The sequence below is a fragment of the Neurospora hispaniola genome (assembly GCF_033458365.1).
Source record: "Neurospora hispaniola strain FGSC 10403 chromosome Unknown B0T23scaffold_1, whole genome shotgun sequence".
In the NCBI taxonomy this organism is placed as follows: Eukaryota; Fungi; Ascomycota; class Sordariomycetes; order Sordariales; family Sordariaceae; genus Neurospora; species Neurospora hispaniola.
Window position 1 is genome coordinate 45,568 of NW_026944406.1, and position 60,948 is coordinate 106,515.

At 31.1% G+C, this 60,948-nt stretch overlaps 4 protein-coding genes and 1 non-coding gene across 5 annotated transcripts; 2 read left to right on the plus strand and 3 right to left on the minus strand.

Moving 5' to 3' along the window:
• The first annotated feature begins 47,882 nt into the window (after window positions 1-47,882).
• On the plus strand, window positions 47,883-49,604 carry B0T23DRAFT_368466 (uncharacterized protein). The gene is made up of 2 exons (XM_062836445.1): window positions 47,883-48,062; window positions 48,131-49,604. Exons 1-2 carry the CDS (start codon window positions 48,019-48,021, stop codon window positions 49,197-49,199), a joined length of 1,113 nt encoding a protein of 370 aa, XP_062696367.1. The 5' UTR covers window positions 47,883-48,018; the 3' UTR covers window positions 49,200-49,604.
• A 739-nt stretch (window positions 49,605-50,343) lies between these two features.
• On the minus strand, window positions 50,344-50,433 carry B0T23DRAFT_t71. The gene has a single exon. It is a non-coding gene; the product is annotated as a tRNA-Pro (tRNA).
• A 460-nt stretch (window positions 50,434-50,893) lies between these two features.
• B0T23DRAFT_433570 (uncharacterized protein) lies at window positions 50,894-51,437 on the minus strand (the record flags this gene model as incomplete). Its single annotated transcript, XM_062840452.1, has 1 exon — window positions 50,894-51,437. Exon 1 carries the CDS (start codon window positions 51,392-51,394, stop codon window positions 50,894-50,896), a length of 501 nt encoding a protein of 166 aa, XP_062696368.1. The 5' UTR covers window positions 51,395-51,437.
• Window positions 51,438-52,882: 1,445 nt separating this feature from the next.
• On the minus strand, window positions 52,883-55,504 carry B0T23DRAFT_28 (transmembrane amino acid transporter protein-domain-containing protein). Its single transcript, XM_062834234.1, has 8 exons — window positions 54,902-55,504; window positions 54,752-54,837; window positions 54,647-54,688; window positions 54,456-54,588; window positions 53,973-54,403; window positions 53,622-53,917; window positions 53,504-53,560; window positions 52,883-53,445 (listed from the first exon to the last, which is right to left on the minus strand). The coding sequence occupies exons 1-8, from the start codon at window positions 55,181-55,183 to the stop codon at window positions 53,171-53,173; spliced, it is 1,602 nt and encodes a 533-aa protein (XP_062696369.1). The 5' UTR covers window positions 55,184-55,504; the 3' UTR covers window positions 52,883-53,170.
• Window positions 55,505-56,644: 1,140 nt separating this feature from the next.
• On the plus strand, window positions 56,645-60,542 carry B0T23DRAFT_416454 (uncharacterized protein). Its single transcript, XM_062839633.1, has 2 exons — window positions 56,645-56,797; window positions 56,846-60,542. The coding sequence occupies exons 1-2, from the start codon at window positions 56,693-56,695 to the stop codon at window positions 60,191-60,193; spliced, it is 3,453 nt and encodes a 1,150-aa protein (XP_062696370.1). The 5' UTR covers window positions 56,645-56,692; the 3' UTR covers window positions 60,194-60,542.
• Window positions 60,543-60,948: the final 406 nt, after the last annotated feature.

Here is a 60,948-nt window from a genome sequence, read left to right on the forward strand (position 1 = left end):
AATAATATAAATTATAAAATTTAGTAAATTATTGAATTTTTAAATATATATTACGCTTATTAATATTCTAGTGAATATATTTATTCGAATATTATTTTAATTATTAAGCTCTATTTACGTTGGGGATTTGCGGCTACCCGCGGTCTTTTAAAATTAGTAGCGAGCTTACTAGTTATATTAAATGTAGTAATTTTATATTGTTATAATTGTACAGCGGGTTCTTATTGTAAAACCCCTTATTTTTAAAGTTGACCTCGGATTAGGTAGGAATACCCGCTGAATTTAAATATATTAATAAGCGGAGGAAAAAAATTAATAAGGATTGCCCTAATAATAGTAAATAAAATAGTAATAGCTTAAATTTAAAATTTAATTTTGGTCCGAATTGTAATTTATAGAGGAAGCTTTTAATAAGGTACCTTCTAAATCTTTTAGAATGGGGCGTTATAGAGGGTAAGAACCTTGTATAGTCGGATATTAATTTAATATAAAATTCCTTCGATGAATTAAATAATTTAGGAATATTATTTAAAATAGGAGGTAAATTTTTTTTAAAATTAAATACTAGTTAAAGATTAATAGCGTATAAGTAAAATAATTGAAAAATAAAAAGTACTTTAAAAAGAGGATTAAATAGTATGTAAAATTATTGAAAGGGAAGTGTTTATAATTAGATTTACATTGTTCCGATTATTTAGTATTTTTATTAGTATATTTAGAACGGTTTAGGCTAATATCGGTTTTAATAGGGGAATAAAGGTTTGGAGAATATAGCTCCTCCGGGAATATTATAACTTTAGGTGTAATACCCTTGTTGAAATTGAGGTTCGTATATTTATAAGGATACTAGTATAATAGTTATTAATAATCCGTTTTAAAATAAAAATTAAAGAGTTAAGGTTTTATACGAATATTTAGGTATAAAACTTGTATATATAATAAAAGTAAATATAGGTAAGAGTTTCGGCGTATTATTAACTAATTTTAATATATTCGAATAGATTTGAATAAGAGTGTTAAACTTTAGATTTAAAAAATAGTAAACTATATTTAAATAGGGTAAAGTTAGAAGAAATTTTAGTAGAGGTTTATAATAGTTTTAATATATAAATTAATTATTAAATTTAAATATAGGGGTAAAAGATTAATTAAATTATTTAGTAATTAGTTATTACTAAAGTTTCTTTTAGAATAGTAATATTATTCTTTAATTTTATAAAGTAAAGCGAATAATTAAAGATTCGGGGGCGTTTTTTAATTTTTATTTATTTTTAAACTTTAAATATATAAAAAGCTTTTATTATTTAATTAAATATAGGTATTTAAATATATTAATATTAGTAGGCTATTTTTAGTAAATAGAATTAACAATACGGAATGAATTGAATACGGGGTTAAAGTGCTGGAGTAGACGTTTATTAGATACTATAAAAGGCGTTAATATATTTTAATAGTAGGACAGTAGTTATAGAAATTGGAATCTATTAAGGATTATATAATAATTTATTTATTAAATATATTAATTTTGAAAATGGATAGTATTTAAGCGTCCTATTTATATTTTACCCTTAGGGTAGAAACGATGTTCTAAGGAGTAGGCGGCTATAGAGGTTAATAATAAAATTTAGGGTATAAGCCCGGGTCGAACGGCCTTTAGTATAAATTTTGGTAGTAGTAGTAAATATTTTAATAAGAATTTAAAGGATTGAAGTAGGGAAAGGTTCTATATAAATAGCGGTTGGATATAAGTTAATTAATTTTAAATTATAGGGAAATTCTATTTTAAAGGGGTATTTGTACCTTATATAGCGAAAGGGAAGCCGGTTAATATTCTAGTACTTAAATATAGGTTTTGCATAGTAATACAATTGAATATAGAAATAATAGTAGGGGCCTTAGGTAAAGTTTTTTTTTCTTTTTAATAGTTTATTACTTTAAAAATAGTTTATTTAGAGATAGGGTTTAATAGCCGGAAGAGTCCGATACTTCTATCGGATTTAGTATATTCTTAATATCTTTTAAAAATCCGTAGGAGGGAATAATTCTTACGTTAGGTTATATTTATAATTATAGTAGATTTCTAAAGTGAATAGCCTTTAATTAATAGAATAATATAGATAAAGGAAATTAGTAAAATAGATTTATAATTTTGGAAAAAGGATTAATTTTAAGGGTTAGGTATGTTGGGTTTTAGATAGATGCTTTAAGAGTAGATCGCTACTAGTTGGGTAATTAGCCGGCGGTTTTTAATATTTGGGTATAGAAATCCTTAGTAGGTTTCGGCCGTCCGGCGTACGTTTAATAATTAATTTAGAATTAGTATGGATAAGGGGAATTTGATTGTTTAATTAAAATATAGTATTATAATAGTTAAAAAGTAGTATTAATATAATATAATTTTTATTTAATATTTTAAATATTAAAGTAAAGAAATTTAATTAAATGCGGGTAAATGGCGGGAATAATTATAATTCTTTTAAGGTAGTTAAATACTTTGTTATTTAATTAGTAATGTGTATAAATAGATTAATGAGATTTCTATTATTCCTATTTATTATTTAGTGAAATTATAGTTAAAGGAATAGGTTTAGTAAAATTAGTGGGGAAAGAAGACTTTATTAAATTTAATTTTAATTTAATATTGTAAAAAGATATAGGAAGTATAGAATAAGTAGGAATTTCGGCGCTGGTAAAATACTATTATTCCTATTATTTTTTTATTTATTTAATTAAGCGGGGCTAGATTTTTATTTAATTTCTAGTTTTAAGGTCCTTTACGGGCCGACCCGGGTTAAAGATATTATTAAATAGGGAGTTTGGTTAGGGCGGTACATTTATTAAATTATAATATAAGTATTTTAAGGGGGGTTTATAGAGAATAGAAATCTTTAGTAGAATAAAAGGGTAAAAGTCCCCTTAATTTTGATTTTTAGTATAAATATAAATTATAAAAGTATAGTTTATCGATTTTTTAGTCCTTCGAAATTTAAAGTTAGAGGTATTAGAAAAATTACTATAGGGATAATTAGTTTGTAGTAGTTAAATATTTATAGTAATATTATTTTTTAATTTTTTAATATTAGTTCTTCCTATTATACCGAAGTAGAATTCGGTAAATATTAGATTGTTTATTTATTAATAGGGAATATAAATTAAGTTTAAACTATTGTAAGATAAATTAATTTTATTCTATTAATGATTTTATTATAATAGTAATTAAATTTAGTATAAAAGGAATTATTTATTTAGATAATTGGTTTTTACAGTTATTTAATTAGGTAGTATTATAATGCTACTATTTATTAAATAATAATTAAACGCTTCTAAGTTAGAATTTATATTAAAATATAATAATACTTCTAATATATTATAAATATATAAAAATAGGCTCCGGCCTTATATTTTAATAGGCGATTCTTTTATTAACTTTAAAGTGGCTAATAGTAATTTATATATTGTAATTTTAATACGCATTGGATTAAATTCTTTATAAACGATTTAAATGTACGAAAGGGTCCTATAAGTAATAGAATAACTTTATTATTACAATTTACTAAGGGTAAGCCTTCCTTTACCTAAATTTCCTAATAGAAGGGTCCGTCTAATAAATAGGTATTTATTAGGGGGTTCTTCCAAAATTTAATTACTAGAGTCTGTGAGGGTGAAAGTATTTTATTAAAAGGAAAATATAGGGTAAGTAGGAATAGGAAAGGGATTTAGTTAAATTTAATATTTCCTGGATTTTAATAATGTTACCCTAGGGTATAGGCGGGCCGGGTATAAAGGGTTTACTATATTAGTAATTAATTTATAGAAGGCTCGGTAGCTATATATAGTATATATTAGGGAAGCGTTGATCGATATAGTATATACGGGCCCGGCCGGGCCTTTATATTTAGTAGTTATAGTAGATAGGGTAGAAAAGCGACCGACCGATAGTAGCGGAGTAGGAGTAATTAGGTAGGTGAATAATTTTAAGTAAATTTGTATTTTAAATAAGTAATTATATTTACGACCGGGTTAGGTATAGCGTAGGGTAGGCGAATATATTCGAATAGTAAAAGTATATATAAGAGAAGGTAAGTAAGTACGTCCGGGTAGGTTAAATATAAAGGGTAGGTAAGTGCGTTTAAGTATTAATTTTTTATATAAATAGTGCATAGGAAGGTAGGGGTAAGGGCCTATATAGGGTAGGTAAGAAAGACCGAGAGGCTTTAGGGGGTTAGGGGGTTACTTTTAATTCCTATTAGAGGGGTTTTTTAGGGAAAGGGTAGGGTAGTAATATAAGGAGGGGGTAGGTAAATAAAAAATATATATAGAAGGGGAAGGAGGGAGTTTAGAAGGTAGGTTAATTAAGTAAAGTATTTATAATTTTTATTTAAAAATATAATAGGGTAGGTAGGAAAAGGTTGTACGGAATTGTATTTTTATATAAGGTAAAATATAAAGGGGGAGGTTATTTTTTTATTTTTGGGTAAGGCGAGGCGTCGGTAGGTTATTTAGGTTAGGAATAGATTAATTTTTAGGGGGGGAGTAAAATTTCCTCCTTCTTTTTCTTTTTTCCTTTTTTTATTTTCTTTTTTTCTTTTTTTCTTTTTTTCTTTCCTTCTTTTTTCTTTCTATTTTATCTTCTTTTACTATTCTTTCTCTTTATCTTCCTTTCTTCTTCTTCCCCCTCTTTTCTCTTCTTTTTTTTATTTTTTTTTTATATTTTTTCCTTCTTTTTTACCTTTAAACCCCCCCTTCCCTCCTTCTTTCTATATTATACTTATATAATATTAGAAAATAATATATATAATATTTAAATAAAAGTAGGGAGGGTATATATATATAAAAAGGTTAGTTTTTTCCTCCTTGTTAGTAATTATAAATTTTAAACTTTATTACTATAATAGGTTCGTTTTTCTCTTCTTTTTTTTATTCTTTTTACTACTTTCCTATTCGCTTTTATACTTTAATATTTTATTTTTTTATATAGTAATTCTTTTTATCTTCTTTTTCCTTTATTCTTCCTTTTAACCCTTTAGGGAGGAAGTTTCTATAGTAAGTAAATGGTTTTAAATAGTTGAATCCGGATTATAGTTAGGGTAGAGGTTTTTGTATGTAAAGAAGGTAGTTGGAGGTAGGTAAGGTAGGTAAGTAAATAAGAAATTGATATAAAGTATTAAGAATTGTTAAGTAGTAGAAAAAAAAAAAAAAAAAAAAAAAAAAGGTAATAGAAGTAAAAGGGTAAGAAAGATTAGGGGATATAGGAATTAGTAGAGTCGGTAGGGTATAAAGCGGGCGGTTTATAATAAAAGGTAAGGAGGATATATTAAATTAATATTTAATTTTAAAAATAAAGTAGGTAAAGGTAATATAGTAAAAGATAAGAGTACAATAGATAGTTTTGGTATAATTATTATATATTATATATTATAAAAAAAAATTAATAGTATTAGTTTTTACTTTATAAGAATGTAGGTTGAATATAATTATAGGTAAATATATTTTTTTTATAAGAAAGGTACGGCCGAGGTTGAAAGGTTGGAAAGGGAAAGGTAATTTGAAAGGGTAGTATTAATGAATAGGGTAAATAAGAACAATAGGGTAGGTAAGGAAGGTATAATGATTTTATTAATTGATTTTAAAAAGGAAAAGTGCTATTGGGTAGTATTAATTAAATATAGGGTAGGTAAGAATTATAAGGTAAATACGACCGGTTTATATAAAGAAAGTAAAATTTAAATTAAAAAGAAAAATTATAGGCGGGTAGTATTTATTAAATATAGGGTAAATAAGAATAATTAGGTAGGTAAGGAAGGTACGATTAATTTAATAAGGAAAGTATAGTTTTTATAAATTTAAAACGAGATTTTTAAGAAGGTACGATTTAATTAAGTAGTTAGGTAGTTATAAGTCGATTTTTAAAATTTCCTATATTAGGGAATTTTATAGGAATTAGAAAGTTGTAATTTAGACCGTCGGGCTATATTTTCTTTAAATTTAAAGTTAGAAGGTATATAAAAAGGAGCGGTAGAGAATAATAAAAAAGAGTAAATAATAAAATTATTCGGTTATCCTTACCTCCGGCTCCTTTTTATAGGTATAAATAAGGATATATAGGGTTTACCCCGTTTAGAAACCTTTTATAAGAAGGTTACTTTAATTTATAATTTAAATACTTTTTTATAATAATTTATAAAGGAAATTAAATTCTAATTTATAGAGTATTATTATTACGTAGCTCCCTACAATTTATTAGGGAATTAATATTAATAGTACGAATTATTTTAATACTATTTTAATAAAAGTTTTACCTCTATTGGGTAGTATTTAAAAAGATCCTATAAACGTTAGGGAGTACCCTATAAATATTAAAGGGTAGGTTCTATAAATAATTAACTACTAATTAAATTTATTTATAAACCGTCGGGGATATTAATTAATTAAGGAAGTTTTTAAATAGAATTTTTTATATTAAGCCTCTTCTTAGGGTATATAGACGGTATACGAGAGGCGTTTTATATTTTCCTATCCTCCTACCGACTATACTCTAAGGAATTTAGGAGGGGAAAGTAAATATATATTTCGAAGTAAATTTAGCCTTATTATACGAATTTTAGACCGCCTACCTTCGTAATTTTATAAATTCTTCCGTTCGTTTACAAACGGTTAGTTTTTTTAAGTATATAATAGTTACTTAGTTGATTTTATTAGTAGTTATATATTTATTTTAAAGATTAAACTATATATATTTAAATTTAAATAATTAAATTATAAAATTATAAATAGTTTATTAAATTAATTATAATTTATTTAATAGTATTTTACTATATAGATAACCGTAGTAATTCTAGAATTAATATATATTAAAAACCCTAACTTCGGAAGGGGTATATTTATTAAATTAAAAATCAATACCCTTCGGGGTTAATTAGTAATTTATAATAATTTTTCGAATTATATAACCTTATATTGGCGATAGTTTATTTAAATTTCTACTCTATTAACTTTTAATAGCTAGGTCTTAGTTAGTTATAGTAATAATAGGTAATAGAGGGTTAAAGTTCGACCCCGGAGAAGGAGCCTAAAAAATAGCTATTATATTTAAGGAAGGTAGTAGGCGCGTAAATTACTTAATTCTAATATAAGGAGGTAATAATAATAAATATTAATATAAAGTTCTTTTAGGTTTTATAATTAGAATGAATATAATTTAAATCTTTTAATAAGGAATAATTAGAAGGTAAGTCTAGTATTAGTAATTATAGTAATTTTAATTCTAATAGCGTATATTAAAGTTGTTGAGGTTAAAAAGTTCGTAATTGAACTTTGGGTTCGGCCCGTCGGTCCGCCTTACTATATATATTAATTAGGTTGGGCTTTTTTTCCTAGAGAACTATATGCCCTTTACTAGGTATGTCGGGGAATTAGGATTTTTACTATAAATAAATTAAATCGCTTAAAGAAGGCCTATATTTGAATATACTAGTATAGAATAATAGAATAGGACGTATAATTCTATTTTATTAATTTTTAGGACTATTATAATAATTAATAAGGATAGTTGGGGGTATTAGTATTTAATTATTAAAGGTGAAATTCTTAGATTTATTAAAGATTAATTATTATAAAAGTATTTACTAAGGATATTTTTATTAATTAGGAACGAAAGTTAGGGGATTAAAGACGATTAAATATTATTATAATTTTAATTATAAACTATACTAATTAAGGATCGGACAGTATTATTTTTTAACCTATTTAGCACTTTATAATAAATTAAAATATTTAGGTTCCTAAGGGAGTATAATCGTAAAGCTGAAATTTAAAGAAATTAATAAAAGGGTACTACTAGGGGTAGAGCCTGCGGTTTAATTTAATTCAATATAGGGAAATTTACTAGGTTTAAATATAATAAGGATTAATAGATTGAGAGTTCTTTTTTAATTTCGTAGGTAGTAATATATAATTATTTTTAATTAATAGAATAATTTATTTATTTAATTACGATAATAAATAAGACTTTAACTTACTAAATAGCCCGTATTACTTTAGTAGTACACTAGTTTTTTAGAGGGATTATTAATTTAAATCGATAGAAATTTAAAGTAATAATAGATTTGTAATGCCTTTAAATATTTTAGGCTATATATATACTATATTAATATAATTAGCGAATATTCTTTTAACTAGAAGGTCCGGGTAATTTTATTAAATTATATCGTATTAGGGATAAAGCATTATAATTATTACTCTTTAATAAAGAATCCTTAGTAAATATAAATTATTAATTTACATTAATTACGTCCCTACCCTTTATATATACCGCCCGTCGCTACTATTAATTAAATAATTTAATAAAATTTCCGGATTGATTTAAGGAGGTCGGTAACGACTATCTAGGGCCGGAAAACTATTTAAATTCGGTTATTTAAAGGAAATAAAAATTGTAATAAAATTTCTATTAGTAAATTAATAGAAAGATTATTATAGAGTTGTAAAATTCCTATAAATTATTACGAATCTTATTTATACAATTATTTTAGTACTAATAATTTAAAAAGGCCTTCGGGCCCTCCCGGATCTTTAGGTCTCTTATTTGTAGGAGATTACCCGCCGGAGTACCGAAATTAAACTTTTAATATTTTATATTTCTCTAAATAAACTTTTAAATAAATTAAAACTTTTAATAATAAATCTCTTAATTCTAATATTAATAAAGAATATAGCGAAATGTAATAAATAATATAAATTATAGAATTTAATAAATTATCGAATCTTTAAATATATATTATATTTACTAATATTCTAACGAATATATTTATTCGAACGTTATTTTAACTATTAAATTCTATTTATATTAGGGATCCGCGGCTACCCGCGGTCCTTTAAAATTAATAGCGGGTTTATTAATTATATTGAGTATAGTAATTCTATATTGCTATAGTTATATAGCGGGTTTTTACTATAAAACCCCTTATTTCTAAAGTTAACCTCGGATTAGGTAGGAATACCCGCTAAATTTAAATATATCAATAAGCGGAGGAAAAGAAACTAATAGGGATTATCCTAATAATAGTGAGTAAAGTGGTAATAGTTTAAATTTAAAATTTAGTTTTAGCCCGAATTATAATTTATAGAGGAAATTTTTAATAAGGCACCTTTTAAATCCTTTAGAACAGGGCGCTATAAAGGGTAAGAACCTTATATAGTTAAATATTAATTTAATATAAAATTCCTTTAATAAATCGAATAATTTAGGAATATTATTTAAAATAGGAGGTAAATTTCTTCTAAAGTTACATACTAATTAAAAATTAATAGTATATAAGTAGAGTAATTGAAAAATAAAAAATATTTTAAAAAGAGGGTTAAATAGTATGTAAAATTATTAAAAGGGAAGTGTTTATAATTAGATTTATATTATTCTAATTATTTAGTATTTTTACTAGTATATTTAGGATAATTTAAATTAGTATTAATTTTAGTGGAGGGATAAAGGTCCGGGGAATATAGTTCCTTTAGGAGTATTATAGCCCTGGGTGTAATACTTTCGCTAGGATTAAGGTTTGTGTATTTATAAGGATACTAGTATAATAATTATTAATAACCCGTTTTAAAATATAGATTAAAGAATTAAAGTTTTATATAAATATTTAGGTATAAAACCTGTACGTATAATAAAAGTAAATGTAAGTAAGAATTTTAATATATTATCGATTAATTTTAATATATTTGGATAGATTTAAGTAAAAGTATTAAATTTTAAACCCGAAAGATAGTAAATTATATTTGGATAGGGTAAAGTTAGAGGAAATTTTGGTAGAGGCTTATAACGGTTTTAACGTATAAATTGATTATTAAATTTGAATATAGAAGTAAAAAATTAATCGAATTATTTAGTAATTAATTATTACCGAAATTTCTTTTAAAATAATAATATTGTTCTTCAATTTTATAAGGTAAAGCGAATAATTAGGAATTCGGGGGTACTTTTTAACCTTTATTTATTTTTAAATTTTAAATATATAAGAAGTTTTTATTATTTAATTGAATATGGGTATTCGAATATATTAATATTAGTAGGCTATTTTTAGTAAATAAAATTAGTAATGTAGAATAAACCGAACGCGGGGTTAAGATATTAGAGTAGACGTTTATTAAATACTATAAAAAACGTTAATATATTTTAATAGTAGGATAGTAACTATAGAAATTGGAATTTATTAAGGACTATATAATAATTTACTTATTGAATATATTAGCCCTAAAAATAAATAGCGTTTAAATGTCCTATTTATACCCTGCCCTTAAGGTAGAAACGATACTTTAAGGAATAAACGGCCGTAAAAGTTAGTAACGAAGTTTAGGGCGTAAGCCCGGGTCGAACGGCCTTTAATATAAATTTTAATAGTAATAGTAAATATTTTAATAAGAATTTAAAGGATTAAAATAGGGAAAGGTTCTATATAAATAGCGGTTGGATATAGGTTAATCGATTTTAAACTATAGGGAAGTTCTATTTTAAAAAGGTATTTATACCCTATATAGCGAAAGGGAAATTAGTTAATATTTTAGTATTTAAATATAGGTTTTATATAATAATACAATTGAATGCGGAAATAACGGCGGGGGCCCCGGGCAGAATTCTTTTTTCTTCTTAATAATTTATTATTTTAAAAATAATTTATTTAGAAATAGGGTTTAATAGCCGGAAGAGCCTAATACTTCTATTAAATCTAATACGTTTTTAATATCCTTTAAAAATCTATAAGAGGGAATAATTTTTACGCTAGGTTGTATTTATAATTGTAGTAGGTCTTTAAAGTGAATAGCCTTTAATTAATAGAATAATATAAATAAGAGAAATTGGTAAAATAGATCCGTAATTTTGGGAAAAAGATTAATTCTAAGGGTTAGGTATATTAGGCTTTAAGTAGATACTTTGGGAATAGATTACTACTAGCCGGGTAATTAGTTAGCGGCTTTTAATATTCGGGTATAAAAGCTTTTAATAGGTTTCGGCCGTCCGGTATATATTTAATAATTAATTTAAAATTAGTATAAATAAAAAGAATTTAATTATTTAATTAAAATATAGTATTATAATAGTTAAAAAGTAGTATTAATATAATATAATTTCTATTTAGTGCTCTAAATATTAAAGTGAAGAAATTTAATTAAGTGCGGGTAAACGGCGGGAATAATTATAATTCTTTTAAGGTAGCTAAATATTTTGTTATTTAATTAGTAATATATATAAATAAATTAACAAAATTCTTATTATCCCTATTTACTATTTAGTAAAATTATAATTAAAGGAATAGGTTTAATAAAATTAATAGAGAAAGAAGACCCTATTAAATTTAATTTTAGTTTAATATTGTAAAAAAATATAGGAGGTATAGAATAGGTAGGAGCTTCGTCGCTAGTGAAATACTATTATTTTTATTATTTTTTTATTTATTTAATTAAGTAGGGTTGGATTTTTATTTAATTTTTAATTTTAAAGTCCTTTGTAGGCCGACCCGGGTTGAAGATATTATTAAGTAGGGAGTTTGGTTGGGGTGGTATATTTGTTAAATTATAATATAAGTATCCTAAAGGGGGTTTATAGAGAATAGAAATTTTTAATAAAATAAAAGGGTAAAAGTCCCCTTAATTTTAATTTTTAATATAAATATAAACTATAAAAGTATAGCCTATTAATCCTTTAATTCTTTAAAATTTGAGGTTAGAGGTATTAGAAAAATTATTATAAGGATAATTAGTTTGTAGCGGTTAAGTATTTATAGTAATATTATTTTTTAATTCTTTAATATTAGTTCTTCCTATTATACTAAAGTAGAATTTAGTAAGTATTAGATTATTTACTTATTAATAGGGAATATAAGTTAGGTTTAGATTATTATAAGATAGGTTAGTTTTACCCTATTAATAATTTTATTATAATAGTAATTGAGTTTAGTACGAGAGGAACTATTTATTTAAATAATTGGTTTTTGTAGTTGTCCGACCGGGTAGTATTACGATACTACTATTTATTAAATAATAATTGAATATTTTTAAATTAGAATTTATATTAGAATGCAATAATACTTCTAATATATTATAAATATATAAGAATAGACTCTAGCTTTATATTTTAGTAGGCGATTCTTTTATTAGCTTTAAAGTAGCTAGCGGTAATTTGCGTATTGTAATTTTAATATATATTAGATTAAATCTTTTATAAATAATTTAAATATATGAAAGGGTTTTATAAATAATAGAATAACTTTATTATTATAATTTACTAAGGGTAAACTTTCTTTTATTTAAATTTCCTAATAGAAGGGTCTATTTAATAAATAGGTATTTATTAGAGGGTTCTTTTAAAATTTAATTATTAAAATCCGCAAGGGTAAAAGTATTTTACTAGAGGGAAAGTGTAGGATAAGTAGGGATAGGAAAGGGATTTAATTAAATTTAGTATTTCCCGGGTTTTAATAATATTATTTTAGGGTGTAGGCGGGCCGGGTATAAGGGGTTTACTGTACTAATAATTAATTTATAGAAGGTTTAGTAGCTATATATAGTATATATCCGAGGAAGTGTCGATCGATATAATATATATAAGTTTAGCCGGGCCTTTATAAATTTTAATAATTATAATAAATAGGGTAAATAAAAGCGACCGACCGAGTAGCGGTAGGATAGGAACGACCGGGTAAACGAATAATTTTAGATAAATTTATAATTTTAGATAAGTAATTATATTTACGATTGGGTTAAGTGCGGCGTAGGGTAGATAAATACGTTCGAATAGTATAAAATAATATAGTAAAGAGAGGGTAAGTAAATATATCCGGGTGGATTAAATGTAAAGGGTAAATAAGTGTATTTGGATATTAATTTTTTATATAGATAGTAGCCGTATTAGGAAAGTAGGGGTAAAGGCCTGTATAAGGTAGGTAAGAAGGATTAAAAGGCTTTAAAAGGTTAGAAGGTTACTTTTTAATTCCTATTAGGAGGGGTTTATTTAGGGAAAGGGTGGGGTAGTAGTACTAAGGAGGGGGTAAATAAATAAAAAATTATATAATAGAAAGGGAAGGAGGGAGTTTAGAAGGTAAGTTAATTGAATAAAGGTATTTATAATTTTTATTTAAAAAATAATAGGGTAGGTAGGAAAAGGTTATACGGGATTATATTTTTATATAAGGTAAAGATATAAAGGGGGAGGTTATTTTTTTATTTTTTAGGTAGGCGAGGCGGTTGGTAGGTTATTTAGGTTGGGAATAGATTAATTTTTAGGGGGGAGTGAAAATTTCCTCCTTCTTTTTCTTTTTTCCTTTTTTTATTTTCTTTTTTTCTTTTTTTCTTTTTTTCTCTTCCTTCTTTTTTCTTTCTATTTTATCTTCTTTTACTATTTTTCTCTTTATCTTCCTTTCTTCTTCTTCCCCCTCTTTTTCTTTTTTTTTTATTTTTTTTTTATATTTTTTCCTTCTTTTTTACTTTAAACCCCCCTTCCCTCCTTCCTTCTATATTATACTTATATAATATTAGAAAATAATATATATAATATTTAAATAAAAGTAGGGAGGGTAGTATATATATAAAAAGGTTAGTTTTTTCCTTCCTCGTTAGTAATTATAAATTTTAAACTTTATTATTATAATAGGTTCGTTTTTCTCTTCTTTTTTTTATTCTTTTTACTACTTTCCTATTCGCTTTTATACTTTAATATTTTATTTTTTTATATAGTAATTCTTTTTATCTTCTTTTTCCTTTATTCTTCCTTTTAACCTTTTAGGGAGGAAGTTTCTATAGTAAGTAGATGGTTTTAGATAGTTGAATCCGGATTATAGTTAGGGTAAAGGTTTTTATATATAAAGAAGGTAGTTGAAGGTAGGTAAGGTAGGTAAATAAATAAGAAAGTTGATATAAATATTAAGCGAATTGTTAAATAGTAGAAAAAAAAAAAAAAAAAAAAAAAAAAAGTAATAGAAGTAAAAGAGTAAGAAAGATTAGGGGATATAGGAAGTTAATAGAATCGGTAGGGTATAAAGCGGGTAACTTTAATAATAAAAGGTAAAAAAATATATTAGAATTAATATTTAATTTTAAAAAGTAAATAGGTAAAAGTAATATAGTAAAAGATAAGAATATAATAGATAATTTTAGTATAATTATTATATATTATATATTATAAAAAAAAATTAATAATAATTAATTTATTACTTTATAAAACGTAGGTTGAATAGTAATTATAGGGTAAGTATATCTACTTTTTATAAGAAAGGTACGGCCAAGGTTAAGAAGGTTAAAAGGGAAAATAATTTAAAAGGTAGTATTAATTAAATATAAGGTAGGTAAGAACAATCGGGTAAGTAAGGAAAGTATAACCGACCTTTATTAACCGAACTTTTAAAAAAGAAAAATATTATTAGGTAATATTAATTAAATATAAGGTAAGTAAGAATTATAAATAAGTATAACCGGTTTATATAAAGAAGGTAAAATTTAAATTAAAAAGAAAAATCGTAGGTAAGTAGTGTTTATTAAATATAAGGTAAATAAAAATAATTAGGTAGGTAAAGAAGGCGCGACCAATTTAATAAGGAAGGTATAATTTTTATAAATTTAGAATGAGATTCCTAAGAAGGTACAATTTAATTAGGTAATTGGGTAATTATAAATTAATTTTTAAAATTTCCTATACTAGGGAATTTCGTAGGAATTAGAAAATTGCGATTTAGACCGTCGGGCCGCACCTTCCCTAAATTCGAAATTAAAAGGTATATAAAAAGAAATAGCAGAGAATAATAAGAAAGAATAAGTAATAAAATTATTTAATTATTCCTACTTTTAATTCCTTTTTATAAGTATAAATAAGGACGTATAAAGCTTACCCTACTTAGAAACTTTCTATAAGAGGGCTACTCTAACTTATAGCCTAAATACCTTCCTATAATAACCTATAAAGGAAATTAAATTCTAATTTATAGAGTATTATTATTATATAACTCCCTACGGTTTATTAAGGAATTAATATTAATAGTGCGAACTACTTTAGCACTATTCTAATAAGGGTTTTGCCTTTACCGGGCAATATTTAAGAAAATCCTATAAACATTAGAGAGTACCCTATAAATATTAAAGGGTAAGTTCTATAAATAATTAACTATTAATTAAATTTATTTATAAACCGTTAAGGGTACCGGCTAATTAGGGAAGCCTTCGGGTAAAACCTTCTATATTAAGCCTCCTTTTAGGGCGTATAGGCAGTATATAAGAGGCGTTCTACACTCTCCTATCTTCCTACTAATTATATTCTAAGGAATTTAAGAGGGGAAAGTAAATATATATTTCGAAGTAAGTTTAGCCCTACTATATAAATTTCAAATTATTTACTTTTATAATTTTATAAATTCTTCCGTTCGTTTATAAATAATTAGCCTTTTTAAATATACAATAATTACTTAATTAATTCTATTAATAATTATATATTTATTTTAAAGATTAAGTTATATATATTTAAATTTAAATAATTAAATTATAAAATTATAAATAGTTTATTAAATTAATTATAATTTATTTAATAGTACTTTACTATATAAATAACTATAATAATTCTAGAGTTAATATATATTAAAAACCCCAATTTCGGAAGGGGTATATTTATTAAATTAAAAACTAATACCCTTCGGGGCTAATTAATAATTTATAATAATTTTTTAAATTATATAGCTTTATATTAATAATAATTTATTTAAATTTCTACCCTATTAACTTTCAACGGCTAGGTCTTAGCCAATTATAGTAATAATAGGTAATAGAAAGTTAAAGTTCGACCCCGGAGAAGGAATTTAAAAAATAGTTACTATATTTAAAGAAGGTAATAGGTACATAAATTACCTAATCCCGATATAGGGAGGTAATAATAATAAATACTAATATAAAGCTCTTTTAAATCTTATAATTAGAATAAATATAATTTAAATCCCTTAATAAAGAATAATTGGAGGGTAAATCTAATACTAATAACCGTAGTAATTCTAATTCCAATAACGTATATTAAAATTATTAAAGTTAAAAAGCTTATAATTAAACCTTAAGCTCGGCCTGTTAGTCCGCTTTACTATATATATTAATTAAGTCGGGCCTTTTTTCCTAAAGAACTATATACCCTTTACTAAGTATATTAGAGAATTAGGACTTTTACTATAAATAAATTAAATCGCTTAAAGAAGGCTTATATTTAAATATATTAATATAGAATAATAGAATAGGATGTATAGTTCTATTTTATTAATTTTTAAAATTATTATAATAATTAATAGGGATAGTCGGAAGTATTAATATTTAATTATTAAAAGTGAAATTCTTAGATTTATTAAAGACTAATTATTACAAAAGTATTTACCAAGGATATTTTTATTAATTAGGAACGAAAATTAGGGGATCGAAGATAATTAAATACTATTGTAATTTTAATTATAAATTATACTAATTAGGGATCGGACAGTATTATTTTTTAATCCGTTCGGCACTTTATAATAAATTAAAATATTTAGGTTCTTAAAGGAATATAATCGTAAAGTTAAAATTTAAAGAAATTAATAGAAGGGTACTACTAAGGGTAGAATTTATAATTTAATTTAATTTAATATAAGGAAATTTACTAGGTCTAAATATAATAAAAATTAATAAATTAAAAACTCTTTTTTAATTTCGTAAGTAGTAGTATATAGCCGTTCTTAATTAATAAAATAATTTATCCATTTAATTATAATAACGAACGAGACTTTAACCTACTAAATAACCCGTATTACTTTAATAATAAACTAGCTTTTTAGAAGGACTATCAATTTAAACTAATAAAAATTTAAAGTAATAATAGGTTTATAATACCCTTAAATATTCTAGGCTATATACGTACTATATTAATACAATTAGCAAATATTCTCTTAATTAGAAGGTTTAAGTAATTTTATTAAATTATATCGTATTAGGGATAGAATATTATAATTATTACTCTTTAATAAAGAATCCCTAATAAATGTAAATTATTAATTTATATTAATTATATCCCTACCCTTTATATATACCGCCTATTGCTACTATTAATTAAATAGCTTAATAAAATTTCCGGATTGGCCTAGGAAGGTTAATAACGATTATTTAAGGCCGGAAAACTATTTAAATTCAATTATTTAAAGGAAGTAAAAATTATAATAAAATCTTTGTTAATAAATTAGTAGAAGGATTATTATAAAATTATAAAACTCCTATAAATTATTATAAATCTTATCCGTATAATTACTTCGGCGCTAATAGTTTAAAAAAGCCTTCGGGCCCTCCCGAATCTTCGGATCTCCTACTCGCAAGAGGCTACCTACCAGAGTACTAAAATTAAACTTTTAATATTTTATATCTTTCTAAATAAACTTTTAAATAAATTAAAACTTTTAATAATAAATCTCTTAATTCTAATATTAATAAAAAACGTAGTAAAATATAATAAGTAATATAAATTATAAAATTTAATAAATTATTAAATCTTTAAATATATATTATATTTATTAATATTTTAATAAATATATTTATTCGAACGTTATTTTAATTATTAAATTCTATTTATATTAGGGATCCGTAATTACCTACAATCCTTTAAAATTAATAATAAATTTATTAATTATACCGAATATAATAATTCTATATTATTATAATTATATAGCGGGTTCTTACTATAAAACCCCTTATTTCTAAAATTGACTTTAGATTAGGTAGGAATACCCACTGAATTTAAATATATTAATAAATAAAGGAAAAGAAATTAATAAGGATTGCCCTAATAATAGTAAGTAAAGCGGTAATAATTTAAATTTAAAATCTAATTTTAACTTAAATTATAATTTATAGAAGAAACTTTTAGTAAAGTACTTTCTAAATCCTTTAGAACGGAGTGTTATAGAGGGTAAAAGCTTTATATAGTTAAATACCGATTTAATATAAAGTTCTTTTAATAAATTAAATAGTTTAGGAATATTATTTAAAATAGGAGGTAAATTTCTTCTAAAATTAAATATTAGTTAAAGATTGATAGCGTATAAATAGAATAATTAAAAAATAAAAAGCATTTTAAAAAAAGGATTAAATAGTATATAAAATTATTAAAAGGGAAATATTTATAATTAGATTTATGTTGTTCTAATTATCCGGTATTCTTATTAGTATATTTGGGATGGTTTAAGTTAATATCGGTTTTAGCGGGGGAATAAAGGTCCGGGGAATATAATTCCTCCGGGAGTATTATAGCCCCGGGCGTAATACCTTCGCCGGGATTGAAATTCGTATATTTATAAGGATATTAGTGTAATAGTTATTAATAATCCGTTTTAAAATATAGACTAAGGAGTTAAGGTTTTATACGAATATTTGGGTATAAAATTTGTACGTATAATAAAAATAAATGTAAGTAAAAGTTTCGGCGTATTATTGACCAATTTTAATATATTCGGATAAATTTAAATAAAAATATTAAATTTTAGACCTGAAAGATAATAAATTATATTTAGATAGGGTAAAGCTAAAGGAAATTTTAGTAGAGGTTTGTAATGGTTTTAATGTACAAATTGATTATTAAATTTAAGTATAGGGGTAAAAGATTAATTGAATTATTTAATAATTAATTACCACTGAAATTTCCCTTAAAATAGTAGTATTATTCTTTAATTTTATAAAGTAAAGCGAATAATTAGGGATTCGGAGGTGCTTTTTAACCTTTATTTATTTTTAAATTTTAAATATATAAGAAGCCTTTATTTTTTAATTAAATGTAGGTATTCGAATATATTAATATTAGTAGGCTATTTTTAATAAGTAGAATTAGCGATACGGAATGAATCGAACGTAGGGTTAAAGTATTGGAATAAACGTTTATTAAATACTATAAAAAGCGTTAATATATTTTAATAGTAAGATAGTAGTTATAGAAGTCGGAATCTGCTAAGGATTATATAATAATTTACTTATTGAATATATTAGCTTTAAAAATAAATGGCGTTTAAGCGTCCTATTTATACCCTGCCCTTAGGGTAGAAACGATACCCTAAAGAGTAGACGGCCGTAGAAATTAATAATAAAGTTTAGGGCGTAAGTCCGGATTGAACGGCCTTTAATATAAATTTTAGTAATAATAGTAAATATTTTAATAAGAATTTAAAGGATTAAAGTAAGGAAAGGTTCTATGTGAATAACGGTTGGATATAGGTTAGTTGATTCTAAGCTATAGGGAAATTCTGTTTTAAAGGGGTATTTATACTTTATATAGTAAAAGGGAAGTTAGTTAATATTCCGGTACTTAAATATAAGTTTTATATAGTAATATAATTAAATATAGAGATAATAATAGGGGCCCTAGGTAAAATTCTCTTTTCTTTTTAATAATTTATTACTTTAAAAATAATTTATTTAAAAATAGGGTTTAATAGCCGGAAGAGCCTAATACTTCTATTAAATCTGATACGTTCTTAATATCCTTTAAAAATCTATAGGAAGGAATAATTCTTATATTAGGTCGTATTTATAATTATAATAAATTTCTAAAGTAAATAATTTTTAATTAATAGAATAATATAAATAAAGGAAATTGGTAAAATAGATTTATAATTTCGGGAAAAGGATTAGTTCTAAAGGTTAGGTACGTTGGGCTTTGGGTAAACGCCCTAGGAGTAGATTGTTATTAGCCGGGTAATTAGTTAGTGGCTTTTAATATCCGGATATAGAAGTCCTTAGTAAATTTTAACCGTTTGGTGTATATTTAATAATTAATTTAGAATTAGTACGGATAAAGGGAATTTAATTATTTAATTAAAATATAGTATTGTAATAGTTAGAAAATAGTATTAATATAATATAATTTCTATTTAGTATTCTAAATATTAAAATAAAGAAATTCAATTAAATGTAGGTAAACGGCGGGAGTAATTATAATTTTTTTAAAATAATTAAATACTTTATTATTTAATTAGTAATATATATAAATAAATTAATGAAATTCCTACTATTCCTATTTACTATTTAGCGAAATTATAATTAAAGGAATAAGCTTAGTAAAATTAATAGGGAAAGAAGACCCTATTAAATTTAATTCTAATTTAATATTATAAAAAAATATAGGAAGTATAAAATAGGTAAGAACTTTAGTGCTAGTAAAATACTACTACTCCTATTATTTTTTTACTTATTTAATTAAATAGGGTTAAATTTTTATTTAACTTCTAATTTTAAAGTCCTTTGTAGGTTAACCCGGATTAAAAATATTATTAAATAGGGAGTTTGGCTAAGGCGGTATATTTATTAAACTATAATGTAAGTATTCTAAGGGGGGCTTATAGAGAATAGAAATTTCTAATAGAATAAAAGGGTAAAAGTCCCTTTAATTTTAATTTTTAGTGTGAATATAAATTATAAAAGTATAGTTTATTAATTCTTTAATTCTTTGAAATTTGAAGTTAGAAGTACTAAAAAAGTTACTATAGGAATAATTAGTTTGTAACGGCCAAATATTTATAGTAATATCGTTTTTTAATCCTTTAATATTGGTTCTTCCTATTATATTAAAGTAGAATTTAGTAAATATTAGATTATTTATTTATTAATAGGGAATGTAAGTTAAATTTAGACCGTTGTAAAATAAGTTAATTTTACCCTATTAATAACTTTATTATAATAGTAATTAAGTTTAATATAAAAGGAACTACTTATTTAAATAATTAATTTTTGCGGTTGTCCGATTGGATAGTACTACGATGCTACTATTTACTAAATAATAGTTAAACGCCTCTAAATTAAAATTTATATTAGAATATAATAATACTTTTAATATATTATAGATATATAAAAATAGGCTCCGGCTTTGTATTTTAATAAGCGATTCTTCTATTGGCCTTGGAGTGGCTAGTAGTAATTCGCGTATTATAATTTTAATATACATTAAATCAAATCTTTTATAAATAATTTAAATATATAAAAGGGTTCTATAAGTAGTAGAATAATTTTATTATTATAATCTATTAAAAGTAAACCTTCCTTCGTTTAAATTTCCTAATAGAAGGGTCCGTTTAATAAGCGGGTATTTATTGGAGGGTTCCCCCGAGATTTAATTATTAGAATCTACAAGGGCGAAAGTACTTTATTGGAGGGAAAATGTAGGGTAAATAAAGATAGGAAAGGGATTTAATTAAATTTAATATTTCTTAAATTTTAATAATATTACCCTAGGGTATGGATAGGCCGGGTATAAAGGGTTTATTGTACTAATAATTAATTTATAGAAGGTTCGGTAGCTATATATAATATATATCCGGGGAAGCGTCGACTAATATAATATATACAGGCCTAGCCGGGCCTTTATAAATTTTAATAATTATAATAAATAAAGTAGGTAAAAATAATTAATTAAATGGTAATAGAGTAGAAGCGATTAGGTAAGTGAATAATTTTGGGTAAATTTGTAATTTTAAATAAGTAATTATATTTACAATTAGGTTGGGTACGGCGTAGGGTAGGCGAATATATTCGAATAATATAAAGTAGTATAATAAAAGAGGGTAAGTAAGTGTGTCCGGGCGGGTTAAGTATAAAGGGTAGGTAAGCGTATTTAGGTATTAATTTTTTATATAAATAGTAACTGTATTGGGAAAGTAGGGGTAAGGGCCTATATAGGGTAGGTAAGAAGGACTGAGAAATTTTAAAGGGTTAGGGGGTTATTTTTTAATTCCTATTAGGAGGGGTTTATTTAGGGAAAGGGTAGGGTAGTAATATTAAGGAGGGGGTAAATAAGTAAAAAACTATATAGTAGAAGGGGAAGGAGGGAATTTAGAAGGTAAGTTAATTAAATAAAGGTATTTATAATTTTTATTTAGAAAATATAATAGGGTAAGTAGGAAAAGGTTGTACGGGATTATATTTTTATATAAAGTAAAGATATAAAGGGGGAAGTTATTTTTTTATTTTTAGGTAGGCGAGGCGGTTAATAGGTTATTTAAGTTAGGAATAGATTAATTTTTAGGAGGGGAGTGAAAATTTCTTCCTTCTTTTTCTTTTTTCCTTTTTTATTTTCTTTTTTTCTTTTTTTCTTTTTTTCTCTTCCTTCTTTTTTTTTCTATTTTATTTCTTTTATTATTCTTTCTCTTTATCTTCCTTTTTCTTCTTCCCCCTCTTTTTCTTTTTTTTTTATTTTTTTTTTATATTTTTTCCTTCTTTTTTACTTTAAATCCCCCTTCCCTCCTTCCTTTATATTATATTTATATAATATTAGAAAATAATATATATAATATTTAAATAAAAGTAGGGAGGGTATATATATATAAAAAGGTTAGTTTTTTCCTTCTTCGTTAGTAATTATAAATTTTAAACTTTATTATTATAATAGGTTCGTTTTTCTCTTTTTTTTTATTCTTTTTATACTTTCCTATTCACTTTTATATTTAATATTTTATTTTTTTATATAGTAATTCTTTTTATCTTCTTTTTCTTTATTCTTCCTTTTAACCCTTTAGGGAGGAAGTTTCTATAGTAAGTAGATGGTTTTAGATAATTAAATCCGGATTATAGCTAGGGTGGAGGTTCTTTTATATAAAGAAGGTAGTTGGAGGTAAGTAAGGTAGGTAAGTAAATAAGAAATTATATAAAGTATTAAGTAAATTTTAAGTAGTAGAAAAAAAAAAAAAAAAAAAAAAAAAAGGTAATAGAAGTAAAAGGGTAAGAAAGATTAGGGGATATAGAAATTAATAGAATCGGTAGGGTATAAAGCGGGCGGCTTTAGTAATAAAAGGTAAGGAGGATATATTAGGGTTAATATTTAATTTTAAAAAGTAAAGTAGGTAAAAGTAATATAATAAAAGATAAAGTATAATAGATAGTTTTGGTATAATTGTTATATATTGTATATTATATAAAAAAAATTAATAATAATTAATTTATTACTTTATAAGAATGTAGGTTAAATAGTAGTTATAAAGTAAATACGTCTATTTTTATAAGAAAAGCGCAATTGAAATTGAGAAGGTTAGAAAGGGAAAAGTAATTTGAAAGGGTAGTACTAATTGAATATAAGGTAGGTAAGAACGATTAAATAGGTAAAGAAGGTATAACCAACCTTTATTAACCGAACTTTTAAAAAAGAAAAGTATTATTGGGTAGTACTAATTAAATATAAAGTAAGTAAGAATTATAGAGTAGGTACGACCGGCCTGTATAAGGAAGGTAAAATTTAAATTAAAAAGAAAAAATTATAAGCGGGTAATATTTATTAAATATAAGGTAGGTAAGAATAACCGGGTAGGTAAGGAAGGCGCAACCGATTTAATAAAGAAGGTATAGTTTTTATAAATTTAAAATAAGATTTTTAAGGAGGTACGACCTAGCTAGGTAGTTAGGTAATTATAAGTCGATTTTTAAAATTTCCTATATTAGGGAATTTCGTAGGAATTAGAAAATTGTAATTTAGACCGTTGGGCTATACTTTCCTTAGATTTAAGGTCGGAGGGTATATAAGAAGGAGCGGTAGAGAATAATAGGAAAGAGTGAATAGTAAGATTATTTGATTGTCCCTACCTTTAACTCCCTTTTATAAGTATAAATAAGGACGTATAGGGCCTACCCTACTTAGAAACCTTTTATAGGAAGGCTATTCTAATTTATAATTTAAATACCTTCTTATAATAATTTATAAAGGAAACTAAATTCTAATTTATAGAGTATTATTATTATATAACTCTCTATAGTCTATCGGAGAATTAATATTAATAATACGAATTACTTTAGTACTATTCTAGTAAAGGCTCTACTTTTATTAAATAGTATTTAAAAAGATCCTATAGGCGTTAGGGAATACTTTATAAGCGCCGAGGGGTGGGTTCTATAAATAATTAACCGCTGGCCAAACTTATTTATAAGCTATTAAGGGTACCGGCTAGTTGGGGAAGTTTTTAAATAGAACCTTCTATATTAAGCCTCTTTTTAGAATATATAAACGGTATACGAAAGGCGCTTTATACTCTCCTATCCTCCTATTGACCGTATTCTAAGGAATTTAGGAAGGGAAAGTAAATATATATTTTAAAGTAAATTCGGCTTTACTATACAAATTTCGGACTATTTACCTTTATAACTTTATAAATTCTTCTATTTACTTACAAGTAATTAACCTTTTTAGGCGTACGATAGTTATTTAATTAATTCTACTAGTAGTTATATATTTATTTTAAAGATTAAATTATATATATCTAAGTTTAAGTAATTAAATTGCGAAATTACGAATGGCTTATTAAATTAATTATAATTTATTTAATAGTACTTTACTATATAAATAACTGTAGTAATTCTAAAACTAATATATATTAAAAACCTTAATTTCGGAAGGAGTATATTTATTAAATTAAAAATTAATACCCTTCGGGGCTAATTGGTAATTTATAATAACTTCTCGAATTATATAGTTTTGTATTAGCGATAATTCATTTAAATTTCTACCCTATTAACTTTTAATAGTTAGGTTTTAGCTAGCTATAGTAATAATAGGTAACGGAGGGTTAAGGTTCGACCCTAAAGAAGGAGCCTAAGAAACGGTTATTATATTTAAGGAAAGTAGTAGGCGTATAAATTATTTAATTCCGATACAGGGAGGTAGTAATAATAAATATTAATATAAAGCTCTTTTAGGTTTTATAATTAAAATAAATATAATTTAAATCCCTTAATAAAGAATAATTAGAGGGTAAATCTAATATTAATAGCCGTAGTAATTCTAATTCTAATAGTATATATTAAAATTATTAAAGTTAAAAAGCTCGTAATTAAACCTTAAATTCGGCCCGTCGGTCCGCTTTACTACGTATATTAATTAGGTTAGGCCTTTTTTCCTAGAGAACCGTATACTCTTTACTAGGTATATTAGGGAATTAGGACTTTTATTATAAATAAATCAAATTGCTTAAAGAAGGCCTATACTTAAATATATTAATATAAAATAATAAAATAGGATATATAGTTCTATTTTATTAATTTCTAGGACCGTTGTAATAATTAATAGGGATAGTCGGGGGTATTAATATTTCATTATTAAAAGTAAAATTCTTAAATTTATTAAAGATTAATTATTATAAAAGTATTTACTAAGGATATTTTTATTAATTAGGAACGAAAATTAAGGGATTGAAAACAATTAAATACTATTGTAGTTTTAATTATAAATTATACCGATTAAGGATTAAACGGTATTATTTTTTAATCTGTTCGGCACTTTATAATAAATTAAAATATTTAAATTCCTAGGGGAATATAGTTGTAAGGTTGAAATTTAAAGAAATTAATGGAAGGGTACTATTAGGGGTAGAGCCTACGGTTTAATTTAATTTAATACGGAGAAACTTATTAGGTTTAGATATAATGAGGATTAATAGATTAAAAACTCTTTCTTAATTTCGTAGGTAGTAGTATATAGCCGTTTTTAATTAATAGAGTAATTTATTTATTTAATTATAATAATAAACGAAACCTTAATTTATTAAATAGCCTATATTACTTTAGTAGTATATTAATTTTTTAAAAGGATTATTAATTTAAATTAATAGAAGTTTAAAGTAATAATAGGTTTATAATACCTTTAAATATTCTAGGCCGTACGTATGCTATATTAATATAGTTAGCGAATATTCCCTTAGTTAGAAGGTTTGGGTAATTTTATTAAATTATATTGTATTAGGGATAGAGTATTATAATTATTACTCTTTAATAAAGAATCCCTAATAAGTGTAAATTATTAATTTATATTAATTATATCCCTATCCTTTATATATACCGCCCGTTACTACTATTAATTAAATAATTTAATAAAATTTCTAAATTAGTTTAGGGAGGTCGGCAATAACTATTTAAGACCGGAAAACTATTTAAATTCAATTATTTAAAGGAAGTAAAAGTCGTAATAAAATCTCTATTAATAAATTAGCGGAGGGATTATTATAAAATTATAAAATTCTTATAAATTATTATGAATTTTACTTATATAGTTACTTTGGTGCTAATAGTCTAAAAAGGCCCTTAAGCCTTTCTAAATCTTTGGGTCTCCTATTTGTAGGAGGCTGCCCGCCGGAATACTAAAATTAAATTTTTAATATTTTATATTTCTCTAAATAAACTTTTAAATAAGTTAAAACTTTCAATAATGGATTTCTTAGTTCTAATATTAATAAAGAATGTAATGAAATATAATAAGTAATATAAATTATAGAATTTAATAAATTATTAAATTTTTAAATATATATTATATTTGTTAATATTTTGGCGAATATATTTATTCGAACGTTATTTTAACTATTAAATTCTATTTATATTGGGGATCCGCGGTTGCCCGCGGTCCTTTAAAATTAATAGTGGGTTTGTTAGTTATATTAAATATAATAATTCTATATTACTATAGTTATATAGCGGGTTCTTGCTATAAAACCCCCTATTTCTAAGGTTGACCTCGGATTAGGTAGAAATACCCGCTGAATTTAAATATATTAATAAATAAAGGAAAAGAAATTAATAGGGATTACCCTAATAATAGTAAATAAAGTGGTAATAATTCAAATTTAAAATTTAGTTTCGGCCCGAATTATAATTTATAGAGGAAGCTTTTAGTGAGGCACCTTTTAAATCCCCTAGAACGGGGCGTTATAAAGGGTAAGAGCCTTATATAGTTGGATATTAATCTAATATAAAATTCCTTTAACGAATTAAATAATTTAAGAATATTATTTAAAATAGGAGGTAAATTTCTTTTAAAGTTAAATACCGGCTAGAGATTAATAATATATAAGTAGAATAATTAAAAGATAAAAAGCACTTTGAAAAAAGGGTTAAATAGTATATAAAATTATTAAAAGGGAAGCGTTTATAATTAGACTTATATTATTCTAATTATTTAGTATTTTTACTAGTATATTCGGAATAATTTAAATTAGTATTAGTTTTAGCGGGGGGATAAAGGTCCGGGGAATGTAATTCCTCCGGGAATATTATAACCCCGGGCGTAATACTTTTACCGGGATTAAGGTTCGTGTATTTATAAGAATATTAGTATAATAATTATTAATAACCTATTTTAAAGTATAGATTAAGGAATTAAAGTTTTATATAAATATTTAAGTATAAAACCCGTACGTATAATAAAAGTAAATATAAGTAAGAATTTTAGTGTATTATTAATCGATTTTAATATATTTGGATGGATTTGAGTAAGAGCGTTAAGCTTTAGACTTAAAAAATAGTAAATTATATTTGGATAGGGTGAAGTTAGAGGAAATTCTGGTAGAGGTTCGTAATGGTTTTAATGTGTAAATCGATTATTAAATTTAAATATAGGGGCGAAAGATTAATCGAATTATCTAGTAGCTAGTTATTACTGAAATTTCCTTTAGGATAATAATATTATTCTTTAATTTTATAAAGTAAAGCGAATAATTAAGGATTCGGAGGCGCTTTTTAGCCTTTATTTATTCTTAAATTTTAAATATATAAGAAGCTTTTATTATTTAATTAAATGTAGGTATTCGAATATACTAATACTAGTAGGCTATTTTTAGTAAATAGAATTAGTAATATAGAATAAACCGAATGCGGGGTTAAAGTGCTAGAGTAGACGCTTATTAAATATTATAAAAAGCGTTAGTATATTTTAATAGTAGGATGGTGGTTATAAAAGTTGGAATTTACTAAGGATTATATAATAATTTATTTATTAAATATATTAACCTTAAAAATAAATAGCGTTTAAGCGTTTTATTTATACCCCGCCCTTAGGGTAGAAATAATACCCTAAGGAATAGGCGGCCGTAGAGGTTAATAATAAAATTTAGGGTGTAAATCTAGGTCGAACGGCCTTTAATATAAATTTTAATAATAATAGTAAATATTTTAATAAGAATTTAAAAGACCGAAGTAGGGAAAGGTTCTATATAAATAGCGGTTGGATATAGGTTAGTTGATCCTAAGCTATAGGGAAATTCTATTTTAAAGGGGTATTTATACCCTATATAGCGAAAGGGAAGTTGGTTAATATTTTAATACCTAAATATAAATTTTATATAATAATATAATTAAATATAAAAATAATAGTAGGGGCCCCGGGCAGAATTCTCTTTTCTTTTTAATAGTCTATTACTTTAAAAATAATTTATTTAGAAATAGGGTTTAATAGCCGGAAGAATCCGATACTTCTATTGGATTTAATATATTTTTAACGTTCCTTAAAAATTTATAGAAAGGAATAATTCTTACGTTAAATTATATTTATAATTATAGTAAGTCTTTAAAGTAAATAGTTTCTAATTAATAAAATAATATAAATAAGAGAAATTAGTAAAATAGATTTATAATTTCGGGAAAAGGATTAATTTTAAGGGTTAAATACATTAGGTTTTGGGTAAATACCTTAGGAGTAGATCGCTACTAATTGGGTAATTGGTTAGCGGTTTTTAATATCCGGGTATAGAAGCCCTTAGTAGGTTTCGGCCGTCCGGCGTATATTTAATAATTAATTTAAAATTAATATAGATAAGGGGAATTTGATTATTTAATTAAAATATAGTATTATAATAGTTAGAAAGTAGTATTAATATAATATAATTTCTATTTAGTATTCTAAATATTAAAGTAAAGAAATTTAATTAAATATAGGTAAATAGTAGGAATAATTATAATTTTCTTAAAGTAGTTAAATACTTTGTTATTTAATTAGTAATACGTATAAATAAATTAATAAAATTCCTATTATCCCTATTTACTATTTAGCGAAATTATAATTAAGGGAATAGGTTTAGTAGAATTAACGGAGAAAGAAGACTCTATTAAATTTAATTCTAATTTAATATTATAAAAAAATATAAAAAATATAGAATAAGTAGGAGCTTTAACGCTAGTAAAATACTATTACTCCTATTATTTTTTTATTTATTTAATTAAGTGGGGTTGGATTTTCGTTTAACTTTTAATTTTAAAGTCCTTCGCAAGCCGACCCGGGTTAAAGATATTATTAAATAGGGAATTTAATTAGGGCGGCACATTTATTAAATTATAATATAAATATTTTAAGGGGGGCTTATAGAGAATAGAAATTTTTAATAAAATAAAAGGGTAAAAGTCCCCTTAATTTTAATTTTTAATATAAATATAAATTATAAAAGTATAATTTATTAATCCTTTAATCCTTCGAAATTTAAAGTTAGAAGTACTAAAAAAATTATTATAAGGATAATTAGCTTATAGCAGCCAAATATTTATAGCGATATTGCTTTTTAATTTTTTAATATTGGCTCTTCCTATTATACCGAAATAGAATTCGGTAAATATTAGATTATTTACCTACTAATAGGGAATATAAATTAGGTTTAGACTATTATAAAACAAATTAATTTTACTTTACTAATAATTTTATTATAATAGTAATTAAACTTAGTATAAGAGGAACCATTTATTTAAATAATTAATTTTTATAGTTATCCGACTGGGTAGTATTATAACGTTACTATCTATTAAATAATAGTTGAATGCTTCTAAATTAGAATCTATATTAGAATATAATAATACCTTTAGTATATTATAAATATATAAAAATAAACTCCGGCTTCGTATTTTAATAGGCGATTCCTTCATTAATCTTAAAGTAGCTAGTAGTAATTCGTATATTATAATTTTAATACGTACTAGATTAAATCCTTTATAAATAATTTAAATATACGAAAAGGTTCTATAAGTAATAGAATAATTTTATTATTATAATCTATTAAAAGTAAACCCTCCTTCATTTAAATTTCCTAATAGAAGGGTCCGCTTAATAAATAGGTATTTATTAGGGGGTCCCCTTAAAATTTAATTACTAAAGTCTATAAGGGCGAAAGTACTTTGCTGGAGGGAAAGTATAGGGTAAGTAGGGATAGGAAAGGGATTTAGTTAAATTTAATATTTCCCGGGTTTTAATAATATTATTTTAGGGTACGGGCGGGCCGGGTATAAGGGGTCTATTATATTAGTAATTAATTTATAAAGGTTTAATAGTTATATATAGTATATATTTAGGGAAGTATTGATTAATGTAGTATATATAAGTCCGGCCGGGCCTTTATAAATCTTAATAATTATAGTAGATAGGGTAAGTAAGAGCGATCGACTAAGCGATAGTAAGGTAGGAGCGACCGGGTAAATAAATAATTTTAAATAAGTTTGTAATTTTAAATAAGTAATTATATTTGCGATTGGGTTAGGTGCGGCGTAAGGTAAGCGAATATATTCGAATAATATAAAATAGTATAGTAAAAAGAAGGTAAATAAGTACGTCCGGGCGGGTTAAATATAAAGGGTAAATAAGTATATTTAAGTATTAATTTTTTATATAAATAGTAACTATATTAGGAAAGTAGGGGTAAGGGTTTGTATAGGGTAGGTAAAAAGGATTGAAAAGCTTTAAAAGGTTAGGGGGTTACTTTTAACTCCTATTAGGAGGGGTTATTTAAGGAAAGGGTAGGGTAGTAATATTAAGGAAGGGGTAGGTAAATAAAGAAATTATATAATAGAAGGGGAAGGAGGGAGTTTAGAAGGTAGGTTAATTGAATAAAGATATTTATAATTTTTTATTTAAAAATGTAATAAGGTAGGTAGGAAAAGATTATATAGGATTATATTTTTATATAAAGTAAAGATATAAAGGGGGAGGTTATTTTTTTATTTTCTAGGTAGGCGAGGTAGTTAGTAGGTTATTTAGATTAGGAATAGATTAATTTTTAGGGGGGGAATGAAAATTTCCTCCTTCTTTTTCTTTTTTCCTTTTTTTATTTTCTTTTTTTCTTTTTTTCTTTTTTTCTCTTCCTTCTTTTTTCTTTCTATTTTATCTTCTTTTACTATTCTTTCTCTTTATCTTCCTTTCTTCTTCTTCCCCCTCTTTTCTCTTCTTTTTTTTATTTTTTTTTTATATTTTTTCCTTCTTTTCTACCTCCAAACCCCCCCTTCCCTCCTTCCTTCTATATTATACTTATACAATACTAGAGAATAATATATATAATATTTAAATAAAAGTAGGGAGGGTAATATATATATAAAAAATTAGTTTTTTCTTCCCTCGTTAATAATTATAAATTTTAAACCTTATTACTATAGTAGGTTCGTTTTTCTCTTCTTTTTTTTATTCTTTTTACTACTTTCCTATTCGCTTTTATACTTTAATATTTTATTTTTTTATATAGTAATTCTTTTTATCTTCTTTTTCCTTTATTCTTCCTTTTAACCCTTTAGGGAGGAAGTTTCTATAGTAAGTAGATGGTTTTAATAGTTAAATCCGGATTATAGCTAGGGTAGAGGTTCTTTGTGTATAAAGAAGGTAATTGGAGGTAGGTAAAGTAGGTAAGTAAATAAGAAAGTTGATATAAAGTATTAGGTGAATTATTAAATAATAGAAAAAAAAAAAAAAAAAAAAAAAGGTAATAGAAGTAAAAGAGTAAGAAAGATTAGGGGATATAGGAAGTTAGTAGAGTTAGTAGGGTATAAAGTAATAGTTTTAATAATAAAAGTAAGGAAGATATATTAAGTTAATGTTTAATTTTAAAAAGTAAAGTAGGTAAAGTAATATAATAAAAGATAAAGTATAATAAATAATTTTAATACAATTATTATATATTGTATATTATAAAAAAAAAATTAATAATAGTTAATTTATTACTTTATAAGAACGTAGGTTGAATAATAGTTATAGGGTAAATACGTCCGCTTTTTATAAGAAAGGCGTAGCTGAAGTTAAAAAAGTTAAAAAGGGAAAGGCATTTAAAAGGGTAGTACTATGAATATAAGGTAGGTAAAAAGAGGGTAAATAAAGGAAGTATAACCGACTTTATTAATGATTTTAAAAAGGAAAAGTATTATTAATAGTGCTAATTAATATAGGGTAAATAAAACTATAGGGTAAGTACAACCGGCCTGTATAAGGAAGGTAAAATTTAAATTGAAAAGAAAAAGTTGTAGGCGGGTAATATTTATTAAATGTAGGGTAGATAAGAATAATTAAGTAGGTAAGGAAGGTACGACCGATTTAATAAAGAAGGTGTAGTTTTTATAAATTTAGAATAAAATTCCTAAGAAGGTATGACCTAGTTGGGTAGTTAGGTGCTATAAGTCGATTCTTAAAATTTCTTATACTAGGGAATTTCGCGGGAATTAAAAATTATAATTTAGATTGTTAGACTGTACTTTCCTTAAATTCAAAGTCGGAGGATATATAAAAAAGAGCGGCGGAGAGTAATAGGAAAAAGTAAATAGTAAAATTATTTAATTATTCCTACTTCCGGTTCCTTTTTATAAATATAAGTAAGGATATATAGGGTCTACCCTACTTAAAAACCTTCTATAGGAGGGCTACTTTAATTTATAATTTAGGCACTTTCTTGTAATAATTTATAAAGGAAATTAAATTCCAATTTATAGAGTATTATTATTATATAGCTCCTTATAGTCTATTAGGGAATTAATATTAATAATACGAACTATTTTAATACTATTTTAATAAAGGTTTTACTTCTATTGAGTAATATTTAAGAAAATCCTATAAATATTAGGGAATATCCTATAAATATTGAGGGGTAGGCTCTATAAATAATTGGCTACTAATTAAATTTATTTATAAATTGTTAGGGGTATTAATTAATTAGGGAAGCCTTCGAATAGAACCTTCTATATTAAGCCTCCTTTTAGGGTATATAGACGGTATATAAGAGGTGCTCTATACTCTCCTGTCTTCCTATTAATTGTATTCTAGGGAATTTAGGAAGGGAAAGTAAATATATATTTTAAAGTAAATTCGGCTTTACTATACGAATTTCGGACTGTTTACTTTTGTAATTTTATAAACTCTTCTGTTTATTTACGAATAATTAGCCTTTTTAGACGTATAATAATTACTTAATTAATTTTATTAGTAATTATATATTTATTTTAAAAATTAAATTATATATATTTAAATTTAAGTAATTAAATTGCGAAATTACGAATAGCTTATTAAATTAATTATAATTTATTTAATAGTACTTTACTATATAAATAACTATAGTAATTCTAGAGCTAATATATATTAAAAACCCCGACTTCGGAAGGGGTATATTTATTAAATTAAAAACCAATGCCCTTCGGGGCTAACTAATAATTTATAATAATTTTTCGAATTGTATAGCCTTGCGTTAGTAATAGTTTATTCAAATTTCTGCCCTATTAACTTTTAACGGCTGGGTTTTAGCTAACTATAATAATAATAGGTAATAGAGGGTTAGAATTCGACTTTAGAGAAGGAGTTTAAAAAATAGCTATTATATTTAAGGAAGGTAATAAGTACGTAAATTACCCAATTCCGATATAGGGAGGTAGTAATAATAAATATTAATATAAAATTTTTTTAAGTTTTGTAATTAGAATAAATATAATTTAAATCTTTTAATAAAGAATAATTGGAGGGTAAGTCTAGTATTAATAGCCGTAGTAATTCTAATTCTAATAGCGTATATTAAAATTATTAAAGTTAAAAAATTTGTAATTAAACTTTAGGTTCGGCCCGTCGGTCCGTCTTACTATATATACTAATTAAGTCGGGCCTTTTTTCCTAGAGAATTATATACTTTTTATTAAGTATATTAGGGAACTAAGATTTTTATTATAAATAAATTAGATTATTTAAAGAAGGCCTATATTCGAATATATTAGTATAGAATAATAAAATAGAATATATAGTTCTATTTTATTAATTTTTAGGACTGCTATAATAATTAATAGGGATAGTCGGGGGTATTAGTATTTAATTGTTAGAAGTGAAATTCTTAAATTTATTAAAAATTAATTATTACGAAAATATTTACTAAGGATGTTTTTATTAATTAGGAACGAAAGTTAGGGGATTGAAGACGATTAGATATTGTTGTAATTTTAATTATAAATTATACTAATTAGGGATCGGACGGTGTTATTTTTTGACCTGTTCGGTACCTTATAATAAATTAAAATATTTAGGCTTTTAGAGGAGTATAGTTGTAAAGTTAAAATTTAAAGAAATTAACGGAAGGGTACTACTAGGGGTGGAATTTATAATTTAATTTGATTCAATATAGGGAAATTTACTAGGTTTAGATATAATAAAGATTAATAAATTGAAAGCTCTTTTTTAATTTCGTAGGTAGTAATATATAACCATTTTTAATTAATAAAGTAATTTATCTATTTAATTACAATAATAAATAAGATTTTAATTTATTAAATAACCTATATTATTTTAATAGTACGTTAGTTTTTTAAAGGGACTATTAATTCAAATTAATAGAAGTTTAAGGTAATAATAGGTCTATAATACCTTTAAATATTCTAGGCTATACGCGCGCTATACTAATACAATTAATAAGTATTCTTTTAGCCGGAAGGTTTGGGTAATTTTATTAAACTATATTATATTAGAGATAGAGTATTATAATTATTATTCTTCAATAAAAAATCCTTAGTAAATACAAATTATTAGTTTATATTAATTATATTCCTACCCTTTATATATACCGCCCGTTATTATTACTAATTAAATAGTTTAATAAGGCTTCCGGATTGGCCTAGGGAGGTTGGTAACGACTACTTAGGGCCGGAAAACTATTTAAATTCGGTTATTTAAAGGAAGTAAAAATTATAATAAAGTCTCTATTAGTAAATTAGCGGAGAGATTATTATAGAATTATAAAACTCTTATAAACTATTACGAATTTTACTTATACAATTACTTTGGCGTTAGCGGTTTAGAAAGGCCTTTGGGCCCTTCCGGATCTTTGGGTTTCCTACTTATAAGAGGCTACCCGCCAGAGTATTAAAATTAAATTTTTAATATTTTATATTTCTCTAAGTAAATTTTTAAATAAATTAAAATTTTTAATAATGGATCTCTTAATTTTAGTATTGATAAAGAACGTAGTGAAATGCGATAAGTAATATAAATTATAAAATTTAGTAAATTATTGAATTTTTGAATATATATTATATTTATTAATATTCTAGCGAGTATGCTTATTTGAATGTTATTTCAATTATTAAACTCTATTTATATTAGGGATTTACGGTTGCTTACGGTCCTTTAAAATTAATAGCGGGCTTACTAATTATATTAAGTATAGTAATTTTATATTATTATAGTTGTACGGCGGGTTCTTACTATAAAACCCCCTATTTCTAAAATTAACCTCGGATTAAGTAAGAATACCCGCTAAATTTAAATATATTAATAAACAGAGGAAAAAAAACTAATAGGGATTGCTCTAATAACGGTAAATAAAGTAGTAATAATTTAAATTTAAAATTTAACTTCGGCCCGAATTATAATTTATAGAGGAAGCTTTTAGTAAAGCACCTTTTAAATCCCCTAAAACAGGGCGTTATAAAAAGTAAAAACCCTATATAGTTGGATATTAATTTAATATAAAACTCTTTCGACGAATTGAATAATTTAGGAATATTATTTAAAATAGGAGGTAAATTTCTTTTAAAATTAAATACCGGTTAGAGATTAATAATATATAAATGGAATAATTAAAAGATAAAAAACACTTTAAAAAGAAAGTTAAATAATACATAAAATTATTAAAAGGGAAGTGTTTATAATTAGATTTATACTATTCTAATTATTTAATATTTTTATTAGTATATTTAAGATAGTTTAAGCTAATATTGGTTTTAGCGGAGGAATAAAGGTTTAAGGAATATAACTCTTCTAGGAGTATTATAGCCCCGGGCGTAATACCTTCGCTGGGACTGAAGTTCGCGTATTTATAAAGATATTAATATAATAATTATTAATAACCTGTTTTAAAATACAAATTAAAGAATTAAAGTTTTATGTAAATATTTAAGTGTAAAACCCGTATATATAATGAAAGTAAACGTAGGTAAAAGTTTCGGCGTATTATTAATTAATTTTAATATATTTAAATAGATTTAAATAAGAGTATTAAGCTTTGGACCTAAAAAATAGTAAATTATACTTAAATAGGGTGAAGTTAGAGGAAATTCTAGTAGAGGCTTATAATAATTTTGATGTATAAATCGATTGTTAAATTTAAATATAAGGGCGAAAGATTAATTGAATTATTTAGTAGCTAATTACCGCCGAAATTTCCCTTAGAATAATAGTATTATTCTTTAATTTTATAAAGTAAAACGAATAATTAAGGATTCGGGGGCGCTTTTTAACCTTTATCTATTCTCAAACTTTAAATATATAAGAAGCCCTTATTATTTAATTAAATATAAGTATTCGAATATACTAATATTAGTAAGCTATTTTTAGTAAGTAGAATTAGTAATGCGGAATAAACTGAATGTAGGGTTAAAGTACTAGAGTAAACGCTTATTAAATATTATAAAAAGCGTTAGTATATTTTAATAGTAGGACGGTGGCTATAAAAATCGGAATTTACTAAAAATTATATAACAATTTACTTACCAAATATATTAACCTTAAAAATAAATAGCGTTTAAATGTCCTACTTATACCCTACCCTTAGGGTAAAAACAATATTCTAAAGAGTAAGCAATTATAGAGGTTAGTAACGAAGCCTAAGGCGTGAACCTAAGTTAAACGGCCTTTAATATAAATTTTAGTAATAATAGTAAATACTTTAATAAGAATTTAAAGGATTAAAATAAGGAAAGGTTCTATATAAATAATGGTTAGATATAAATTAATCGATCCTAAATTATAAGGAAATTCCGTTTCAAAGGGGTATTTATATCCTATATAGCGAAAGGGAAGCCGGTTAATATTTTAGCACTTAAATATAAATTTTGCGTAATAACGCAACTAAATATAGAAATAACGGCGAGAGCCCTAGGTAAAATTCTCTTTTCTTTTTAATAATCTATTACTTTAAAAATAATTTATTTAGAAATAGGGTTTAATAGCCGGAAAAGCCCAACACTTCTATCGGGTCCGGTACGCTTTTAATATCCTTTAAAAATCTATAGAAGGGAATAATTCTTACGTTAAATTATACTTATAACCGCAATAAATCTTTAAAGTAAACAACCTCTAGTTAATAAAATAATATAAATAAGGGAAATTAATAAAATAGATCCGTAATTTCAGGAAAAGGATTAACTCTAAGGGTTAAATACGTCGGGTTTTAAATAAACGCCCTAAGAGTAGATCGCTACTAGCCGGGCAATTGGCTAACGGTTTTTAATATCCGGGTATAGAAGCCTTTAATAGGTTTCGGCCGTCCGGCGTACATTTAATAATTAATTTAAAATTAATATAAATAGGAAGAATCTAATTATCTAATTAAAATATAATATTATAATGGTTAGAAAGTAGTGTTAATACAATATAATTTCTGCCTAATACTCTAAATATTAAAGTAAAGAAATTCAATTAAATATAGGTAAATAATAGAAGTAATTATAATTCTCTTAAAATAATTAAATATTTTATTATTTAATTAATAACGTATATAAATAAATTAATAAAATTCCTACTATCCCTATTTATTATCTAGCGAAATTATAATTAAGAGAATAGGTTTAATAAAATTAGTAGGGAAAAAAAACCCTATTAAATTTAATTCTAATTTAATATTATAAAAAAATATAGGAGGTATAAAATAGGTAGGAACTTTAGCGCTAGTAAAATACTATTATTCCTATTATTTTTTTATTTATTTAATTAAATAGGGTTAGATTTTCGTCCAATTTCTAATTTTAAAGTCCTTCGCAGGCTAACCCGGGTTAAAAATATTATTAAATAAGGAATTTAACTAGGGTAGCATATTTATTAAACTATAATATAAGTATCCTAAGGGGGGTTTATAGAGAATAGAAATCTCTAATAGAATAAAAGGGTAAAAGTCCCCTTAATTTTAATTTTTAATATAAATATAAATTATAAAAGTATAGCCTATTAATCCTTTAGTCCCTTAAAATTTAAAGTTAAAAGTACTAAAAAAGTTACTATAGGGATAATTAATTTATAGTAGTTAAATATTTATAATAATATTACTTTTTAATCCTTTAATATCGGTTCTTCCTATTATATTGAAGTAGAATTTAATAAACGTTAGATTATTTACCTATTAATAAAGAACGTAAATTAAGTTTAGACTATTATAAAACAAATTAATTTTACTTTATTAATAACTTTATTATAATAGTAGTTAAATTTAGTATAAGAGGAACCGCTTATTTAAATAATTAATTTTTATAATTATTTAATTAGGTAATATTATAATACTACTATTTATTAAATAATAATTAAATACTTTTAAATTAAAATCTATATTAGAATATAATAATATTTTTAATATATTATAAACGTATAAAAATAAATTCCGGTTTTATATTTTAGTAAGTAATTCCTCTATTAGTTTTAAAGTAACTAGTAGTAATTCATATATTATAATTTTAATATACGCTAGATTAAATCCTTTATAAATAATTTAAATATACAAAAGGGTCCTATAAATAGTAAAATAACTTTATTATTACAATTTACTAAAAGTAAACCCTCCTTTATTTAAATTTCCTAATAGAAGGGTCCGCCTAATAAATAGATATTTACTAAGGGGTCCCTCCGAAATTTAGTTACTAAAATTTGTAAGGGTAAAAGTATTTTACCGGAGGGAAAATATAGGGTAAATAGGGATAGGAGAGGGATTTAATTAAATTTAATATTTCCCGGGTTTTAACGATATTACCTTAGGGTACGGGCGGGCTAGGTATAAAAGGTCTATTATATTAGTAATTAATTTATAGAAAATTCGGTAACTATATATAATATATATCCGGGGAAGCGTTGACTAATATAATATACGTAGGCCCGGCTAGGCCTTTATAAATTTTAATAATTATAATAAATAAGGTAAGTAAAAGTAATTAACCAAGTGGCAGCGGGGTAGGAGCGACCGGGTAGGCGAATAATTTTAAATAAGCTTATAATTCTAAATAAATAACTATATTTATAACCGGATTAAGTACAGCGCAAAGTAAACGAATACGTTCGAATAATATAAAATAATATAGTAAAAAGAGGGTAAATAAATACATCCGGGCGGGTTAAATATAAAGGGTAAATAAGTACGTTTAAATATTGATTTTTTATATAAATAGTAGTTATATTGGGAAGGTAGGGGTAAGGGCTTATATAAGGTAAATAAAAAGGACTGAGAGGTTTTGGGGGGTTAGGGGGTTACTTTCTAATTCTTATTAGGAGGGGTTTATTTAAGGAAAGGGTGGGGTAGTAGTATTAAGGAAGGGGTAAGTAAATAAAGAAGTTATATAGTAGAAAAGGAAGGAGGGAGTTTAGAAGGTAGGTTATTGAATAAAGATATTTATAACTTTTTATTTAAAAATATAATAAAGTAGGTAGGAAAAGATTATATAGGATTATATTTTTATATAAGTAAAGATATAAAGGGGGAGGTTATTTTTTTATTTTCTAGGTAGGCGAGGTAGTTAGTAGGTTATTTAGATTAGGAATAGATTAATTTTTAGGGGGGGAATGAAAATTTCCTCCTTCTTTTTCTTTTTTCCTTTTTTTATTTTCTTTTTTTCTTTTTTTCTTTTTTTCTCTTCCTTCTTTTTTCTTTCTATTTTATCTTCTTTTACTATTCTTTCTCTTTATCTTCCTTTCTTCTTCTTCCCCCTCTTTTCTCTTCTTTTTTTTATTTTTTTTTTATATTTTTTCCTTCTTTTCTACCTCCAAACCCCCCCTTCCCTCCTTCCTTCTATATTATACTTGTATAATACTAGAGAATAATATATATAATATTTAAATAAAAGTAGGGAGGGTAGTATATATATAAAAAGGTTAGTTTTTTCCTCCCTCGTTAATAATTATAAATTTTAAACCTTATTACTATAGTAGGTTCGTTTTTCTCTTCTTTTTTTTATTCTTTTTACTACTTTCCTATTCGCTTTTATACTTTAATATTTTATTTTTTTATATAGTAATTCTTTTTATCTTCTTTTTCCTTTATTCTTCCTTTTAACCCTTTAGGGAGGAAGTTTCTATAGTAAGTAGATGGTTTTAGATAGTTGAATCCGGATTATAGCTAAGGTGGAGGTTCTTTGTGTGTAAAGAAGGTAGTTGGAGGTAGGTAAGGTAGGTAAGTAAATAAGAAAGTTGATATAAAGTATTAAGTGAATTGTTAAGTAGTAGAAAAAAAAAAAAAAAAAAAAAGGTAATAGAAGTAAAAGGGTAAGAAAGATTAGGGGATATAGGAAGTTGGTAGAGTCGGTAGGGTATAAAGCGGGCGGCTTTAGTAATAAAAGGTAAGGAGGATATATTAGGGTTAATGTTTAATTTTAAAAAGTAAAGTAGGTAAAGGTAATATAGTAAAAGATAAGAGTATAATAAATAATTTTGAAAGAATTATTTATAAAATAAATTATTTTTAAAAAGTAGTTTAGTTATATTTTAATATAATTTGTATATTAGAACATTTAATAATATAACTTAGCGGAAGGAATATTATAGTACTATCCTATTATATTATACTAATTTAGAATTCTATTACTATTAATTATATTAAAGAAAGTTTATACTACTATAAAAGTAGTACGAACGTACTTTTTCTATAATAGTTAGTAGTTATTAATATATTTTTAATACTACCCCTAATTTAACGTTCCTTATATATAGCCTTAACTATAGTTACTTTAACTTACTTTCTTTCTACGTTCTAATATTTAAGTACTAAAATCGTAGTTAATATTAAGACTATTCGTATTAATTTAAACTAATAATATAGCAGCGCCCTAGGCTTTTATAGTTTTTTTTTAAATACTTTAAATTATAAGTACTATTAGTATATATAACTATTTAAATTATAATACCTAACCTACTTAAAGGGTAGCGTTTTCCCTTTTCTTTCTTTATATTATAATACTAATGAATACTATACCCTATTATATACTTAATAGACTCATACGACTAAGTACAATTTATTAATTACTTTATTACACTTTTTATAAGCGGTTAAGAATAATAAAAGTATATAATAGTATTTAAGCTTATATCGCTTCCGCTAGGCTTTGGCTGCTTTTTCTATTCTATTCTTTAACTTTATTAACTTATTTAAATTAGCTTCTTTAGTCCAGCTTTACTTATACCTAAAATTATACTATTATATTTTTAAAACTTAATTGTTAGGAACGTAGGGGAAAGGTAGGCTGAGGTAACTACGGTCGTAGCTTTACGTAGGAGACAGCGAGTTAGGGGTTAATTTAAAAATATATTAATAGTTACCGACTATAATAAACTATACTCCGTCGAGCCTCTTTTATACTAATACAAATTCTATTTCCTTACAATTAAATATTATATTATTATTATTATTAGTCTTATACACACTAACTATTTACATAATTCGCCCTATAGGCATACAGTGCTACTTCGCTTATAGTCGGTAGGAAAAACCGTACTATAATAGCCGAATAAAAACCCTCCGCTTTACTATCACTATAGCGTTATATTAACTCCGTACCGTCCTATTTTCCTTCCTCTCGGTATAACCTCACTATTATAACCGAAGCTATAAACTTTCGTTATATATATAACTAACCCTACCCTAATTAATCGCCGCCCTCCTTCCGTCTTCCTACTATTACTTCCTTATAGTTAGTAGCCTTTTATCCTATTTTTCCTTAATTACATTATCCCGGGTCACTTAATTTATTTATAAAGGAAACTTTAACCTAATTCTCTCTTTCCTTCCCTCTTTCTTTTCTTATACTATACTACCGCCTCCGCTATATTGTATCTATATTCCAACCGAATCCGCCACTATCCTACATCCGTATTTAACCTAATCCGGCATCGCTATTATTATATTATACTACGTAAGAAACCTCCTAGCGCTATAAAAAAAATACCTACTTTAAAAGTATTAAAAACTATAGCCCCCTTAATAAATTAAAGGGCGAAATCGTAATAGAAGTTATAGTAATTAATACCGGCCTTATTAATTTACTTTATAATAATACCCTAATTCAACTTATTACTTTCGAAAAGGTTAGAAAATATTTATTAAAGGAAATATAAAAGAAGAAAGGTACTGCTATAGGATACTTCCAACCTCTTAAATTTTATAAATAGTATAATTCCTATACCCGTAACCTATAGTATATTCTTCCTATAATTTATAATAATCTAGCCAGCTTTTAATTCGCTTTCAATTAAGCCCAATACCTTTAAAATCCCTATAAATCTTTATTTTATTTCCGTAGCGTCCTTATATTTAATTCTTAAAACAATTCGCTCCAACGCCCTTTATTACAAATATTAATTATAAAAAAAGATTAAAGAGTATTTAAACACTAAATTTACTCCCTTAGTACGTACCTTTATTAGGTCTATTATAATATTACGTTATTACAATACAACCTAAAGTAATTTTAAGGTTTTTATTAGTAGGGTAGAAATTACGGTTACTATATAGGCTACGGCGGACTATATTAGCGCTAATCCTTCGTTTATTAACGACTATCTAACCTTAAATTCTATTATAGCGGTCGAATTTCTATTAAAGAAGAGGAAATTTATTTACATTCCTATTAATACTTCTATAGATCTTACTCTACTCCACAATAATATTACTATAATTTATCTCTATATTATAAGGATTAAGGAAATTATCCGTACTCTTTCTAATAAAATTAATTTAGTTACTATTAATATTAAACGTATTAATAAAAATATAATAATAATCCGTACTAAATAGAATAATTTTAATAACTATTTCTCTACTATAAATACTTTATAATATCCTTATATTAGCCCTATTATTAATTCTCTTCGTAAAGTTTTTTGATATTAAATAAACTATTTGTAATATTTATAATTATATTTTAAATATAGGTTTAATTAACGATACTACTTCTATTCGGCCCTACTATAATATAAAGATAATATTTAATAATATTCCTCCCGAGGCCAACGAGGGGAGTTCTAATATAAAGAACAATTTTTCTAGTAAGGAGGGTAAAATTAGCAATAATATTAACGCGGTATTAATTGTCGGCGATATAAAATAATTAGTACCCTATTATCCTTCTAATCTAAATATAATTTAATTTTCTTCCAGGGTTATTATTTATATATTTAATATACATCTAATTAACTTCTTATCGGTTCCGATATAGTCCCGTTCTAATTAGGTAACTCCTAGTTTCGGCTGGGTCTTTCACACACACAATCAAACTACTCTAGTCTATACCTCCTAGTACTTTTTCTATTTCCTTTGCTCTTTCAATTCTAATTGCTAATTCGTACTTTTATAACCTCCCTAACCGTAGAGCCTATCGTAGAATCCGTTCAACGTTCGTCTCGAACTCGTTATAGAATTCTTTCTCGTTAGTTGGCTACGTAGAAGCGTTCTCGCCCTATAACTAAATCTACTCCGTCTTCCGGCACTCTAGTATAAGGTATTCGAACGTCTCCTTCCCTACGCCGCACTAGCAGTACGGCGTCGTTACTTCTGGAAATTGAGTATTATAGAGTTTAATACTAGCGTGTTGCCCTAGCGCGGCGCCGGATTATCCTTTTTGCGAACCTAATTCGTTATATTCTTTAATATTATTAGCCCGACGCTTCGTTAGGAGGAGGAGGGCACTAGCCGCTATAATTCTATTAGATATAAACTTAGTAAGACGAGATAGTGCGTTGGCGTTATAGACCCGTAGTATCCCTTCTTTAGCGGTCGCCCCTTAGCCGCCTAACATTAATATATACATAATGTTTTTCTTATTTAAGTAACTTACTTTCTTTTTTTTTATTTTTAAACCTACTTAAAATAATTATTAATTATATAATAAGAGAATACTATTAAAGGTAGGGTAGAATATACGTTATTATACGAGAAAGAATAAGGGAAATGTATATAGAGGACTAGCTATATAAGTAGGAGCCTAGTTTAAGTTAGTCCGTACGCGTATATATACGTAGGACTATACGCAACTAGAGTTATTAATAGTACTAACTTAAAAGCGTATAGTGTAACTATATTATAGGCTAACCTTATAATATTATCTTTAATAATTGTACGTACTTTTATATTTATTTCTATTAGTATTCTTTAAATATTATAAGGTTAAAGCTTAGGATTAAAGACTTAGCTTTACTAAGTCTATTAAGCTAGGATTAGTTATATTAATAAGGATACGCGCTTTTAAATTAGTTAGATTTATATATTTACCTAGCCCGTACAGTCTTAGCGCCCTATATAAAACCTTCTCTAGATTATACCCTTCTAATACAATTTTCCCTTTTACTTTCTTTATTAAATATAATATTTTAACCACACACGATTACTTGTTGTATAGAACTCCAATAGATTCGTCTTATTATATTTAATTCTCTTTTTAATTCCTATTACTATTCTCTCGTAAGTACACTTAAAAGAGTTTCTCTCCCGTCGCTTTTATTCTTTAGCGATTTTCCTCTATTTATAATAATAATACCGACTACCTTCTCCGCGATCTCTTAATTCAAAGATCCCTAAGAATATTTCTAATAATTTATATTTGCCTTTTAAATATTACTAACCGAGGTTATTTCGAGGCCTACCGCCGTTTTTTAAAAGTAGGTACTTTCCTAGCTTAAAAAGTTCGCTAGTAGTAAGGAAGATTTCGAAACCTAGGTCTTAAGCGCTTAGGTAAAGCTGTATACGAATAGCCCCGCTATTAGCAATTTAGAAGTATAATTTTACTATTTACTCACCTGCTTATTACCTACTATTAAGAAACTACTTATTACTTTTACTAACTCTTTAAAATCGCTTATTACTTTACTTAATAAGTTTTAGTTTACTTACTGTAATCCTAACGTTATAAAATACATTAGTTAAGAATTCTACTAATTTTATTAAAAGTTAGGCGAGTTTATAGTAATTTTCTTTATTTACTTTAAGGAAGTATTTTACTACGCCCGTACTAACTCCTAGTTAAAAGTAGCTAAGGTTAGCTAATTCACTACTATTTTGAATAATGATTGGAAGTAATAGTTCTTAGAAAGAATAAATGTACTTAAGTAATAGTTATTATTATTAGAATACTTCCGCCGTTTAATAGTAATGCTCTTTTTGTTTTAATATTAAATTTAAGGTAATCGGTTGATAATAACGTTAGTAATCCTATAGATACTTCTAGTAATACTTTAGGAATAGTATTAAAATCGTCGCCGTCTTACAAGTAGAAGAATAAGTAGAAGAAGAAGGGTAAATATATTAATTATAGTAATAGGTTGTATTAGTTTAAAAAATACTCGTGGATTTCGAAGATAAGTATAGTCCGGTTGTAACCCGGTAGGGGCTTAGATAGCTAGAATAATAATAATTTAAAGAAAAAGGAAAAATCGGACTAAGAGTCGCTTAATAATATTAGGGGTTGTTATAGGGTTAGCCTATATACTTTATACTTAGTACTAGTATATAGCAGCTTCTAAGATTGCCGTACGCTATTATTACTACTAGCTATTATTATTACCGGTAGCTAATTAGTTAGAGCGCTACCTGCTGAGGGTCCGTAAACCCGCTAGCGGCCGTCCTTATAAGGCTAGCCTTCCGGACACTCGGCTACACACTTCTCTTCCTTTTTCCTTTATAAAATTACGTATAATTATATCTACTACCTACCCTTTGCCTGTAATAAGGGTGAAGGAGCGCCGCTAAATCCAAAAAAAAGGACTAAGCGGTTTATTAAGTACGTTTTTACTAGTTGGAAGTAGTAAGACTTTTATATAATACCCTTTATTATTTAACCACTTTAACGGTAGTTGTTTATAATATAATTATAAAAGGGAATAAACGTTCTATTCTATAAGTATAAGGATTTATTAAAGCTGCTTTTAGTAAGAGGTATAATAAGTCCATTTAATAGCAATTCTTATTAATAAGAGAAATAGAACAATATAAAATATTGGGTAATAACTTTAATTTTAATTATTAATTAAATATATCTTTATAATTATTATAGGGCTAGCGCTTAGGGATATATATTTACCTATTGTATAAGCCCGGCGTACCCTCTGGTTGGGTGCACGGGCTAGTCGGCTACCGTTAGCCGTCTTAGTACTAAATACACTACGTACTATTAAGTATATCCCTTGGGAGCCGCACGGGCTATATTTCTAGCTTTAGTATTTCTAGTACCTTCAATACCTATTATATTTCGTATATTTAGCTAGAAGCTCTATACTAGTAGGGTATAAACTTCCTTTTTCCTCTTTGTCGGTTATTTTAAGTTCTTTTTAAGGCCTCTCTACGTATATACCTCGTAGAACCCTTATAGTAATATAGTAGGGGAGGTCTCTAGATAAGTAAAGTTTAAAAATATCTTTGTATTAAATTTTAATACTTAAGGCTATACGAGTGTAGCTTTATAAGTGTAATAGCGGGCGCGTTAATTACCGATTCGGGTAGGGAGTAAGGAGTCGTATAGCGTTTATTTAAGGGTTTAAATAAGGAGATTTTTGTTTCTAATATTATTAAAGTGTCTATTTAATTAAATGTTTAGTAGGGAGTGGTAGTAGGGGATTTTAGTTATTTTTTATATATTTAGTAGTATAGATAAGTCTTTTTAATATAGTAGACTAGGCTCCCTAAGGGGGAGTAGGAGGGTAATATTATAGGGTTAGAGCTTAGGATTAAAGATTTAGCGTTGTTGAGTTTATTAAGTAGAATTTAGTTATATTAATAAGAATATACGTTTTTTAGTTAGTTAGATTTATATATTTGCCTAGCTCGTGCGGTTTTAGTACCCTATATAAAACCTTTTCTAAACTATATTAGAAGGTAATTTCTATTACTTAACCCCCGTCGATAACGCTTTAACGGACCCGCTCCACAAATATGTAGGTCTCCCCTCCTCGAACTTTTGTAAGAGGAGGTCTGTTACGGTTTTGCGCAAAAACGCCGTCGGCTGCAGAATCTCCTATATAAACTCCAAATTTTATTTTTATATACCTTTTAATAATAAAATAAAGAAAAATAGTATAAATAATAGTAAAGTATCCGGAGGATAGTCATTTTAAGCTCTTTCTAAATTTATAATTTCTATAACGCTCGGACCACCCGTTATAGTAATGCAACCTTAAAGATAAACCTTCGTCGGCTGCAGTTGCTTTTAGAATTTTGGACACTCCTTATTTTAGGCTTCATTCTTGACTATATAATGAAAAAAAATACATACTGAGGATGGTCTTAGCGAGACGATTTTAATAGTATTATTTTTATAACGCTTGGACCAACCGCTAAGGTAATGCAACTTCGAGGGGGTAATATTCTATTTTTTTACTTTTGAATTCATTCTATTGTGAACCTTGTCTTTGAGATAATAGAAGAATTGAATACACGTTGAGGATAGCCTTAATGAGGCGGTTCTAATGATACTACTTTTATAAAGCACAGACCACCCGTACAAGTAATGCAGCCTTGAGGGGGTAAAAGCCTTTAAGTTCAAAGCCTTGTATTTCGATGGATGTTAATTGTAGAAGAAAACTAAGACTACCATTAGATTCAGAATGAAAAGCTCTATAAAAGAATTATTTTTGTTGATTTTTAGTAACTTTGCTGGATTTTTAATAGATAATAATACTTGGTTATTCTTCTGCAGCCGACGGCCAAAAAGCGCAAAACCCGCTCAGACCTGCTACCGCAAAAACGGGTGGGGTGGGGTGGGTTTTGGAGGTTAAGTGGGTCTGAGAACTGAGACTACCAGCGACCTAACGTTAAGCCGGCCTAAACTCCCTAGTACAGCCCAGAACGCCGAAACGTTACATTGTTAGTATACCCTAGCAGCGCACCCCATATCGGGGTAGATATATACCGACGTTAACCCCGCACACGTCATTCCTCGAACTGACTCAAATATATATTTGGAAACATTACTCCCCCAACACAAGCACAACCTACCTCTACACATTACGGTTCAGTTTGCGAGACCCGAATATTGACGATGGCGCCCTCGAACAAGTTCAATGTCGGCATCATTGGCTACGGGTAAGACTAGTTGCAATGTCACAAGCGTTGCGTTGACGGGAAATGTCGATACTGACGTTTGCTTCCAGTCTCTCGGCCAAAGTCTTCCAGATTCCTTTCGTCGCCCTGACGGAATCTCTTGTCCTCCATTCCATTGTGCAACGGTCCCCTTCGCCTGGGAACTCCGCCCCCGAGGACCATCCCTCGGTGAAGCACTTCACCTCAATTGAGCCCATGCTCGCAGACCCCGACGTCCATGTCATCATCATTAGCACGCCTCCCAACACGCATTTTGAGACTGCGCGCGACGCCCTGCGCAATGGCAAGCACGTCCTTGTTGAGAAGCCATTCGTACCCACGTCTGCACAGGCGGAGGAGCTGGCCGCCCTGGCCGCAGAGAAGAAGCGTGTTCTGTGCGTGTACCAGAACCGCAGATGGGACTCGGACTTCCTGACTGTCCAGAAGCTCATCCGTGAGGGCACACTCGGTCGCATCGTCGAGTTTGAGACGCATTTTGATCGCTTCCGTCTGGAGAAGCCGACGACGTGGAAAGGTCAGCTCAGCATGGACCAGGCCGGCGGTGTTCTGTATGATCTCGGCACCCATCTGCTGGACCAGGTCTTCGTCCTTTTCGGCATGCCGAGTTCTGTCTCGGCCAAGTTCTTGGACCAGCGTGAGGGCAGAATTGTTACTGGTGGAAGCGATGAGTCACAGCAGCCGGACAGCATCGCGGCTGTCTTGACATATGCCGACACCGGCTTACTCGTACATGTCCGCATTAGCGTTGTCAGTGTCGAGACCAAGCAGCCGCGTTTCCGCATCCGCGGCACGAAGGGTAGCTACCAGAAGGCTTTCCTGGACCCACAGGAGGACCAGCTCAGGGGAGGCATGGCCGCGACTGACGCTCGGTTCGGCAAGGAGGACGAGTCCCGGTACGGCCGCCTCTGCTATGTCACCGAGGACGGCAAGATGGAGGAGAAGGTGTACCCGACCACGGAGCCGGAGACGTACATCAAGATCTTCGAGGGCTTTGCTAAGGCTCTCGAGACTGGAAACGAAGATGATATCCCCGTCCCCGCATCTCAGGCCGCCAAGGTGCTCAGGATTATCGAGGCCCTCCGGGAGAGTGCCAAGACGGGCCGGGATGTCGCGCCTTGAAGTCACTTCACAACTAAGAGGCTGGTGAGGGGCGGGCTAGGCGAGATGTGGCTCTGAGATAGGTCGACGACCCAGGGCAATATAGATGGCAATGGGAGAGTATGAGCGATAGACAAATCAATAGACGCTGAATGTGGAATTGGGCAAGCACATTATGATCAGGCACGCAGGTGCATGTGTTGGGGCAGATGTCATTGTTGGTTTCCTATAAACGCATAGACATAGACGGGTTCCAAAATTCTGTCCGCTTTGTTCTTTTCTCCCTCATCTATGTGACAGTAGGCTCGATGTGGCCGTGGAAAAAAAATGGGGAAATTGGCTCTCGTGTTGCCAACACCAGTCCACCTCGCCGGCTTACCTAGGCTGGCAGTGAGATTGTTTCGTAATAGCTTCGAGATCTGCGGGTATTTGATGACTGAGGACATGCTTCTCCACCATCGCTTAGGTATGATCCCAGTTCGGTTGGACAACTTTGCTTATCACAAGTTGCCGCTGTCACGGCCAACCTTTCTTACAAACATGAAGCCTGGATATGAAACTGCGAGATGATGGCGTTTCCGTACATGTGCTATCTGATAACACTGGTTGATAGTGGACTGGGTACCGCATTTAGGCTCTTCTGGCGATGCGCACGGCTCGTGCAGTTGAGTTTGAGTTTGGACCACCCTCCGAGTCATCGAGGCTGTGGGGCTTCTGGGTGGATGACAGCGAAGCTTTGTCATAGTCGGTTTCGTGTATGATGAGGGTGTTCAAGGTACTGGCTGCACGGTAGCTTGGAGATCGGCCAACCCAGTTTCTCCTCATCGGCTTAAGAAACCATTTTCAGCTTGGTGCAAAAACTAGATGCGCACGCCTGTGTTAAAGTGGACACATGGTTATCCTTTTCCATACGGAGAACGTCTGTGCAGAGCGGCGGTGGTGATGTTAGTCTCGGTAATAGGTTGTCCGAGGGCTGAGAAAACTGCGCAGTCACAAGAAACATCACCCGAAATATCGCATCACGTCCAAGGGTAGGTCGGCGGATTCTGCGCAAAACAGCGCAAATGAGTATGTCACGAGTGGGCAAAAAGGATTTTAAGTTGAGCTGCGCACATGCTGGGAAACGACGATATAAAAAGGGGAAAACTGAAAAAACGAAAAATATGGGGCCACCCGGGGATTGAACCCGGGACCTCTCGCAAGAATGCTCAGGATTGAACCCTAAGCGAGAATCATACCACTAGACCAGCGGCCCGTCGAATTGTTGAAAATTATTGTATACTCTGAAGCCTATGTAGTCGAAATCCTGGACAGGTAAGTACACCGGATTCATGTCGTGAACATATTATGTCGTGGATGCTTGGAAAGCATGTTGACTGCTTTCGGCAGACCCCTACAACTAGTTGCACGGCACATAGATTTGAAACTTGCAGTATGTATATGTTGGGCTGCACATCGGCCTGAGAATGACTGAGAAAAGTGTGTAAATAAAAGTCGCTAATTCGCTAGCTGGATGTGGCTACAGGAAAAAAACAAGCCCAACGTGAAACCAAATGTACGCTATGTAATCCCGCCTCGGGCTTGAAAGCATTGACACTCAGCCTTCATCCGTCCATCGTGGCCGGGCAATGCTAGTATGATGGTGACTGAGCAGGGAGAGAAGGCCAGCAACCCCGTTAAAAGAAAAAACCATGACGATGCCGGCTTGTTCCTCGTTACCGTATCCCTAACTCCTCGTTGCTGGGAAGATTATCGTCGAGATCGCCTTCATGTACGGTTTCCTCATCATCGGAATCGTAGCCATTGTAATCATCCCATATGTCTTCAACGACCTCTGGGGTATTTGGGCGCGACGTGCTGGATGAACGGGATGGAAGGAGTGGGAGCCCATTTGCAGGCGGTCTCGTATCTGGGACGTCGTCTTCGACGACCGGCTGGGACCAAGGCGGGATGGGTTCTTTGTTGATAAAACCAGCCAGGATCAATCTCCTACGACACTCCTCCACCTGTCGGAACATGTTGGCCATAAGAGGATGATAGAAGGGCGTGTTTTTTTTCAACGACTCGTAAACCAGCCCTTGGAGTATCGGGAGATGGGCCACAGCTCTTGTAGCTATTGAGTGTTCTGTGTCGAGCTCGGTACGCTGCATCTCGTTCATCTCTTGTGTCGCGAAGATAACCTTTCTTGTTTCGATGAGCTCGGCCCACGTGTCCATGAATATTCCTGCTATGACGTCGAGCCGTTTCCCGTGGTGTTTGTGGCAGCAGATAGATATATTCGTGGGTGTTGCAACGTGAAGAATGTCCGGACAAAAGTAGTGGATAGTGTATCTTTCTTTCTAGGCTTCGTCACACTCGACCACGATTGGGTCATGTTTGTTTTTGCATCTTCGGAGGCAAGGCCGGATCGGGTGGTCGAAACGGATACACATGATGCCAGGTGTTGACGTGTTGGTAGGAGGAAAACTATGTTGACTTATAGTATATCGAACCACGCAGCTTGACCGTGCCGATGCCTGGAGGTGGTAGGATGATATTTGTGAATTTGTTTGTAGGCAATGTAGCGAGTTGTAAAAAGAAAAGAGAAACCTTGTCCTGGATTTCCGCTGTCTGGTTAGGATGGCCTAGTTTGTGATACCTGCCTATCCTTTCCAGTGTCGTAGTCCACAATATGAATGTCTAAATTTGCCGGGTTGTTCTTAACACAAGGGATATGGAAACGTGGCAAGAGTAGAGAATTTGGTTTAGGTCGAAAACAGAAGAAGGATGGGAAGGAATGAGTTGCAGACATGAAGACCCTTTCCTAGGCATTGTGTCTGTGTGCAGCCTTACAAAACCAGTTGAGCATCACCTCGGTGAAGGATATCGTTTCTGTCCTCAACCAATCAAACTCGTGGTAGCCACTGGAGTGCTTCGTCTTCGTTCACTCCAGTCACTTCGATACTTCCATTCCTCCTCAAGCTCAGCAGCATCGTCACTTGCTCCTTGCGTCCCTATACTCTGGAGGAGTCATGACATACTTCGATGTCAACCCCGGTCCTTCAGTTGATTGAGACCATGCGCAACGTGCACGTCGATGGCTACCGTGATGGCCGCGCAGAAGCCCGTCATCATGGTATCAGGTCCTTCCGGTGTTCGTATTCCCCCAACAAACCTGTCGGGGCTAAGATGTCTGCCAATGCGGTCTTTGGATCATTATCGAACTTCGAAAGCGCGTTCCCACCCCCGTGCCGAATTGTGGCGGCTGCACTCGACCGGGATTTTGACTGGCTCCTTCATCGATGACATCTTGAAGATATTGTTCGGCTTTCTTTGCAAGTTCGCATTTGATGAAGGAAGGCCGGCACTTTCCCTCGCGTTCATGTACTTATTGCAAATGGTTCAGTACGAGCGACAGTGTTCCCCAAGTTGCTCAGTAGGTTGATAATGGTGGCGGCAGTCGCGATGATGGTTGTCACTTGTCGAAGTGGATTCAGCTCCGGCAATGTTATTTCGTGCGAAACCAACCATATCACACATCTAATGTTCCGGCCAAATCGACATATCGTTCTTCTTCTAATTCCCACATTTCGTCTCTCGGTTGGGACTTCCGTCGGCTGGAAGATGGTTGCGGATTGGCTGGTAACGGTATTGTATGCTTGTGGTGTGTCGCATGACAGATTTTCTGTCCGAAGGCTGCACCATGCCGAGATGTTAAGTGGACGGGTAACAGGACGACAAAACAAAATGTGGAAAACATATGATGAATCCCCTTCTTTCTGTTATGTGGTTTAAGGGGGGAGCTTTAAAGTGGACATTATCATATCGTACAATAGGCAAGGTATAGGAATCCACCCGTAGATGTGCTGGAAACGTAAATCTGGCAAATAAATCGGAATCGCTGGTTTGTATTACTTCCAAGAAAGATCTCGTTGGTCAACGGATCACGAGGAAGGTCTTGTACATTTTGTTCCAGTTGCGGGAGCCTTTGCACCCAACAGACATGACTCCTGTCAAAGACCGTTGCTCGCACACGAAAACACGCTCCTGACCGATCCTGTATCATACGCTTCCAAAATACCCAGCACACTCGCATAGCTCCCAAAGGAAAGAAAGAGGAAGCCAACGAGTATGATGATGATGTTGGTCCCATCCAATAGAATGGTGCCGATGCCTCTCTTTCTCGTAATGCCGGCTCTCGCATCGGCCTTGCGCATCCGGAAATAAGCAACACCCCAGAAGATGAAGCCGAAGAAACTGTCGAAGAGTGATGACATGAGGGAAAGGACTGGTGTTGGGATTAGTTGGGTGTGCATTGGTTTGGGGTATGGTGTCAAGAGACTCACGGGATGAGAAGAATGGAATAACTTCTGCAATGATCCAAGCGCAAATCCATGTTGTCACTGTATTTGGTGTCAGCACGGGATGAGAGCGAAATTTCTCGGAAGCGAGTGGATGACTCACGAAGAATACCCGCCCATGTTGACCATCCGGTAAGCGTATGCTCGGTCATGTGTTGCGAGTTCTTGAAGATGCGGAAGAAGATGAATCGCGTCGAAACCGAGGCATACAAGACGCCCAAGAAAATGATGGTCGGGATCATGAATGAGAAGGAAATCTTTTTGTAGGTTTCTTCGAGTGAACCGAATGCAGGTGCAGTCATGTACTGGTTTCCAGTGTACCCGTAAATAACTCCTCCGACAACACTGAACAGAATAACCTCGGCAATGGCACAAGCCCATAAGGCTTTCGGGAAATCCCTGGATGATCGTTAGTCATATAATGGATGGAGCTATGAAAAATGGCGGCACTCACTTTGGCTCTCTCATCTCTGCGATGAAGCTGGGGAGCGTGATTTGCCCGATAAAGGTATAGGATATGTTGAGAAAAGCATTGAAACAGGCAATGTAGGACGCTGACTTGACCGGAAGTGCGGTTACGATGGGGTTACCTCCGACCGATGCTACTCCGGAGTCTGACGTGAATGATGGGCGGGGATCATATCCAGCTGGGTGTTTCTGTGCGCCCGAGAAGGCGGCAGCAAGGACGACCGAAATAAAAGTAAAGAGAGCAGAAAACACTCCAAGCTTGGACAAGGTATTGAATGTCCGTGGAAGCGAGCAGAGCCAGCAGACGAGCGCAATGATAATGCCAAAGCTGACGGTCCGACAAGCGACACCCGGGTCTGTGCCGGTCATGGTATTGAGATACTCGGCGCCCACGACGACATGCAAGCCTTGGATGAACTGTTGGCTGTTAGCTCATGCAGTCCGTGTGGTGCATCGGTAGCCGGCTTACTGTGTTGTTGAGCAAGAACATGACGGCAGTGGCCCACCAAGCCCAATTTTTGTTCCAGAAGAGCATTTGGCCGATATCACAGACATCCCGGACTTCGGGGTGCCGTAGACAAAACTCCCACAGCACCAGTGAGCTATTGATGGGTTAGGATGCGCAGCCAGGAGGGGCGAGGAATCGTGTGAAGGACTTACGTGTAAAGTACGACCAAACAAACAACCAACGTCAAGATTAGCCTGTAAATTGTGAGCGGCTGCGTCTCTGGGTGCTGGGTTGCCTATTTCGGGGTCTCAACTCACCCGGGAACAAGACCCAAAACGCTGTATGACCAGGGAAAGCTCATGATGGCCAAACATATGTATTCAGAAAAGAGCAGGGCGGCAGTCTTGGGATTGATGGTCAGTTTCTAGGTCGAGAAGATTGCGCTGGGTGCTTGGGATGCTACGGACCTTTTGCCAGCTGCATGTGCGGTACTGGATAGCATTTCCCTTTTCAAGTTCGCGCTGGCGTCCTGGCGAGGCAATGCTGTCGTCGCTGTCCGAACTCGCGGTGGCGACACTTTGTAGGACTGGGCCTATGCGAGGACCGATGGCGGTGGTATCGTCGAGCTTGGTCCAGGACCAGAGGCTGGGTCGAGCATCTTCCTTACAGGCTGTACTCGCAGTGGCATCGTCGATTCGAGACTTTTCTCTCCCATTATCCCGAGGCGGATCTGGCGTGGGGGCCGACATGGCTTAGGTGGAGGTATATCTCAAGCAAACGTGTCGAGATGAAAACTAAGCGAATGTGGTGTGGATAAGACAGTTAAAAGTCTAGACGATGTTTGTCGTGGATACAGAGTTGGATGCTACTGCTTGGATGGGAACATGTTTGATGGCAAAGCAAGAGGCGGATAAAGGTGGAAATTTGTAGTTCAAGGATGCTGAGATAACGGTAACATTTCGGCCAGAAACAGGTGAATGGAAAGAACCCGATGGAGGGGAATGCATAAAGATCCAGGGCACGAGGATGCAGGGATTGGGGACGGATATTCGCCAGAACATGGACATGTTCCTGCCATTCAGTTTTCAATCGACACATGAGGGGGTTTTGGCCTGTCTCGTCCTGCTTACTGTACTGTCCAAATGCACTGGACGTTAGGTAATCAAGGTACATTGAGCACGCCATCCTTCCTAGTTCGCATCCGGCGGAATTTTGTTGGAGTATTGTTGCCCTATCGCTTTCGTGCCTTCCTCCGACAGCATCTGGCTCAGGCCGTGGGGCAGCTTCAAAGCGAACAAGTGCCGTCCTTCAAGGTGGACGCCTATTTTGCGCGTCGGGTCGATCCGTCATCTCTTTCGGCCAAGAGGGAAGCTGCAGTACCAGCACAGGGAAGCCGAGAAAAGGCTCTTTTGTCCGAAAACATCAAAGTTGACATGCACGCGTTCCCTTGGCTCAATGACGCAATCATACCCAGGCCAGCATGACATCACAAGTTCGCAGCGTTACAGATATCCATTGACAACGCGTTGGAAGAAGATGAGCAAAAATGGCACTTGGTTTGAGCTTGGGAAAACGGTAGCGATAAGGCTGTATTATTCCATCGGTCTGTGTCACTTATGAAGGCTTTTTGAATAGCAGGAAGGTGAGTGTCACAACATGCCGTGTTCGTGTTAAGCTTCGTTGATCAAACCTGCTTTTGGAAGTCCGACTGACGAAGGGCTTCCTTGCCAGGCCGAATCCAAGTGGAGAACGCATACTCCAGTCCGCAGCGGCACAGGCACAAGTGGGGTTGCGCGGGTATGGGGGTGGCTATATATGTGGCTAGAGCTGTGGCTGAAATATGGGGCAAGCGGAACAGGGGCAATGACGTGCTGCCGTGAGTGCTTTATCTTATCACAGACTGGATGCCGGCCGTGTTCAAGTAGCACAAGTGAGTGCACGTGACAGCGCGCTCTTGTCGCGCCGCCACACCGTGCTTCTCAACTTTCCCTTTCAATCCCTCTGTAGCCGGACCAACAACAACAACCCTGACGGCAAACCAGCAAGCCACGGTTTTGATTGAGCAACAAGTCAACCCTGAAATGTTCGCGCGGCAAGGGTGGAAATTGTCCAGACCGCTCACACAACAACTTTGGCCTGTCCGGACACAGTGTGCTCGAATCGGATGCGAGTGATAGGGTGACAGCATCCGCGCATGGGTGCATCCGTTGGCAACCTACACACATTAGCGTCGAGCCTTGGGCCACTGAAACGTCACCATGTCCGACGCGCTCAAGGACATCCGCGACGACCCCAACGCGACCAAATCCCTCGACACCCAAGCTGTCTTCGATGATTACATGAAAACCTACGGCGCCGGCCAGGTATGTTCTCAGCCACTTCTCGCTTTGTCGACCTGCTAACCTTCTCAGACAAGCAACATCCGCCCGCGGGCAACAATCTCGAACTCGTCATCGTCCTCCAAAACATCCTCGGCGCCATCCCCGACGATGAACAAACCACCGAGAAAACAAAGAGATGAGGATCTGTTACCTCCCCTGACACAGTCGGAGGAGGACCGCGTACGCAACTCTCGCCCGGCCGACGACCTCACCGAGAACAAGCCGCTCGACATGGAGGCGTACCGCGCATGGAAGGCCCGACAGGCTGCAGAACGCAAACGAGAACGAGAAGAGGCCAATAAGCCAAAGGTCTCCTGGTTCAAGCCCTCGCAACTCTTGGTCATGGCCGCTCAGTGGGAGCAGGAGGAAAAGGAAAGACAAAAGAAAAAGAAGGAAGAGCAGGAGAAGCGGGAAGCCCAAGAAAAGGCGCGCCAAGAAGCCCAAGAGACTGACAGGGCAGAGGAGCAGAAGCAGGCCGAAACTCAACCTTCGGCTCATTCCAACGAGACAACTCAATCGAACGGCGGAAGGAGCTACGACAGGTATGCTGCTTCAGCGTCACAGGCAAAAACCAGAGGTACTCTTCGAAGCTCGCCAAAGCTTGGCCCAAGCAGCCCTTCTCTGGAGCCAGCCTCTGTTACGACAGCCGTTCCCGAGCCGCGAGCATCACGACTTCTCGACACTCCCGCCACCAACAAAACCACCTCGACGACGACACAGGATGGCTCAGGTCGCGTTGATTTTGGCAGCATCGCGCGCCTGCGGAACATGCACTCGCAGAAACAACAGGCTTCGCCTGCCCAGCAGGTGCCCGAGACTCCCGTCTCAGACCACAATCCGTTCCGCCAAAGCAAATCCCAACTACTTGGTCCTTCGCAGCTATTTGGAGCTACCCAGTTTTCTTCTGCCACAAAAGCCCTCGCCAGTCCGACCTCTTCGCGCCCTTCCCCCTCAGATTTTATGCATCACACAGCATCACCGAATCTGGCTGTGTCGTCGCCACTGCGAGCCCGGGGTCTGCGTTCATCGCCATCGCATCATGTACCATCAAGTCCAGCTGTCTTACCCGATGCACCTCCGCCGAGGGCAACGCAGCGAAAGCCGGCGAGCTCTCACCCTGGTGCCTCGGAAGACGACATGGTGATTCCGGAATCGCCGCAAACAAAGCCGCTCAAGGAGGAGAAGAAGAAGAAGAAGAAGGCTGAACAACGTCCCTTTGCCAGCTACGAGCCGATGGAAAAATCGCAGGAGCGGTGGTCGAGTCCGATAGCGGGATCAGATCCCCCAGGCCCTCCGGACGATGAAGATACAGAAACATCCATGGTCAGGCGCAGAAGGGCAAAGTTAAAGAAAAAGGCTGCCCTGGAACAGCTGACTGAGATCCGGTTTCCGCTGGTAGCCAAGTCGGATGATGTTGAGATCCCATCATCCAACAAGAACAGGCGTGGCAAAGCGAAACGAGCGACGCAAGAGCCGGAGCATGGGGATGAGGAACCAGCAATACCAAATACTGTACAAGATTCTCAGGAACAAGGGGCCAAGCCTGCTGCGGCGCATGCTGTAGATGACGAGTCTACACAGTCTGGGCCAGATGAGGATCGGGCACAGAAGCCAGACGCCGTCTTCAAGAGCCCACGACCGAGCCAGCGTCCAGCACCCAGACCTCTTTCACCAGTTCGCAAGGAACCGGTACCTGACACATCCGGGGCGGATGCGCATCCAACAACAAGTCCAACTGAGAGTATACTCGCTGATAAATCCGCGCATGAACTGCCTTCGTCTTCTCAACTCCCGGTCTTACCAGCACCCTCCTGTGATATTCCCTCTTCATCGCCGCCGGTGTTCGAAAGAAGAAGTAGAAAGAAGAGAGTCTCGTCCGGTGCAGATCAGGCAGCAAAGATACCGACATCGGGAACGGTGAGAACAACCAAGGCAAGCGTGTCGTCGTCTGCCGTCGATGCTGCTATTCAGACAACCTCGGATCTTTCAAATCTGTCTTCCACACCCGTCGTTCCGTCAACTGCTGTACCGGCAAGAGATGCTTCTACCAGTTTCACCAGGCCTGATGTTGGTAGCTCGTCCCCGGCGCCTGTGAACAACCTTAGGCGGGATGCTGATGGGCGCCTCCCCAAACCCCCAAAGACTAGTTCAACAGAGAGCCTGCGCCATTCGGCACGGGTCGAGAGGCGGCTGTCCAGTTCTGCCGATGAACTGTCCGTCTCTGGAGCCACAATACCCACGTTCGACCATAGTGTTCGCATGTCTCGCAGTTCCCTGCTCAAACCCAGCAGAACATCGTCCATGACCGCTGCCTCTCAGCGTGGGTCAAAGATCTTTGAAGGCATGGCGTTTGCAATATCCTTCCAGTCAAAGCGCACAGGCGAGAGCACGGACCAGTACAACGCACGCATGGAAACTGCAACCAGCATCGAAAAACGCATCAAGCAAGCAGGCGGCCGCGTTCTCGACAATGGTTTCGACGAGCTGTTCGAACCCATCCCTATCCAACCTGCCACCTCTGCCTCCAAGAACGAAGACCACAACTCATCACCGCCGTCGGACGTCGACCTACCTCTCAACAGCACCGGCCGAGACACCGGCTTCACAGCCCTCATCGCCGATGGCCACTCCCGCAAAGTCAAGTACATGCAGGCCCTTGGTCTCGGACTCCCCATCCTTGCTTCCCGCTGGGTTATTACATGCCTCTCTTCCAACTCGATAGTCGACTGGTCGCCCTATCTTCTTGCTGCCGGGCAGTCCGCGTTCTTGGGAGACGCCATTCTCTCCCGGAACCTACCGCCCTATGATGCCAGGACGGCAAAGCTCGTGGAGACGGTGGCGAGAAGGGGACGGTGGCTGGGCGGGAGTAGGATACTTCTTGTCATGAGCACGAGTGGGGATAAGAAAGGAAGGAAAACCCAGAAAGAGAAGGAGAAGGAGAAGCAAGAGGAAGGGAGGAAGATGGCTTATGTTTTCTTAGCGAGAGTACTGGGAGCGGAATTGAGGCGGGTGGGCAGTTTGGATGAGGCAAAGAGGGTGTTGGAAAGGGCGGAGGAGGAGGCAGAAGGCGGTAAGGGGAAACCATACAATTGGGTTTATGTGGATGGGAAAACGGATGGGGCCGAGTTGTTCGCGAGTCCGAATATCCTAGGGGTGGGTGAGAGTGATGCCAGTAGTGCCCGTGCCAGCGCCGGTGGTGGCGGGAAGAGTACAAAGAGCAAAAAGAGGAAGAGGCAGAGTGTGGGGTACGTCTATGAGCCGACCGAGGCGGAGAAGCAGCCGCCATTGAAGAGAGTCAGGACGTTGAGTGATGAGTTGGTTATTCAGAGTTTGATTTTGGGGAGGTTGATCAATGAGGAGGAGTTTGGGAGTATCTGAGGGGCGTCTTGGAAAATTGTTCTTCGCTGCGAGTGGGCAAATGGTTTAGTTGGGATCAATAGTTCGTAATACCCTCCATGTTGCTTGATTATAGCTTTCAGTCATTTGCTTCCTTGGGTTTCGCATTTGCGTACAAGCTTGCCGTCATACTATGATTGGATGGGGATAATCATGGCCATGACAGAGTCAGATGGGCGTTGACAACAGTCAGAAGCACAGACCGTCATGGAAACTAGCCAAATGCAGTCTCATATTGCAGTCATAGGTAGTCATAGCGGGAGTTGCTTGCCGGAATTGGAGGTAGTTGTATAGAGCTTGCTTGTCGGATGAATATATAATGACAACTTCCATATTGCTATGTGCTAGCTGAAGGAAAAGATATCTGAAGTTATTTATTTATACTTGTTTGACGACGAGACCGCGCGGGCAAACTCATTAGTTCATATACGTATTCATTCTGGAATATCCTCGCCCCCCTCGCCGCTACCAGTCTTTTGGTCCTTGCGATGGCCGCCAGGTTATCTGGATTTGAGTCAACCTGTATTCTACCGTGGGTTTGAAGATGACAGCTGATGCCGTGACTTTCCCAGTGAGTATACCAACTTATGCATGATGAATAACGCTTATCAAATGAGGTTTTGCGATGCCCCATGGTTCTTACTTGATCTTCTTGGAACCAAGTCATCTTTGTAAGATGATGTTTGAAGTTGGAACATTAATACGGCCTTGCATCATGCGTGTATGCGGGAAAGAGT

What these genes read in the sequence shown, in the direction of transcription:
- B0T23DRAFT_368466 (XM_062836445.1), top strand. Translation starts at nt 48,019, where the DNA reads ATGGCGCCCTCGAACAAGTTCAATGTCGGCATCATTGGCTACGG. An exon ending in GTCGGCATCATTGGCTACGG is followed by an intron (nt 48,063 to 48,130) that starts GTAAGACTAGTT and finishes GTTTGCTTCCAG; the next exon opens with TCTCTCGGCCAAAGTCTTCC.
- B0T23DRAFT_28 (XM_062834234.1), bottom strand. Translation starts at nt 55,183, where the DNA reads ATGTCGGCCCCCACGCCAGATCCGCCTCGGGATAATGGGAGAGAAAAG. An exon ending in GCACATGCAGCTGGCAAAAG is followed by an intron (nt 54,838 to 54,901) that starts GTCCGTAGCATC and finishes ATCAATCCCAAG; the next exon opens with ACTGCCGCCCTGCTCTTTTC. An exon ending in TATTCCATTCTTCTCATCCC is followed by an intron (nt 53,446 to 53,503) that starts GTGAGTCTCTTG and finishes TCCCAACACCAG; the next exon opens with TCCTTTCCCTCATGTCATCA.
- B0T23DRAFT_416454 (XM_062839633.1), top strand. Translation starts at nt 56,693, where the DNA reads ATGTCCGACGCGCTCAAGGACATCCGCGACGACCCCAACGCGACCAAA. An exon ending in AAACCTACGGCGCCGGCCAG is followed by an intron (nt 56,798 to 56,845) that starts GTATGTTCTCAG and finishes TAACCTTCTCAG; the next exon opens with ACAAGCAACATCCGCCCGCG.